General features: G+C 40.5%; 1 protein-coding gene across 4 annotated transcripts; it reads right to left on the reverse strand.

Moving 5' to 3' along the window:
- Window positions 1-7721: 7721 nt before the first annotated feature.
- On the reverse strand, window positions 7722-41130 carry mRpL9 (mitochondrial ribosomal protein L9). Of its 4 annotated transcripts, none has more exons than XM_071667868.1 (6): window positions 41004-41130; window positions 30388-30531; window positions 27826-27991; window positions 19714-19880; window positions 14671-14871; window positions 7722-8027 (listed from the first exon to the last, which is right to left on the reverse strand). In XM_071667868.1, the coding sequence occupies exons 2-6, from the start codon at window positions 30529-30531 to the stop codon at window positions 7842-7844; spliced, it is 864 nt and encodes a 287-aa protein (XP_071523969.1). In that variant the 5' UTR covers window positions 41004-41130; the 3' UTR covers window positions 7722-7841. The 4 variants fall into 4 exon arrangements, with proteins under 4 accessions (XP_071523969.1, XP_071523968.1, XP_071523967.1 ...); XM_071667867.1 differs by having other exon boundaries at window positions 40932-41090; XM_071667866.1 differs by having other exon boundaries at window positions 40914-41036.
- Between the last annotated feature and the right edge of the window lie 30959 nt (window positions 41131-72089).

Genomic DNA, 72089 nt, shown 5'->3' on the forward strand with positions numbered 1-72089 from the left:
CACTTCCGCTTCCATGGTTCCATCCGCTGACAGATCCACTCCCAGATATCTAAAACACTTCACTTCCTCCAGTTTTTCTCCATTCAAACTCACCTCCCAATTGACTTGACCCTCAACCCTACTGTACCTAATAACCTTGCTCTTATTCACATTTACTCTCAACTTTCTTCTTCCACACACTTTACCAAACTCAGTCACCAGCTTCTGCAGTTTCTCACATGAATCAGCCACCAGCGCTGTATCATCAGCGAACAACAACTGACTCACTTCCCAAGCTCTCTCATCCCCAACAGACTTCATACTTGCCCCTCTTTCCAGGACTCTTGCATTTACCTCCCTTACAACCCCATCCATAAACAAATTAAACAACCATGGAGACATCACACACCCCTGCCGCAAACCTACATTCACTGAGAACCAATCACTTTCCTCTCTTCCTACACGTACACATGCCTTACATCCTCGATAAAAACTTTTCACTGCTTCTAACAACTTGCCTCCCACACCATATATTCTTAATACCTTCCACAGAGCATCTCTATCAACTCTATCATATGCCTTCTCCAGATCCATAAATGCTACATACAAATCCATTTGCTTTTCTAAGTATTTCTCACATACATTCTTCAAAGCAAACACCTGATCCACACATCCTCTACCACTTCTGAAACCGCACTGCTCTTCCCCAATCTGATGCTCTGTACATGCCTTCACCCTCTCGATCAATACCCTCCCATATAATTTACCAGGAATACTCAACAAACTTATACCTCTGTAATTTGAGCACTCACTCTTATCCCCTTTGCCTTTGTACAATGGCACTATGCACGCATTCCGCCAATCCTCAGGCACCTCACCATGAGTCATACATACATTAAATAACCTTACCAACCAGTCAACAATACAGTCACCCCCTTTTTTAATAAATTCCACTGCAATACCATCCAAACCTGCTGCCTTGCCGGCTTTCATCTTCCGCAAAGCTTTTACTACCTCTTCTCTGTTTACCAAATCATTTTCCCTAACCCTCTCACTTTGCACACCACCTCGACCAAAACACCCTATATCTGCCACTCTGTCATCAGACACATTCAACAAACCTTCAAAATACTCATTCCATCTCCTTCTCACATCACCGCTACTTGTTATCACCTCCCCATTTGCGCCCTTCACTGAAGTTCCCATTTGCTCCCTTGTCTTACGCACCCTATTTACCTCCTTCCAGAACATCTTTTTATTCTCCCTAAAATTTACTGATAGTCTCTCACCCCAACTCTCATTTGCCCTTTTTTTCACCTCTTGCACCTTTCTCTTGACCTCCTGTCTCTTTCTTTTATACTTCTCCCACTCAATTGCATTTTTTCCCTGCAAAAATCGTCCAAATGCCTCTCTCTTCTCTTTCACTAATACTCTTACTTCTTCATCCCACCACTCACTACCCTTTCTAAACAGCCCACCTCCCACTCTTCTCATGCCACAAGCATCTTTTGCGCAATCCATCACTGATTCCCTAAATACATCCCATTCCTCCCCCACTCCCCTTACTTCCATTGTTCTCACCTTTTTCCATTCTGTACACAGTCTCTCCTGGTACTTCCCCACACAGGTCTCCTTCCCAAGCTCACTTACTCTCACCACCTTCTTCACCCCAACATTCACTCCTCTTTTCTGAAAACCCATACTAATCTTCACCTTAGCCTCCACAAGATAATGATCAGACATCCCTCCAGTTGCACCTCTCAGCACATTAACATCCAAAAGTCTCTCTTTCGCGCGCCTGTCAATTAACACGTAATCCAATAACGCTCTCTGGCCATCTCTCCTACTTACATAAGTATACTTATGTATATCTCGCTTTTTAAACCAGGTATTCCCAATCATCAGTCCTTTTTCAGCACATAAATCTACAAGCTCTTCACCATTTCCATTTACAACACTGAACACCCCATGCATACCAATTATTCCCTCAACTGCCACATTACTCACCTTTGCATTCAAATCACCCATCACTATAACCCGGTCTCGTGCATCAAAACCGCTAACACACTCATTTAGCTGCTCCCAAAACACTTGCCTCTCATGATCTTTCTTCTCATGCCCAGGTGCATATGCACCAATAATCACCCACCTCTCTCCATCAACTTTCAGTTTTACCCATATTAATCGAGAATTTACTTTCTTGCATTCTATCACATACTCCCACAACTCCTGTTTCAGGAGTATTGCTACTCCTTCCCTTGCTCTTGTCCTCTCACTAACCCCTGACTTCACTCCCCAGACATTTCCAAACCACTCTTCCCCTTTACCCTTGAGCTTCGTTTCACTCAGAGCCAAAACATCCAGGTTCCTTTCCTCAAACATACTACCTATCTCTCCTTTTTTCACATCTTGGTTACATCCACACACATTTAGGCATCCCACTCTGAGCCTTCGAGGAGGATGATCACTCCCCGCGTGACTCCTTCTTCTGTTTCCCATTTTAGAAAGTTAATACAAGGAGGGGAGGATTTCCGGCCCCCCGCTCCCGTCCCCTCTAGTCGCTTTCTACGACACGCGAGGAATACGTGGGAAGTATTCTTTCACCCCTATCCCCAGGGATAATATACATATATATATACATATACACACACACACACATACACATACATACGCACATACACACACACACACACACATACATATATATATACATATGAAAAATGTAAGAAACAATTTATAAAACAAACTTTTAGCTTGAAATGAATGAAAAAAATGAATGTCACATAATGGTTCAACCTCTGGCTATGGAAAAGGAAATGTACAATATATATATTTTTTAAACTATTCGCCATTTCCCGCGTTAGCGAGGTAGCGTTAAGAACAGAGGAATGGGCCTTTGAGGGAATATCCTTACCTGGCCCCGTTCTCTGTTCCTTTTGGAAAATTAAAAAAAAAAATAATGAGAAGGGAGGATTTCCAGCCCCCCGCTCCCTCCCCTTTTAGTCACCTTCTACGACACGCAGGGAATACGTGGGGAAAAAAAAATATATATATATATATGAACATGCAGGAGGGTGAAAGGAGGGCAAGGAATAGAGTGAATTGGAGCGATGTGATATACTGGGGTTGACGTGCTGTCAGTGGATTGAATCAAGGCATGTGAAGCGTCTGGGGTAAACCATGGAAAGCTGTGTAGGTATGTATATTTGCGTGTGTGGACGTATGTATATACATGTGTATGGGGGTGGGTTGGGCCATTTCTTTTGTCTGTTTCCTTGCGCTACCTCGCAAACACGGGAGACAGCGACAAAGGAAAAAAAAAAAAAAAATATATATTTTATCATTTTGGTTTGTCGCTGTCTCCTGCGTTAGCGAGGTAGTGCAAGGAAACAGATGAAAGAATGGTCCAACCCACCCACATACACATGTACATACATACACGTCCACACACGCAAGTATACATACCTATACATTTCAATGTATACATATATATACACACACAGACATATACATATATACACTTGTACATAATTCATACTGTCTGCCTTTATTCATTCTCATCGCCACCCCTGCCACACATGAAATAACAACACCCTCTCCCCTCATGTGTGCAAGGAAAAAGACAACAAAGGCCACATTCGTTCACTCAGTTTCTAGCTGTCATGTAATAAGGCACCGAAACCACAGCTCCCTTTCCACATCCAGGCCCCACAGAACTTTCCATGTTTTACCCCAGACACTTCACATGCCCTGGTTCAATCCATTGACAGCATGTCGATCCTGGTATACCACATCGTTCCAATGCACTCTATTTCTTGCACGCCTTTCATCCTCCTGCATGTTCGGGCCCTGATCACTCAAAATCTTTTTCACTCCATCTTCCCCCCTCCAATTTGGTCTCCCACTTCTCTTCGTTCCATCCACCTCTGACACATATATCCTCTTGGTCAATCTTTCCTCACTCATTCTCTCCATGTGACCAAACCCTTTCAAAACACCCTCTTCTGCTCTCTCAACCACACTCTTTTTATTACCACACATCTCTCTTACACTATTATTACTTACTCGATCAAACCACCTCACCTCACATATTGTCCTCAAACATCTCATTTCCAGCACATCCACCCTCCTCCGCACAACTCTATCTATAGCCCACGCCTCACAACCATATATCATTGTTGAAACCACCATTCCTTCAAACATACCCATTTTTGCTTTCCAAGATAATATTCTCAACTTCCACACATTCTTCAACGCTCCCACCCTATGATTCACTTCCGCTTCCATAGTTCCATATGCTGCCATATCCACTCCCAGATATCTAAAACACTTCACTTCCACCAGTTTTTCTCCAGTCAAACGTACCTCCCAATTGACTAGTCCCTCAACCCTACTGTTCCTAATAACCTTGCTTTTATTCATATTTACTCTCAGCTTTCTTCTTTCACACACTTTACCAAACTCAGTCACCAGCTTTAGCAGTTTCTCACACAAATCAGCCACCAGCGCTGTATCATCAGCGAACAACAACTGACTCACTTCCCAAGCTCTCTCATCCCCAACAGAGTGCATACTTGCCCCTCTCTCCAAAACTCTTGCATTCACCTCCTAACAACCCCATCCATAAACAAATTAAACAACCACGGAGACATCAAGCACCCCTGCCGCAAACCAACATTCACTGAGAACCAATTACTTTCCTCTCTTCCTATATGTACACATGCCTTACATCCTCGATAAAAACTTTTCACGGCTTCTAACAACTTGCATCCCACACCATATATTCTTAATACCTTCCACAGAGCATCTCTATCAACTCTATCATATGCCTTCTCCAGATCCATAAATGCTACATACAAATCCATTTGCTTTTCTAAGTATTTCTCACATACATTCTTCAAAACAAACACCTGATCCACACATCCTCTACCACTTCTGAAACCACGCTGCTCTTCCTCAATCTGATGTTCTGTGCATGCCCTCACCCTCTCAATCATTACCCTCCCATATAATTTCCCAGGAATACTCAACAAACTTATACCTCTGGAATTTAAGCACTCACCTTTATCCCCTTTGACTTCGTACAATGGCACTATGCAAGCATTCCACCAATCCTCAGGCACCTCACCATGAGTCATACATAAATTACATAACCTTACCAGCCAGTCAACAACACAGTCACCCCCTTTTTTAATAAATTCCACTGCAATACCATCCAAACCTGCCCCCTTGATGGCTTTCATCCTCCACAAAGCTTTTACTACCTCTTCTCTATTTACCAAATCATTCTCCCAAACCTTCTCACTTTGCACACCATCTCGACCAAAACACCCTGTATCTGCCACTCTATCATCAAACACATTCAACAAACCTTCAAAATACTCACTCCGTCTCCTTCTCATATCACCACTACTTGTTATCACCTCCCCATTTCCTCCATTTGAGTACAGAATGGAAAAAGGTGAAAACAAAGGACGTAAGGGGTGTGGGGGAGGAATGGGATGAATTAGGGAAGAAGTGATGGCTTGCGCAAAAGATGCTTGCGGCATGAGAAGCATGGGAGGTGGGCAGATTAAAAAGGGTAGTGAGTGGTGGAATGAAGAAGTAAGATTTTTAGTGAAAGAGAAGAGAGAGGCATTTGAATGATTTTTGCAGGGAAATGATGCAAATGACTGGGAGATGTATAAAAGAAAGAGGCAAGAGGTCAAGAGAAAGGTGCAAGAGGTGAAAAAGAGGGCAAATGAGAGTTGTGGAGAGAGAGTATCATTAAATTTTAGGGAGAATATAAAAATGTTTTGGAAGGAGGTAAATAAAGTGCGTAAGACAAGGGAACACATGGGAGCATCAGTGATATATATACTTAAATGCCCATATATATACATATACATACATACACCTTTACATATTCATAATCACTTGCCTTCATCAATTCCTGTCACTACCCTGCCTCACAGGAAAACAGCATCGCTATCCCCTGCTTCAGCAAGGTAGCGCCAGGGAAACAGACAAAAAAGGCCACATTCATTCACACTCAGTCTCTAGCTGTCATGTGTAATGCACCAAAACCACAGCTACCTATCCACATCCAGGCCCCACAGACCTTTACTTACTGGCTTACAAAATAACAAATATATCATGGTTAAGCTTCTGGAGTTGACCAATTAGACTTAATCATCACAAATGGAAGGATTACTCCTCTTTTACTTATGGATTTATAAGGCCAAATTAACACAGAAGCATCATCTAATTTGTATATTCTTTAATTCCCACTATCCAGTAATCATATTTTTTACTTCTTTTCTAATCATACTTCCCTCCATCTACATTTTTCTGGATTTTCTTTTTCTTTCGTACTATTCGCCATTTCCCACATCAGCGAGGTAGCGTTAAGAACAGAGGAATGGGCCTTTGAGGGAACATCCTCACCTGGCCCCCTTCTCTGTTCCTTCTTTTGGAAAATTGAAAAAAATGAGAGGGGAGGATTTCCAGCCACCCGCTCTCTCCCCTTTTAGTCTCCTTCTACGACATGCAGGGAATACGTGGGAAGTATTCTTTCTCCCCTATCCCCAGGGATGTATGTATATTTATTTATTTATTTTGCTTGACACAGCAGATTAGAAATTCAGCTTTTATAGCAAAAATGAATGGGTTAAGTGGCCTTCCTTAGTGTTTTTTCTGTATATCCCCATTCTCCTGACCTCTTATTTTTCTACTTGTACTTGCTTTGACTGTTGCCTTAAATAGCCTCCTGAACCTGGTCTCCTTTTCTGGCTTTCCTCACCTCCTTGTTTGGAGGATGGTCATATTCCATCCTAAGAGTCAACAAAGACTTATGCCTGCTGACCTCCCTCTGTATGGTTTCCCCTCATATGCTACTATCTCCTGCAGCCTTGCTACGTCCTCCTGGTGTCTTACCTTATCTAGAATCTGCTTTATCCTCACTGCACAACTGTCTTGAATGATCTTTGCTCCTTTAACTATTCCATCCATTTCACCACATGCATTCCTGACTATTTTTTCTCCGACTGTATACAATGCTACTCCATAGCTCTACATAATAATTCATTTCTTGTCAGTTTAAGGGATTCTAGGTTTGCAGTCTCCGTTAAATACTTCAATTTTTTTTTTCTGGATATGTAGTTCCAAAAGAATTATGCAATTCTTTACACGTGTTTATTTCTTAGAGTAAGTGATTTCAAGTGAATTACCCCTATCTATAAGTTGATTTTTAAATAAATATCTGAAGTATTGCTGGTAGATGTTCAACACCTGAAAGTTTATAGATGGTCACTAACCTAAGCATTTGGAAAAGCTTCATTTATCAGTGTCCTGAATCACATTAGAGATTGTATACAATATAAAGATAGCTATATCAAAATCAACAAAAAATAAGTCTCTACTATGTAATCTGCTTTTAGTCATTTGCTTTACTTGTACATAAATGTACATAAACTGTTTCAAGACTGGCATGATTATATATTGTGAACCCCTATTTAGTACAGAGCCCTTCCATCCATTTACATTTCAAATGAAAATATATCTGATAAATTATTTTAGGCAATAGCTGTACTTCAGTATTGAATTTGAGTGTGAATATTATAATGTATGACATCTAAAGATTGGATGGGTGCAGATGAGGCCATTGTTTGTTTGTTCCTGATGCTACCTGCTTAGGAATAGGAGGGCAATTAGGTATAAAAGGAATATGAATAGGTGCAGCTCATGTATTAGTATAATCAAAGTAACTGTTATCCTTTATTTATTCAAACAAAAAAAATTCAATCTACAATAGTTCCAGTAATATTTTCAACAATTTACTGCCAACAAAATCTATACAAAATACAACAGTATTTTAATATTGACTATTTATTTGTTGAAAACCTGGCTTTATAATTTATAAAAAGATCATTTAGCACAGAAGCCTCCTCTGGAAAGATGGGTTCACCTGGATGCTTCCAAAATTCGCGAACCCATGGTAATCGTTCACGTACATCTGTTGCATAATGATGAATTCGACAACGAACTAGAGCTTCCTCCTTATCATTTATCTGTAAAGTAATAAAAAGGCAATCTTACAAAATGTGCTTAATAATTCTAAGTGCTGCTGCAAACATTCTACCAGATAAACCCAAAAATATGTACACAGAGTATGCATGTATGCATACATCACACACACACAAGTTAAAGGTCATGAAAAGTGTCAAGAGATAAGACAGGAACTTAAGGAGTCAGTGGGTATGGCAAAGATTCAGAAGGTTAATAATCAGAGGAAAGGTGCATAAATCGAAAAACAAATAAGGGTAAGTGGGTCTTCCCTATAAGTCATACAGGCTGTTCAATTAGAGGAAATGATGGAAATGCAAACAAAATCTATTGAGTAGAGAGGGCAGTTTTGGCAGTTAATTCACATACATAGAGCATAAACACTGATGTAGTGGAAAATAGACCTAGGATAATAAAAACAAAGGTACGTTTCAGACTCATCTCATTATGCTAGTGGCTAGCATAATACTGCCAATACTGGGCAAGCCAAGATAGAAAGCAAGGTGAAAAGATGCATGATAGTGCCATGCGGTTGCCAAGCTTTGCATAAATTTACTACCAGTTTTTTTTTTTTAAGAGAGAGAATACTCTCATTATTTAAATTAGCTATTACACTCAATCCTTCTTACACTTGATGTGTATTCTTATTCATAATATATTTTCAAGAACAATATAAATTTACTTTGCATAAACAAATACTTATGTTGATTTATTTCACAATACATAATATTTTTACAAAGCATATGCTTACATACAACTACACAGACTTTATTTACACTTTTTATGTATATTACAGAGGTATAAGTTTGTTGAGTATTCCTGGTAAATTATATGGGAGGGTATTGATTGAGAGGGTGAAGGCATGTACAGAGCATCAGATTGGGGAAGAGCAGTGTGGTTTCAGAAGTGGTAGAGGATGTGTGGATCAGGTGTTTGCTATGAAGAATGTATGTGAGAAATACTTAGAAAAGCAAATGGATTTGCATGTAGCATTTATGGATCTGGAGAAGGCATATGATAGAGTTGATAGAGATACTCTGTGGAAGGTATTAAGAATATATGGTGTGGGTGGCAAGTTGTTAGAAGCAGTGAAAAGTTTTTATTGAGGATGTAAGGCATGTGTACGTGTAGGAAGAGAGGAAAGTGATTGGTTCTCAGTGAATGTAGGTTTGCGGCAGGGGTGTGTGATGTCTCCATGGTTGTTTAATTTGTTTATGGATGGGGTTGTTAGGGAGGTGAATGCAAGAGTTTTGGAAAGAGGGGCAAGAATGAAGTCTGTTGTGGATGAGAGAGCTTGGGAAGTGAGTCAGTTGTTGTTCGCTGATGATACAGCGCTGGTGGCTGATTCATGTGAGAAACTGCAGAAGCTGGTGACTGAGTTTGGTAAAGTGTGTGAAAGAAGAAAGTTAAGAGTAAATGTAAATAAGAGCAAGGTTATTAGGTACAGTAGGGTTGAGGGTCAAGTCAATTGGGAGGTAAGTTTGAATGGAGAAAGACTGGAGGAAGTAAAGTGTTTTAGATATCTGGGAGTGGATCTGGCAGCGGATGGAACCATGGAAGCGGAAGTGAATCATAGGGTGGGGGAGGGGGCGAAAATCCTGGGAGCCTTGAAGAATGTGTGGAAGTCGAGAACATTATCTCGGAAAGCAAAAATGGGTATGTTTGAAGGAATAGTGGTTCCAACAATGTTGTATGGTTGCAAGGCATGGGCTATGGATAGAGTTGTGCGCAGGAGGGTGGATGTGCTGGAAATGAGATGTTTGAGGACAATGTGTGGTGTGAGGTGGTTTGATCGGGTAAGTAATGTAAAGGTAAGAGAGATGTGTGGAAATAAAAAGAGCATGGTTGAGAGAACAGAAGAGGGTGTTTTGAAATGGTTTGGGCACATGGAGAGAATGAGTGAGGAAAGATTGACCAAGAGGATATATGTGTCGGTGGTGGAGGGAACGAGGAGAAGTGGGAGACCAAATTGGAGGTGGAAAGATGGAGTGAAAAAGATTTTGAGTGATAGTGGCCTGAAAATGCAGGAGGGTGAAAGGCGGGCAAGGAATAGAGTGAATTGGATCGATGTGGTATACCGGGGTTGACGTGCTGTCAGTGGATTGAATCAGGGCATGTGAAGCATCTGGGGTAGACCATGGAAAGCTGTGTAGGTATGTATATTTGCGTGTGTGGACGTGTATGTATATACATGTGTATGGGGGTGGGTTGGGCCATTTCTTTCGTCTGTTTCCTTGCGCTACCTCGCAAACATGGGAGACAGCGACAAAGCAAAATAAATAAAATAAATATAAATGTATATTGGATTTATCATTCCTCAAGTTTCTGAATAGATAAGAAAAAATCTTGTATTTATCTGTCAGATCATTCAAAACATGTTATTTTGAACAGTTCACCTCCCCAACTGCCAACATTATTGTCTGAAAATGCAGGGTTTTAAGAAAAACAAGGCTGCGGTCACATGACGTAGTTTTTCCAAAAATTTCCATCTGAATGGAAGGACGTGTGCAAAATCTTTTATTTTGTTCACCTTCATATACATGTGGCAGAAAAATATATGCAAAAAACATGCAATTCACTGACACTTGTATTTTCCCATTTATGACATGAGGAGGTTTTCACAAGCTCTACATATTTCAGTTTGAGTATTGTAGCTATTTTTTTGTAAGAAATATGTTCATTAATTAGGGACTGAAAAAATATCAAAAGTCACTGGCAGTACACTTCTCCATTATTGAACTTGCAGCTCTGATTGTCAATGCTGTGGTATCAAAATCCATTGAATTTGGAACATACTTTTCACTCTAAAGCTAACTCTACTGCACATCACATCATTCACTAATGCACACAGGGTGAGATGCAGTCTCCTCAACATGGTTATCATCATTAGACTCCTTATTTGTTATCAGAGTGTTGGTCCTCCTCATCATAATCAAGTTTTTTATCAAATATAATATAATCCCTTTGAGCACTGTCTCTTATTACTAAGACCTACTGAGTCTGTGAATTCCATGCACACACTGGCTGCAGGTTACTATTATAATTACCATGGGATACCTGAATGCTTGGTAATAATGGTCAACTCTGCTTAGAGGCATTCATTCAATATACTAGTGATGTCTAACAACTTTCCATGCCCCTTACCCCATTCATCCATTTAAAACTTTGGTGCACAATAAAGATAATATTTAAGCAAGAAACTTGTTATAAAAGATGTGAGGAAGTACTTTTATGGTATACGAGTGGATGAATGGCATCATATGATTGGAGAAATGGTTAATGCAGAGTGCATACAGAAATTTAAAAGTTGTATGAAAGAAAATAATCTGGAGATGGAGCACCATGATTATAAAACTCCCTCCCCATACAGTACAAACGGGTAATTACACTCACACATGCACATGCAAAGAGTTCATTTAAAGGGTTGTCACTAAAAAATACCTTGCCACTTTTACTGATAACGATGTTGCTTTAACATTTTAACTTAATGAATTTAGTTAGCAGCATACAAACATATGATAAGTTACCTGCTGTTAACTAAATATACTGAAAGTTGAGAGTAAATGTGAATATGACCAAGGTTATTAGGTTCAGTAGGGTTGAGGGACAAGTTAATTGGGATGTAAGTTTGATTGTAGAAAAATTGGAGGAAGTGAAGTGTTTTAAATATCTAGGAGTGGACTTAGCAGCAGATGGAACCATGGAAAAATTAGAGTCACAGGGTAGGGGAGGGTGTGAAGGTTCTGGGAGTGATGAAGAATGTGTGGAAGGAGAGAACATTATCTCGGAAAGCATAAATGGGTATGTTTGAAGGAATAGTAGTTCCAACAATGTTATACAGTTGCAAGGCATGGGCAATAAATAGGGTTGTATGGAGAAGAGTGGATGTGTTGGAAATGAAATGTTTGAGGACAATATGTGGTGTGAGGTGGTTTGATTGAGTAAGTAATTAAAGGGTAAGAGAGATGTGTGGAAATAAAAAGTGTGTGGAAGAGAGAGCAGAAGAGGGTGTGTTGAAATGGTTTGGACGTGTGGAGAGAATGAGTGAGGAAAAATTGACAAAGAGGATACATATGTCAAACCCTCAACCCTGCTGAACCTAATATCCTTGCTCTTATTCACATTTACTCTCAGCTTCTTTCACACACTTTACCAAACTTAGTCACCAACTTCTGCAGTTTTTCACCCGAATCAGCCACCAGTGCTGTATCATCAGCGAACAACAACTGACTCACTTCCCAAGCCCTCTAATCCCCAACAGACTGCATACACGCACAAACACATATACACATACATATCAACATATACATACAAATACACAGATATATACATGTTTATTAATATATACTTTGTCGCTGTCTCCCATGTTAGCGAGGTAGCGCAAGGAAACAGACTAAAGAATGGCCCAACCCACCCACATACACATGTATATACATACATGTCCACACACAGCATATACATATCTATACATCTCATTTATTCATTTATTTTGCTTTGTCGCTGTCTCCCGCGTTAGCGAGGTAGCGCAAGGAAACAGACGAAAGAATGGCCCAACCCACCCATATACACATGTATATACATACACATCCACACATGCAAATATATATACCTATACATCTCAACATATACATATATATACACACACAGACATATACATATATATACATGTACATAATTCATACTGTCTGCCCTTATTCATTCCCATCGCCACCCTGCCACACATAAAATGAAAACCCTGTCCCCCTGCATGAGCACGAGGTAGTGCTAGGAAAAGACAACAAAGGCCACATTCGTTCACACTCAGTCTCTAGCTGTCATGTCTAATGCACCGAAACCACAGCTCCCTTTCCACATCCAGGCCCCACAAAACTTTCCATGGTTTACCCCGGACGCTTCACATGCCCTGGTTCAATCCATTGACAGCACGTCGACACCAGTATACCACATCATTCCAATTCACTCTATTCCTTGCACGCTCCTGCATGTTCAGGCCCCGATCACTCAAAATCTTTTTCACTCCATCTTTCCACCTCCAATTTGGTCTCCCACTTCTCCTCGTTCCATCCACCTCTGACACATATATCCTCTTGGTCAATCTTTCCTCACTCATTCTCTCCATATAACCAAACCATTTCAAAACACCCTCTTTTGCTCTCTCAACCACACTCTTTTTATTACCACACATCTCTCTTGCCCTTTCATTACTTTCCCGATCAAACCACCTCACACCACATATTGTCCTCAAACATCTCATTTCCAGCAAATCCACCCTCCTCCGCACAACTCTATCTATAGCCCACGCCTCGCAACCATATAACATTGTTGGAACCACTATTCCTTCAAACATACTCATTTTTGCTTTCCAAGACAACGTTCTCAACTTCCACACATTTTTCAACACCCAGAACTTTCACCCCCTCCCCCACCCTACGATTCACTTCCGCTTCCATGGTTCCATCCACTGCCAAATCCATTCCCAGATATCTAAAACACTTCACTTCCTCCAGTTTTTCTCCATTCAAACTTACCTCCCAATTGACTTGTCCCTCAACCCTACTGTACCTAATAACCTTTGCTCTTATTCACATTTACTCTTAGCTTTCTTCTTTCACACACTTTACCAAACTCAGTCACCAGCTTCTCCAGTTTCTCACCCGAATCAGCCACCAGTGCTGTATCATCAGCGAACAACTGACTCACTTACCAAGCTCTCTCGTCCAAAACAGACTGCATACTTGCTCCTCTTTCCAAGACTCTTGCATTCACCTCCCTAACAATCTCATCCATAAACAAATCAAACAACCATGGAGACATCACACACCCCTGCCACAAACCAACATTCACTGAGAACCAATCACTTTCCTCTCTTCCTACACGTACGCATGCCTTGCATCCTTTTCGCTGCTTCTAACAACTTACCTCCCACACCATATATTCTTAATACCTTCCACATAGCATCTCTATCAACTCTATCATATGCCTTCTCCAGATCCATAAATGCTATATACAAATCCATTTGCTTTTCTAAGAATTTCTCACATACATTTTTCAGAGCAAACACCTGGTCCATACATCTACCACTTCTGGAACCACACTGCTCTTCCCCAATCTGATGCTCTGTATATGCCTTCACCCTCTCAATCAATACCCTCCCATATAATATCCCAGGAATACTCAACAAACTTATACCTCTGTAATTTGAGCACTCACTCTTATCCCCTTTGCCTTTGTACAATGGCACTATACAAGCATTCTGCCAGTTCTCAGTCATCTCACCATGAGTCATACATACATTAAATAACCTTACCAACCAGTCAACAATACAGTCACCCCCTTTTATAATAAATTCCACCGCAATACCATCCAACAGAGAGGATGGATGGTATTGATGTGGATATACATATATACACATGTAATATTCGTACTTGCTTGCCTTCATCCATCTCTGGTGCTACCCTGCCCCACCAGAAACAGCATCGCTACCCTCTGCTTCAGCAAAAAAGGCAACATTCGTTCACACTGTCTCTAGCTGTCAAGTATAATGCACTGAAACCATATATAAAAGAAACAGCGATGAAATAAGTCCACATCCCAACTCTGTTCTCTAAAGGTACGATGAAAATGAAAAAAAAAAGCTGTGTTCTTTACCTTTACTCTCACTAAAAACTCCTTGTTCTCTAAGCTAAGGTCCGGTCCAGTGATTGGCTGAGAGGGTAGAGTGAGAGCCTCCTCTGGTACAATGATCCCAGCTTTACGGAAAGCAACTCGAATATGCCATGGTTCAATCTGCCATGGGTTGCTCATGTTCATGGACACAGAGATAACCCGTAATGACAATGACCTGGCCGTCTGAAAATGAGACAGTGACATACAATTACTTGGATTGTCTACACTGATAACAACAGCAGTCTGCATGTGATAAAAGTCATATTTCTGGTAACTCTTCAACTGTCAATATAGTTTCAAAAACAATGACCAGTTGATCATAATTAAAATCACATGCACAAATATAAACAGATTCAATGTTTATATCACTGTGTTGGATGTTGTTATAATCACTAGTAAGGGTCAAAACACTTACACAAAATGAAATATAATAGTAGCTCTATCAAGCTTAGAACAAAAATGAACACTGACTTTCTAATAAGCTTTCAATGTGGATCTGCAAAAGGGAATTATGTAAATGGAAATTGAATATGAATCACACAAAATTCACCGACTAATCTGAAAGGATTGTCACAACAATGTCATAAAGAGAACTTGTTCACAGGGAAGTTTAAATGCTTTACCTGCTATGAGGGGTGTATCCACCATAATATCTGTATACAAAAATAAAAGCCATTTATCAACCTGCACTGGCGTATGATACCATTAATGCTAAATGCAGGTAGCAACTCACTGCTCCAACCATCTTCACCTACTAATCAATAAAGTCTCTTCTCTAGGCCTATTACCTCAAACATTTCCTCACCAAAACAATCTTTTCATAAATGGGGAAGGGGGATTCAACTTTTTTTTCTTTTTGCATGGTGGGAGATTGAAAAATCAGTGTTAAAGTAGAAATACATGAAATTAATGTATCCCTAACCCACTATCTCTGTCTCCTTACATCGCACCACTTGCAATGAACGTCATCTAACTTTTATGAGATAGTAAGCAAAGATGTCATATTTAGAAATCAGAATGTAATCTGTAGTCATACAAGAAGTATCAGCATTCTTAGATAGAGGTGGAATCCTTTCTTTACTCTGTTATTTGTCACTGTAAGAGGTTACTTCCACCCATTCATCTCAATATACTAAGATGTTAACAAATACATTGCTGTCAATTCTCACAATATCTGCCAGCCACCGAACCAGGTATGAGTGCAAGCAATTGTACCTTTTTCCTTTTATGGAGGACTCCCACGACAAAAACTTTTATGCCTTGCAGAGCTTCTATATTGGAAGAAAACAGAAATGGAAACCCTAGCTTGGAGTAGTTTATAAAGGTTTTCTTCAGCTGCTTAATAAGCAATTTGTATCCTCTCTTTGACTTCATAGATAGCTGGTGGCAACTGCAAAAATGTTTTTTAAACTGAACAGATTAAAAATCCCTAAATCTAAAGCTTTTTAGGTCATATGACAAAAAAAAGTTTTAAAGAAAGATGGAGAAGTATTCTAACTTTTGCTCACCTATGGAAGGTTACAGCTTCTTCCTAATGCTCCTTTCCTTAAAGGGTTTAAAAATTTGTTGAAAAGCATGGTCAACAACCATTTCAAATATTTCCACCATATGATAAAATTGTCAACTATGGAAAATATCACACTAGACACTGTCACTTCTCACAGGAAAAAAAGAATTTACATTCACAGTAGCTTAGCCATTTTCCTCCTTCCTACTACTTATCTGACCTGGTAAGCAAAAACTTCCTTCATAAAAGAGAAGTATAATTAAGATTTCTTTTTTTATATCTGTGAACCTAAACAGTCCACAGCTGCCCCAATACAGTCACTGAAAAAACGACACAACAATTACCATTTAAAATTGTCACAAGTCACATTTTGTTTGAGTACAAATTCTAACAAGTTCTCACTTATGTTGGGGATTTCATGTGACTAGCACCATGGTAAAGCATCAAGTGTCAACTGATACAACTACTGCCCATTACCATCTGGCACTGAAACTGGAGGAATGAAGCTTTCACATACTGCTCTTGTGTTTAGTTATTTTTTTCTCGACCAGTATTTAACCATGGGTCCCAAGAAGTTGTCTCAGGAAATTTATTTTTATATTTTTTATTTTGCTTTGTCGCTGTCTCCCGCGTTAGCGAGGTAGCGCAAGGAAACAGATGAAATAATGGCCCAACCCACCCACATACACCTGTATATACATACACGTCCACACACGCAAATATACATACCTATACATTTCAACGTATACATATATATACACACACAGACATATACATATATACACATATACATAACTCATACTGTCTGCCTTTATTCATTCCCATCGCCACCTTGCCACACATGAAATAACAACCCCCTCCCCCCTCATGTGTGCGAGGTAGTGCTAGGAAAAGACAACAAAGGCCACATTCATTCACAATCAGTCTCTAGCTGTCACGTAATAATGCACCGAAACCACAGCTCCCTTTCCACATCCGCCCCACACAACTTTCCATGGTTTACTCTAGACGCTTCACATGCCCTGGTTCAATCCATTGACAGCACATTGACCCCGGTATACCACATCGTTCCACTTCACTCTATTCCTTGCACGCCTTTCACCCTCCTGCATGTTCAGGCCCCGATCACTCAAAATCTTTTTCACTTCATCTTTCCACCTCCAATTTGGTCTCCCACTTCTCCTCGTTCCCTCCACCTCTGACACATTATCCTCTTGGTCAATCTTTCCTCACTCATTCTCTCCATGTGACCAAACCATTTCAAAATACCCTCTTCTGCTCTCTCAACCACACTCTTTTTATTACCACACATCTCTCTTACCCTATTATTACTTACTCGATCAAACCACCTCACACTACATATTGTCCTCAAACATCTCGTTTCCAGCACATCCACCCTCCTGCACACAACTCTATCCATAGCCCACGTCTCGCAACCATACAATATTGTTGGAACCACTATTCCTTCAAACATACCCATTTTTGCTTTCCGAGATAATGTTCTCGACTTCCACACATTCTTCAAGGCTCCCAGAATTTTCGCCCCCTCCCCCACCCTATGATTCACTTCCGCTTCCATGGTTCCATCCACTGCCAGGAAATATAGGCCTGTATTCTTGCTTGGAAGCAGAGAAAATGTATCTACAAGGTAATAATTTTTTTTTTTTTAATTTTCCAAAAGAAGGAAGAGAGAAGGGGGCCAGGTGAGGATATTCCCTCAGAGGCCCAGTCCTCTGTTCTTAACGCTACCTTGCTAATGCGGGAAATGGCAAATAGTTTTGAAAAAAAAAAAAAAAAAAAAAATGTTGGCAAGGTTCAATCCATTATCAGGACACATGTTTTTGACTTCCTTCTATCATCATCCTTCAAAAAAGGAATAAAAAAAGAAAGAAAAAACTTGTTCTGATCAACCAGAAATATTTTCTCTCTAAGTAATTAACCATGGGTCTTCAGAAGTTGTCCCAGGAAAAAAAAGCCTGAATTCATACTTGGAAGCAAGAAAATGTGTCTACAAAGTAAGATTTCAAGACATTCTGGCATGGTTGAATCCACCATCTGGACACTTGTTTTTGACTTCCTCCTAACATGATACTTTCCCAAAATGCTGGGTCTGGTCAACCTTCGAAAATCAGTAAGGTGACTGGTGACTTGAGAGGGATGGATTTTTCAAAACCTCATGCTTCATCTGGTTATGTCACCTTTCTGATCTTCCTAGGTTAACCAGACCCAGCCTTCTATTCCTGCAGAAACCATATTATACTGCATTGTCATTTTTAAACTCCATAAATGAAGATAACCTAAGCTCAAAGAACCTTATGATTTTAACCTCATACTGACTTAAACTAGAGGAAAGCTAAATCAGAAAGTTTCCTTTCCATTAAGAAAAACTGGTCTAACATAACACAGAAAGTATTATTTCTTTCAGGAAAATATAACTTTCTCAGTTCTGAAGCTTCTCCCTGAAAAACTGAAACTGTCAGACTGAAATAAATAGCTGCTGCAGTTAGGTTTTCTTTTCTCTAGCAACAAAAGGTGAAGAGAATAACCCATAAGGAGTGCAAACCAAATGTATGACTCCAAAACATGGATCCTAATAGTGAAAAAATACTGCTTTAAAAAATAATCACACTGATAGGCAAAAAGTCCTGTTTGTGTCCTCATGGCTGAACACTGAGATACCTTGAGTTCACACATGTCATCTTTCTAAGCTCACCACAGCTGTGCTGCTTTATTCCAGATGAAGTTGGCACCCATTCCCCTACTCACTGGAACAGAAAGGCAAGCAAGAGATGAGCTGCATTTTATTTGCTTGCACCTGGGACAGTAAAGGTTAGTCACCAACTACTCAAGAAGTTCCTTTAGTCACCATGTCCAGATATCCATTTGCCTCTATATATAGCACTCTCTGTGGGACTATTACTAAAATACAGCCCCTTTTCCATCTAAAGAGACACTCTGAGGGTTAAACTTACTGGTTAGGACTAGGAACTTTAATTACAAAGTTATCTCAACTGAGACTTCAAATACATGTAACACAGGAAAAGATCGTGATGTAATTGGACTGTCTTTCATAAACAAAGACCTAGATCCCTTGAAACCAAGTATCTCCATCAAACCCTTGATTACTCATGAATAAAGGATTCTACCTCAGTTCATTTCAAGGCAAATATGGGAAAGCCTTAAGCATCAGCGTTCCTATTCTTCAAATAGCACGGTCACTAAAATGAGAAGCATACAGGTATTTATATCAATTTCTTCCTGTACTAAATGTTTGGCTTGTATTTCAATACATTGAAAAATAATATACTACCCATACTCACAAAGTACCAAATGAAGCTATGTGTATTCCTGCCCTCAGCCAGTATGCAGGGTAGGTATTTTGGAACACTGCCCTGTAAAATGAATTTTTACAAAAGGATATACCTATATGCATTAGATCAATCCCAAGTAAACGGATATGTATTAATGATAGTAGCCAGAATGCATACGTTAGTTCAATCTAAAAGAAAAATTCTTACTTGACGAGAATACTCCGATGATGGCTGGTCTTCTTTATGTTCTTGCACAAAGTTGGAGTACTTTTTTAAATTTTCTGGAGAAGCATATACTGCAAGGCCAGGTAACAAAAGCTCATTTCTTGCTTTATGTTGGCTGACTTCAACGGTCTGTCCTTTCGATCCCAGACCTATTGGTGAATATTGGAATACATGCCGATATATAATTTTTCATAACATTACACTACCTTTGCTTGCATAATAAAACCATAAGTTATCAAAATAAGGTTAAGAAGGGACTTAATAAGTTAAAAACAAGAATTTGTAAAAACTATCTGAATAAATGGATCATCTATAAATCTACAGAAACAAAAGGTCAAAGGATCTTACAGAAGGAACAGCAATATGAATAATATCTGAAGAATACTAGGTATCTGCAAAGGCAATTAACTGCTCAAGTAATACTATTAAATTCTATAATTCACCCATGTAATACTATCAAATTCTATCAGTCACACTATGCATTAGAATATTTCTCCTGACTGGATCTGTCCTGTGAACACAGTAAATGAAAGTCCTGATCCTTCAAGCAGGGGCAATAAGGCCTTATTCCCCTCACCCTCCAGGACCTATCTCCCACATGTTTTGCACAGTGCTGACATAAACTTGCCAAAGGTGACTTTCCAATTGCAGTGTAACCACATGAAGGTGCAGTCAAGTGACATCTATTTGTATAAACAGAGGAACCTTACATTAATGACTATATGGGGGAAGGGGTGCTTGTTAATTGTGAATGGTATCAGCATGAAAGTCATCATGGAAATGATGTTTTTACTTCCGGTCACTGCGTGTATATTTTCAACTCAGCCACATGGGCTATCAGAAAGGTTTCAATATTAGCCACTGAAGCATTATATTACCATGAAAAAATATATGATTACTGCAAACACAGCACCTCTGCCAGCTCCCACTTCTGTTGCAAATTAAGTTTGTAAATCTGCTCAAATAGAATGATTTGAGAAGCTTATCCCAAGTAGGTCTAAGCAAATTATTTCAAAGCCATCAGACAGTGATTCTTTAAGGTGCTCTTATATGAGGCAATAGTATTATCAACCCCTTTAACTGCTTCACACATAAAATTGCATGAGGCAAGACACTCCTGTATATGTCTATATACACACTGAGTTTCAAACCCCTATTTCAAGGCATGGGCAATGACTTCCCCCAACAGATTCCTGAGTTTTATAGGAAGGAAAATTAGCAGCTTTTAGGACCAGGACCAGAGAGATGAACTTAATTATCTGTTTTGAGAGTGTAAGGAGAGTAATTCCATAGACACTGACTCTGTCTTCAAAATTACCAAGATGAGGCAGATATGTCTTGAACAAATGGGGGCAATGATGACAGTGCTTACCTGACCTTGACAACACTGCATGTAACTGGTGCAGCAGGTAATTCTACAAACTTTTATAATTTTGATGTTATAGAAAAACAATCTATGAATCACAAAATTTATCATAGAAGGTTAAACAATAATTATTGGCAATCAATTTTTCAGTGTAGATAAAATAAATAGCAGAACATACTTAATGGTAATGCATTTGGAACTTGGACCTTACTCCCACATTTTCTGCACAGTGCTGACACAGCTACAAAATTTGAATATACCTACGTTGGTAAATGGAACACTTTTTTTGTCATATGAATATAAACAAAGCCATTTCTTCATCTGTTCCTGGAGCTAACTCACTGATGCAGGAAATTATGAACATGGATGAAAAAAAAGGAATACCTCTGAAACAGTATCATAAAATACTTCTTTATACAGCTTGAAAAATTTGAGATTCACAGCAGGGTTACAAAGAAAACCTGAGAAAAGGGTGAGAAAAGAATATAATACATAGGTTCTGGAATTCAAAAGAACTGAAATGTTCCAAGACAAGTGAAAAACATTCCTGGACTGACTGGTATTGTTTCTGAGTAGAAATACATTGTGGAGCAGGTTGCTTGTTACATGTTCTCCAATTCAGACTATGACAGAGTGGAGGTTTCAAGACCTAAAACTTGGTGCTAGGGAGGTACTCTAACAAAACTTACAAGTATCAACTGTGGGGAACCATACAGATGAGGAGGTTTCTGGCACCAAAAATGTCTCTCCCACACTGGGGCTATAAAAATCCTACAACTGTAAAAAGCCAATGGTTTGGAAGAACTTCTCCCAGAAGGTTAACGGAGGAAATAAGGGAAATATTTGGTTCAAATCCTTCCAAACCAAAAACTGGGAGTCTGTTCCTAGTTTCTTTTTATTAAGCATCTGAGAGACATAGGTTAGTATTAAGGCATTCATTTTTGGTAGTAAAGAGCTCCCCTTGAAGAAACACCCACAATGAAAAGAACCAACTGCATGGATCTCTCCCTCTGTACATTTTTGTTGTTATGAAAATCAACCCTGTAAGTGCATCAGTCTGTAGCAAACTTTTTGAAGAATGGAAACCTCGAGAAACAGGCTTCACACATTGCCAGGGATGCTCATGAGACAATGGGCTGTTACTGCATTGTCCAAAATAAACAGAATCCTTTGTCTTATTTTTAAGACATTCTGGGAAATGAAGAGCCATGAAGCCAAAAACTCCCCTATACTGATATATAAGAGTTTCATTCCGCTTTCAAAAGAACACAGTTACACGGCTCTCTATAAAAAAGGAGTCCCAGCCATGAATCAGATTCCATGAAGTGAGAGGACTCATTCAAAGTACGGTCCTCTACATAATAGCCTGCCTCTGCAAGTGGGATACGATGCTCCTTTCTACTGGGGGAGGTCAGTCCCCATGCCAGGATAATGGGATAAGTGGTTCCAGCCTGCTCCTTGTGATTTGCAGGGGGGGTCTTTGTATACAAGATAATCTCAGTGTTTCAAATATATTTGTGAGAAAAACAGTCTCTATCAAACAAACCCCCCTCCCCGTTACCCCTATAATCGAACTACAGAAGCTTGATGTCCACCAGAGCAGCAGTCAACATCTTTCAGTCAGACACAAACAACAGGAGGCTTGACTGACTGGCATTTGACCCTGAATAGCACAACAACTGGGCTTGAATCAAAGTTTTCCCTCTAATACAACACCAATTTAGTCTATAAATCTATGTATTTACTTTTATTTCATTCATTATACATAATCACTGTTTCCTGCGTCAGCGATGTAGTGCCAAGAACTGGACGAAGAATAGCCTATCCACTCATACACACACACACTGGTTCTAAGTGAATGTAGGTTTGCGGCAGGGGTGTGTGATGTCTCCATGGTTGTTTAATTTGTTTATGGATGGGGTTGTTAGGGAGGTGAATGCAAGAGTTTTGGAAAGAGGGGCAAGTATGAAGTCTGTTGGGGATGAGAGGGCTTGGGAAGTGAGTCAGTTGTTGTTCGCTGATGATACAGCGCTGGTGGCTGATTCATGTGAGAAACTGCAGAAGCTGGTGACTGAGTTTGGTAAAGTGTGTGAAAGAAGAAAGTTAAGAGTAAATGTGAATAAGAGCAAGGTTATTAGGTACAGTAGGGTTGAGGGTCAAGTCAATTGGGAGGTAAGTTTGAATGGAGAAAAACTGGAGGAAGTAAAGTGTTTTAGATATCTGGGAGTGGATCTGGCAGTGGATGGAACCATGGAAAAGGAAGTGAATCATAGGGTGGGGGAGGGGGCGAAAATCCTGGGAGCCTTGAAGAATGTGTGGAAGTCGAGAACATTATCTCGGAAAGCAAAAATGGGTATGTTTGAAGGAATAGTGGTTCCAACAATGTTGTATGGTTGCGAGGCGTGGGCTATGGATAGAGTTGTGCGCAGGAGGGTGGATGTGCTGGAAATGAGATGTTTGAGGACAATGTGTGGTGTGAGGTGGTTTGATCGAGTAAGTAATGTCATGATAAGAGAGATGTGTGGAAATAAAAAGAGCGTGGTTGAGAGAGCAGAAGAGGGTGTCTGACATGTTTGGGCACATGGAGAGAATGAGTGAGGAAAGATTGACCAAGAGGTTATATGTGTCGGAGGTGGAGGGAACGAGGAGAAGTGGGAGACCAAAGTGGAGGTGGAAAGATGTAGTGAAAAAGATTTTGAGTGATCGGGGCCTGAACATGCAGGAGGGTGAAAGGAGGGCAAGGAATAGAGTGAATTGGATCGATGTGGTATACCGGGGTTGACGTGCTGTTAGTGGATTGAATCAGGGCATGTGAAGCGTCTGGGGTAAACCATGGAAAGTTGTGTGGGGCCTGGATGTGGAAAGGGAGCTGTGGTTTCAGGCATTATTGCATGACAGCTAGAGACTGAGTGTGAACGAATGGGGCCTTTGCTGTCTTTTCCTAGCGCTACCTTGCACACATGAGGGGGGAGGGGGATGGTATTCCATGCGTGGCGAGGTGGCGATGGGAATGAATAAAGGCAGACAGTGCGAATTGTGTGCATGGGTATATAGGTATGTGTCTGTGTGTGTATATATATGTGTACATTGAGATGTATAGGTATGTATATTTGCGTGTGTGGACGTGTATGTATATACATGTGTATGGGGTGGGATGGGCCATTTCTTTCGTCTGTTTCCTTGCGCTACCTCGCAAACGCGGGAGACAGCGACAAAGCAAAATAAATAAATAAAATAAATATAATACATATCAACATAAACATATACAAATACACAGATATATACATATAAATACATGTACATTTTCATACTTGCTTGCCTTAATCCATTCTTGGAGCTACCCCACCCCACAGGAAACAGCATTGCTACCCCCTGCTTCAGCGAGGTAGCTGCAGGAGAAGAGACAAGAAAAAAATCTCTAGCTGTCATGTGTAATGCACTGAAACCACAGCTCCCCATCCACATTCAGGCCCCACATACCTTTCCATAGTTTACCCCAGTCGTTTCACATGCCCTGGATCAGTCCACTGACAGCACGTCGATCCCAGTATACCACATCATTCCATTTCACTCTATTCCTTGCACACCTTTCACCCTCCTGTACCTTTAGGCCACAATCACTCAAAATCCTTTTCACTCCATCCTTCCGCCTCCAATTTGGTCTCCTGCCTCTCCCTGTTCCCTCCATTTCTGACACATATATCCTCTTTGTCAATCTTTCCTTACTCATTCTCTCCATATGCCTAAACCATTAGAACACACCCTCTTCTGCTCTCTAAACCACACTCATTTTATTTCCACACATCTCTCTTACCCTTTCATTACTTACCTGGTCAAGCCACCTCACACCACATATTGTCCTCAAACATTTCATTTCCAACACATCCACCCTTCTCCATGCAACCATATAACATTGTTGAAACTACTATTCCTTCATTCATAACCATTTTTGCTCTCCAAGATAATGTTCTCTACTTCCACACATTCTTCATCACTCCCAGAACCTTCGCCCCCTCCCCCACCCTGTGACTCACTTTCGCTTCCATGGTTCCATCCACTGCTAAGTCCACTCCCAGATATCTAAAACAATTCACTTCCTCCAATTTTTCTCCATTCAAACTTACCTCCCAATTAACTTGTTCCTCAACCCTACTGAACCTAATAACCTTACTCTTATTCACATTTACTCTCAACCTTCTCCTTTCACACACTTTACCAAACTCAGTTACCAGCTTCTGCAGTTTCTCACTAGAGCTGTATCATTGGTGAACAACTGACTCACTTCCCAGACCCCTTCATCCACAAGAGACTGCATACTTGCCCCTCTCTACAAAACTCTTGCATTTAACCCCCTAACCACCCCATCCATAAATATATTAAACAACCATGGGGACATCACACACCCCTGTCGCAAACTGACATTCACCAGGAACCAATCACTCTCCTCTCTTCCTACTCATACACATGCCTACAACCTTGGTAAAAACTTTTCACTGCTTCTAGCAACCTACCTCCCATACCATACACTCATAAAACCTTCCACAAAGTATCTCTCATCAACCCTATCATATGCCTTCTTCAGATCCATAAATGCTACATACAAATCCATCTGTTTTTCAAAGTATTTCTCACATACATTCTTCAAAGCAAACACTTAATCCACACATCCTCTACCACTTCTGAAAACACAATGTTCTTCCCCATCTGATGTTCTGTAAATGCCTTCACCCTCTCAATCAATACCCTCCCATATAATTTCCCAGGAATACTCAACAAACTAATGCCTCTGTAGTTTGAACACTCACCTTTATCCCCTTTGTCTTTGTACAGTGGCAATATGCATGCATTCTGCCAATCCTCAGGCACTTCACCATGATCCATACACACTTTGAATACCCTTACATACCAATCAACAACACAGTCACCCCTTTTTTTAATAAATTCCACTGCAATACCATCCAAACCCATCCCAATGCTGGCTCTCATCTTCTGCAAAGCTTTCAATGTTCACCAAACCATTCTCCCTGACCCCTCTCATTTCACACACCATATTGACCAAAACACCCTATATCCGCCACTCTATCATCAAAAACATTCAACAAACCTTCAAAATACTCACTCCATCTCTTTCTCACTTCATCACTACTTGTTATTACCTCCCCACTTACCCCCTTCACCAATTTCCCATTTGTTCTTTTGTCTTATGCACGTTATTTACCTCCTTCCAAAACATCTTTTTATTCTCCCTAAAATTCAATGATACTCTCTCACCCCAACTCTCATTTGCCCTCTTTTTTAACCCTTGCACCTTTTACTTGACCTTCTGTTGCTTTCTTTTATACATCTCCCAATCATTTGCACTCCTTCCTTGTAAATATCGTCCAAATGCCTCTCTTTTTCTCTTTCACTAACAACCTTACTTCTTCATCCCACCACTCACTACCCTTTCTAACCTGCCACCTCCCACCTTTTTCATGCCAAATGCATTTTTTGCACAAGCCATCACTGCTTCCCTGAATACATTTCTTATTCACTAAAAACCTCCAATGGGAAGAAAGGAAAATAGCTAATCCTGGTTAATAGTAGTAGTAAATCACAACTACTGAAATGTGTTTAGTGTAATGAGGGGCATAAAAAAAGCATGAGGATAAAGGTTTCGAACCCCCAGGGATCTCAGAGAATCTCTCATAGCTTGGAGGACAGACTGACCCTTGAATGAAATATATTTAATCATATGCTCTCTATCACCTCATAAACACATAATGATTTTTGTCCAATGTAGAAAATTCACATGAATTTTAAGCTTCATTATATCTTCTAAATGAAACCTTATTCCATTATGATAGACAAAGGTAAGTCTTGACAGAATGAAACTGCAGATTTTTTTTTCATCAAACACTTTGGGAACACACATATTTTCAAGAGGATATGATGATCCATTTTATGGACTTTAATTTGAAGATGGAGTAATGTCCCTCTGCCTGTGGGTCTTTTGCTTAGTGCACTGTTATCTAAGATTTTGTTATGATGTTATAAATAACCCTGCATTCTGTAGGCAAAAATTAGAGTTTATTACATAATTTCTCTTTCTAGATGAACACTCATGTTACTTGTCAACTTAATGGTTTTGCCTGTTGTGTGCAAGTAAGAGATGGGTTTACAATTTATTTCATGTTTGCAATGTTATCAATGGATAATATAAAATCTATACAGTATTCATATTTTAATATCTTTTCATTCTCTTTCAAAAAAATTAGACAAAATTCTACTCTACTGACAGGAGTCACTGTAAATGAATTCATTCACTGCCAGCAAACTGTTATCTTGTGCCTTGTATGAGTAATTACCTGTCTACAAATGACCTATGACCTTGAATGTGCCTAGGAAACCTGAAAGACCTGATCATACTATTTCTGTTTTAATAAAATTCCTGGCAGCCTAAAAAATAAGATAAAAATTTCAGATCCTCCTCCTATCTCACGAGTTTTAGAAAAAAAGAAGAAATAACGATAAACTGGTAAATACTCTTTTTCCCTATTTTCATGATGAGTATAATATTTACAAAACAGTTCTTGATTCTGCAGGTCTGTAACATTTAATATGCACTACAGTCTAAGAAAAAATATACACAAATAATTTTTCAAGGCATTTTTCATGATTTACTACCATGGTAATAATTTTTTTTTTTTTTTTTAAATTCTGTCTTCATGAAGGCAAATTTTACCTACCATCAATTGAAGTCGTGAGAATTACTTTCACTGGTTCCTTTTTCTTAATATTGGTATCTTCCACAAGCTCATAAATAAAATGACGATTTTTCAATCTTCTTTTGGAAGGGTTCTGCCGTGCTTTTACTAAAGGTACTTTGTTCTTTCGCCTTAGTATAAATGTTGTCTGCAAATGATAAAAAAATCTGGTAAGCACACTCTTCCTAACATTCAAGATTGAAGCAACCAATTCCAAATCTGAATGACTATGCAACCCTAAGATATATGTATATTTGGAATAATCTGAATAATCATCTTTTAAGATAACAGTCTAAATGTACATAAAGGCATTTCTGCAATATCTTGGTACATCCTCAGTTGTGAAATGCAAAAAGGCAGACACAAAATTATTATTACTCTCAGTCTAAGTCATTGATAATTGTTGCCTCGGCTCCCATTCCAAGGGGTTGATCAGGAATACTGAGCTTCAATTCACTATCATATTCTCAACCCACAAGCATTCAATCAGCTCTCTCAGGTAGTTCATAAGCACCTGTGATAAAATTTTACTCCTATGAGGTTTTGTTTACATTTAGCATATGATGAATTGTAAATAGTTATAATGTTTGCTTTATGTTGTATCAATGGCTTTCCTACATGTCAGCTACATCAGTGAGTTTAGTTACAGATGGTCTTACGTTAATTACAGCTGGTCTGAGGTCAATCACAGATGATCTTGGGTAATCACAGTGGTCTGAATGCAATCATGTAATTATGTACTTTACAGATGGTCTTAGGTCAATCAGAGCTGGTCTTTGGTTAATTATAGCATGTTCTAGTACAATCACAACTAGTTTCACTACAATAACAGTTGGTCTAAGATCAATTTGAGAAGCTTTTATGTTAATCACAACTGTTCTTGTGTCAACCACAGATGGGATTATATTATTGACAGCTGGTCATAGGTACATAACAACAAGTGATTAACACAGGACTAGCTGTGACTGACCTTAAACCATCTTTCTTTCTTTTTCTTTCATACTATTCGCCATTTCCCGCAAGCGAGGTAGCGTTAAGAACAGAGGACTGGGCCTTTGAGGGAATATCTTCACCTGGCCCCCTTCTCTGTTCCTTCTTTTGGAGAAAAAACAAACAAAAAAACCCCATCTATGATAAAGAAAAAGCATTAGTAAGTATGGAGTTAGGGTGAAGTATCTGAACAGGATCCTATGATCTCTGTCCCCAAGCACGTAGTACAGTTATTCAGCCTATTATCCTCAGAGTTCATGGGAAATGTTCCCATGAAGACCATATTCAACTTGCCAAAAATGACAGCTGATATTACACTTTTGTCAGGAGATACATGCAACCTTTGAAGTAATCAATTTGCAGCCTTATCATTCTTCCTAGCTCAGATTGGGTAGGGATACCCAACTCCCTAAGGAAACTTAAAATCCTTACCATCTATTAATAATAAAATAATGCAGCAAAAAGCATATGACAGGAAGTTCTACATGTCACTGACATCGAATTCTTATAGGTTCTATACTAACTTTATTTGTATCTTCAACAAACTTAGTACAGATTGCTTGCCATGAGAATCTACGTAAATATTGTGCTCAATAAGTCAATAAGAATTGCTTGGGCAAAACAACAAAAAGTTTTTGCATCATTATGCTGAGATAGCTCTACAGATATAATTAGAATATTTCTGAAATTTATGACTTGCATGATTAACAAAACAAGAATTCTGCACACCTCATGCCTGACAGCATTTTATCTCTGAAGAGATAGGAATGAGACCTACTAACTAATCTGGTAAACAAAATCACTTATCAAAGACTTAGCTGTTGTGATTAGTGTTGTTTGCATGTCTAAAATCAAAAGAAATTAGATTGCTTCTTGTTTGCGCCCTCATAATGGTCTTAACTTTCCACTGAAAACTGACATCTTGAACTAGCACATAACTCTGAAACAATGGGTTATGAGGCACCGATAGAATTCTAATTCAGAGCCACACAAATTCATTCCTTAAGAGTTGTTTCAAGATTTTATTAACCACATGATACCTAGCACAACTGTGAAGTCTCTGGTGGATGCAAAAACTTTCACCCTTGGTGAAGTACAGTAGCCTAAGTGGGAGATACTGTCATATAGTGATATGTTTTGAAAGAAAATGAAAACTTGTTTTCATAATACTGCTGAAGAGCAAATGACCATTAGCATGTCATTTCAGGAAATTTTATGGTCACTTTATAGTCATCAGTTTAGCTGGATTACTTACTTTTTATGCAAGATAGAGAAATCACTTTACCCACAGCTTTCCTGTCAATCTCAGATGAAATATTCCTCCCTAAGTAATACTTTCATAGGCCAAGGAGGACAACCACTCCCAATGCATTAAAATGGATAGCAATTTGTAATTTGGCCACAATAAATAGCATCATTTCTGACTGCATAAGGTACTTCCTTTGGAAAATTTGCAATACAAATATTCAAAACTATAATATATAATAACGATATTGAATGGGAAAGTTAAATAAAGTCACTATCTAAAGTTTTTTGTTAATCACAGTGACTTACCCGAACATGCTGAAGGAAAGGGTCAGCAACAGGTTTAGCATCCACATCTCTGGCAGTTAATGTTCTACCTGCTGCTTGAGATATGGGCAAACCTACATTCTTCAGATGGAGGTTATTTAAACTATGCACCAACAAACGCAGCATCTATAAGGAAAGTGATCCAGAATAATGATAACACAAAAAATTATCAAATATACTGCATCATAGGTAGAATTTTTTTCTAAATGTAAATGCCTCTTCTGCCTTACTGTCATGTAAAATATTCCAAAACCAGAGTCTAACATATACAACCAAACCTCACAGATTACCTTGATTGCATCATATGCCCTGGTTCAGCCCATTAACAGTACATCACTCCCACACACCCTAATGATTCATCACATTCTGTCCTATGCATGTCTCTCCCCATTAGGATATTTATGCCCCAGTATCATGAAGCCTCCTTCACTTAATTCCTCCACCTCCATTTCAGTCTTCCCTTGCTCCCTCCACTTATGGCAAATAAGTCCTCTTAGTCAGCCTTCTTCCTTCACTCATCATCTCCTTACATCTGTACCATTTCAGCAAACCTTGAACAGCTCTCAGTCAAATTGCATTAAGCACCACACCTCTCTCATACACAATCCAATAACTCACATTTTTCAAAAAGACTACAGAAAAAAATATCTTCCGAAAAATGACATTTCCTTTATATTTCTGTTGATTACAATGTATAGTGAAAATATTACATTTATCATTGGCTTCAGGTGCCTGCAAAAAACAATGGCCTTCCCCTATAAATTTTCAAAGGCAATACATGGCTAAGGTTTACCTTGGGTACAAGCAAGTGACTCTCAGGAAGAAATCATTGTACATCTGGTTGCAGAGACTACAGTTTCTAATGGTGGGAGCACAAGCAACCCACCTCAGTGTGCCTGAAGCAATCTCAGGGTAAACATGTTCTTTCTTTACTCTCCCTGGCTGTCAATTCATCTGGGAAATTTCACTTTTGCCTGGCAGCATGAAAATATGGGTACACAAAAGATTTCTATGCCCACTGGATACTCAGAATGCAGGATCAGGAGGCTGCTTCTTGTAACACCTCATCAGTGTCGTGCCTCATTCAAGACTCAAAATACGGAGTTACAATACTTCAGGACCTTGCCTATTCCAAGCCCAGAAATCTGCAGATGGGAATAAAGGCCGAAGGAGAGGTGACAAAGTACTAACATGTAAGTGTGCTATTGCCTTTGAAAATGTATGAGGAGGCAGAAAAAGTTTTTTGCAGACTCTGTTAAATTAAGCACTCTGATTTCAACTTTCCCCATCTTCACATTTTAACATCTTATGTCTTCCACAACTTCACACCTTAGCTAATTATTACAAATCATGCCATGCCAACATAATGGCAAAAGGTATCTGATACTCTTAGTGGTTGTAGTTGACTTCAAAAGGAATTAATGCCAGTTGTAAATTTTCTTTTTCTGTTCATCTAAAAAGAAAAAATTAAGTATGAGGAATAAATTTGATAAAACATAAAGCTTACATTTGAATTAAATACATTCAGAATTCTTCTGATTACCCCTAATTACATTGTAGAATCTAACATTTAATACACTATACAATGCTAAATGGAAATTTGCCCAAAACATGAATCTAGAATTACCTAAAATATTGAAGCAACTTTGCCTCAAAGTTCGATGATTCTAAATTACAATAAATTTTTATGCTATGGGGGCTTCAGTTACGTAATATATCAACAATGCAAAATCTAGATATACAATGATTACAGTTAATAATGTAAAATTTAACAAATCTTTAAAAAATCTCTCTTAGTTATAATATTAAATGTGTACTATGTTAATGTTATAGGAAAAAAGAATGAATGTTGGGTGAAAAAGAGTGGTGAGTAAGTGAGCTTCGGAAGTAGACCTAGTTGGGTGAATGTCTGAGAGACTGTGTACGAATGGAATAAGAAGTGATAAAATGGAATAAGGAGTGGGGGAGAAGAAGGTATGTATTTAGGGTAATCATGATGGTTAACCGCAAAAAATTAGGGAATGGAATGGGAGTGGGTGTTTAAAAGGTTAGTAGTGTATGAAGAGTAAGAAAGAATTTGTAGGAGAGAGCCACGCATTTTGGACATTTTTGCACAAGAAAAATATGCATAATTGTCCAAAGTATTTAAAGTCAACAGAGACGGAGTAAAAAAGGAAGGGTGAAAAGTAAAGAAGCATATAGAGTGTGGTGACCACGTGTCCACAGTAATTTTAACATAAAAAAATTTCTGGATAAGGTAACTAGGCTCGTTAAACTAGACAAATGGGAAATCAGTGAACGGCGTAATGGGAGGTGATCAAGAAGTCAGAGAGGTGGAGCACCCATACAAATGCGATAACGCAAGTACATATTGAAGCTTTGTTGAATTGACTGATAAACAAGACAGGCAATATATACACATGTGATTTTTGGTCACCATCGTCGCACCTGCCAATGAAGGTTAGGCAAACATGATTTGCCGTAACAGAGCAAGGTACGCAAAAGCTTAAAAAGGCCAATTGTAAAGCGGCAAGCAGCAGTGTATTGAGTGGATGCCAAGTGTTTATAGACAAAAACCTGAGGGTTTCAGATATTTCATGCCCTGGTTGGTAAGTTATTATGCATGTATGACTCATGGTGAGGTGCCTGAGGCATTGCAATTCGTGCATTCTGCATTTACACATGCAAGATCGAGCCATAGTCAAAATCTTTTCATTCAGTTATTTGTTGAATTTGGTACAATGTTGAGGTATTGTTCAACTTGAAAAATGCTGTATCAATTTTCACTCATTGGAGCGTGCGGTTTCAGAAGTGGTAGAGGATGTGTGGATCAGGTGTTTGCTTTGAAGAATGTATGTGAGAAATACTTAGAAAAGCAAATGGATTTGTATGTAGCATTTATGGATCTGGAGAAGGCATATGATAGAGTTGATAGAGATGCTCTGTGGAAGGTATTAAGAATATATGGTGTGGGAGGCAAGTTGTTAGAAGCAGTGAAAAGTTTTTATCGAGGATGTAAGGCATGTGTACGTGTAGGAAGAGAGGAAAGTGATTGGTTCTCAGTGAATGTAGGTTTGCGGCAGGGGTGTGTGATGTCTCCATGGTTGTTTAATTTGTTTATGGATGGGGTTGTTAGGGAGGTAAATGCAAGAGTCCTGGAAAGAGGGGCAAGTATGAAGTCTGTTGGGGATGAGAGAGCTTGGGAAGTGAGTCAGTTGTTGTTCGCTGATGATACAGCGCTGGTGGCTGATTCATGTGAGAAACTGCAGAAGCTGGTGACTGAGTTTGGTAAGGTGTGTGGAAGAAGAAAGTTAAGAGTGAATGTGAATAAGAGCAAGGTTATTAGGTACAGTAGGGTTGAGGGTCAAGTCAATTGGGAGGTGAGTTTGAATGGAGAAAAACTGGAGGAAGTGAAGTGTTTTAGATATCTGGGAGTGGATCTGTCAGTGGATGGAACCATGGAAGCGGAAGTGGATCATAGGGTGGGGGAGGGGGCGAAAATTTTGGGAGCCTTGAAAAATGTGTGGAAGTCGAGAACATTATCTTGGAAAGCAAAAATGGGTATGTTTGAAGGAATAGTGGTTCCAAAAATGTTGTATGGTTGCGAGGCGTGGGCTGTGGATGGAGTTGTGCGCAGGAGGATGGATGTGCTGGAAATGAGATGTTTGAGGACAATGTGTGGTGTGAGGTGGTTTGATCGAGTAAGTAACGTAAGGGTAAGAGAGATGTGTGGAAATAAAAAGAGCGTGGTTGAGAGAGCAGAAGAGGGTGTTTTGAAATGGTTTGGACACATGGAGAGAATGAGTGAGGAAAGATTGACCAAGAGGATATATGTGTCGGAGGTGGAGGGAACGAGGAGAAGAGGGAGACCAAATTGGAGGTGGAAAGATGGAGTGAAAAAGATTTTGTGTGATCGGGGCCTGAACATGCAGGAGGGTGTAAGGAGGGCAAGGAATAGAGTGAATTGGAGCGATGTGGTATACAGGGGTTGACGTGCTGTCAGTGGAGTGAAGTTAGATGAGGTTTAAATAAGTTTGATAATTTCTAAAGGTGTTTAAGCAACAACACTTTCCTTTGGGGTTACAGCCCTCCCCATTATTGACTTACTTTCACATACAGTAAAATGATGCATATCATTCTCTCCTCACAAGTTTCTCATTTCTAGTCTCATACCAGATGCCACTTTTAAAATATATGGTGCGAGAAGCAAATAAGTAGCAAGATTTTCATAAAGTGTTGTGACTTCCACAAGTGTTCCACCTACTTTTACATCACTTAAACCCATATTTTCCCTTGTCTTCATAGCCCTCCATGCCACCGACTTAATCTATTTTTATTGTTATACTTAACCACTGTCACCCGCGTTAGTGAGGTAGCGCAAGGAAGCAGACGAGGAATGGGCCAGCCCACCCACATACAAACGTATATACATAAACGCCCACACACGTACATATACATACATATACATTTCAGCGTATACATACATATACATGCACAGACATATACATATATACACATGTACATATTCATACTTGCTGCCTTCATCCATTCCTGTCGCCACCCTGCCACACATGAAATAGCACCCCCTCCCCTCCAGCGAGGCAGCGCAAGGAACAGACAAAAGAAAAAAAAAAGGCCACATTCGTTCACACTCAGTCTGTTATGTGTAATGAACCGAAACCACAGCTCCCTTTCCACATCCAGGCCCCACAGACCTTTCCATGGTTTACCCCAGACACTTTACATGCCCTGGTTCAATCCACTGACAGCATGTCGGTCCTGGTATACCACATCGTTCCAATTCATTCTATTCCTTGCACGCCTTTCACCCTCCAGTATGTTCATGCCCCGATCACTCAAAATCTTTTTCATTCCATCCTTCCACCTCCAATTTAGTCTCCTGCTTCTCCTTCTGCCCTCCACCTCTGAAACATATATCCTCTTCATCAATCTTTCCTCACTCATTCTCTCCATGTGTCCAAACCATTTCAACATGCCCTCTTGTGCTCTCTCAACCACACTCTTTTTATTAGCACACATCTTTCTTACCCTTTCATTACTTACTTGATCAAACCACCTCACACCACATATTGTCCTCACACATTTCATTTCCAACACATCCACCCTCCTCCACACAACCCTATCTATAGCCAATGCCTCGCGACCATACAACATTGCTGGAACCACTATTCCTTCAAACATACCCATTTTTGCTCTTTGAGATAACGTTCTCGCCTTCCACACATTCTTCAACACTCCCAGAACCGTCACTCCTTCCCCCATCCTGTGACTCACTTCTGTTTTCATGGATCCACCCGCTGCTAAGTCCACTCCCAGATATCTAAAACACTCCACTTCCTCCAATTTTTCTCCATTCAAACTTACCTCCCAATTAACTTGTCCCTCAACCCTACTGAGCCTTATTACCTTGCTCTTATTCACATTTACTCTCAACTTTCTTCTGTCACACACTTTACCAAACTCAGTCACCAACTTCTGCAGTCTCTCACCTGAATCAACCACTAGCATTATATCATCAGCAAAAAACAATTGACTCACTTCCAAAGCCCTCTCATCCACAACAGACTGCATACTTGCCCCTCTCTTCAAAACTCTTGTATTTACCTCCCTAACCACCCCATCCATAAACAACTTAAACAAACAACTATGGAGATATCATGCCGCCCTGCTGCAAACTGACATTCAACGGGAACCAATTACTCTCCTCTATTCCTACTCGTACAAATGCCTTACATCCTTGGTAAAAACTTTTCACTGCTTCTAGCAACTTACTTCCCACACCATATACTCTTAAAACCTTCCACAAAGCATCTCTATCCACCCTCTCATATGCCTTCTCCAGATCTATAAATGCTACATACAAATCCATCTGTTTTTCTAAGTATTTCTCACATACGTTCTTCAAAGCAAACACCTGATCCGCACATCCTGTACCACTTCTGAAACCACTGCTCTTCCTCAGGCTGATGCTCTGTACATGACTTTTTCCTCTCAATCAATACCCTCCCATCTGATTTCCCAGGAATACTTAACAAACCTATTCTTCTGTAATTTGAACACTCACTTTTATCCTCTCCGTCTTTGTGCAATGGCACTATGCATGCATTCTGCCAATCCTCAGGCACTTCACCATGATCCATATATACAGTGAATATCTTAACCAACCAACCAACAACACAGTCACCCCCTTTTTTTTTTTTTTTTATAAATTCCACTGCAATACCATCCAAACCTGCTGCCTTGCCAGCTTTCATCTTCCCCAAAGCTTTCACTACCTCTTCTCTGTTCACCAAACCATTCTCCCTGACCCTCTCACTTTGCACACCACCCTGACCAAAACACCCTATATCTGCCACTCTATCATCAAACACATTCAACAAACCTTCAAAATATTCACTGCATCTTCTTCTCACTTCATTACTACTTGTTATTACCTTCCCTTCCTCAATGTTCCCATTTGTTCTCCTGTGTTGTGCAGTATATTTATCTCTTTCCAAAAAATCTTTTTATTCTCCTTAAAATTTGGTGATACTCTTTCACCCCAACTCTCATTTGCCCACTTTTTCACCTCTTGCACCTTACTCTTGACCTCCTGCCACATTCTTTTATACATCTGCCAGTCATTTGCCCCACTTTCCTGCAAAAATCGTCCAAACGCCTCTCTCTTTTCTTTCACTAACAAATCTTACTTCTTCATCCCACCAATCACTACCCTTTCTAATCTGCCCACCTCCCACCTTTCTCATGCCACATGCAACTTTTGCACAAGCCATCACTATTTCCCTAAATACATCCAATTCCTGCCCCACTCCCCTTACGTCATTTGCTCTCACCTTTTTCCATTCTGCACTCAATCTCTCCTGGTACTTCCTCAAACAAGTCTTTCCAAGCTCACTTACTCTCACCACTCTCTTCTCCACAACATTCTCTCCTCTTTTCCGAAAACCCCTACAAATCTTCACCTTCGCCTCCACAAGACAGTGATCAGACATCCCTCCAGCTGCTCCTTTCAGCACATTAACATCCAAAAGTCTCTCTTTTACACACCTGTCAATTAACACATAATAGAATAACGCCCCCCGGCCATCTCTCCTGCTCACATATGTATACTTATGTATATCTTTTTTAAACCAGGTATTCCCAATCACCAGTCCTTTTTCAGCACACAAATCCACAAGCTCTTCACTATTTCCATTTACAACACTGACCACCCCATGTACACCAATTATACCCTCAACTGCCACATTACTCACCTTTATATTCAAATCACCCATCACTATAACCTGGTCTCATGTATCAAAGCAACTAACACACTCACTCCGCTGCTCCCAAAACACTTAATTATTATTGTAAAATAAAAAATATGATCTAGGTAGTTATTTTGTTGACAGCTCTGTAACTCCTGTAAGTTGGCAAAAGTGGGTCACATGTATTATCTGAAGTCATCAGACTTTCCTTTCCATATTTTTGAAATATTGCACATCTCTGGGATACAGTGAGGATACAGTGAGGATGTCTAGGGCTGGGGAACAAAGGAGTTGTCTCCTGGTTGGAGGTGAGGTATGGCTGATTTGTCTAAACCAATCTTTCCTTGCACTTCAACATGGCAACAGGTAAGAGCTCTTTGACAACTCCAAGTGAACTTAGAATAATGAAACTGATTGGAAGTTATAATCATATGAGCTTGAGATTTTCAAATGGCTATAGTCTTTGGTAATTTACCAGTTCAGCCATGACTTTGAAGCAGTTCTGAATAATGAGTACTGGGTAATTTTGTCTTGATGGTAGTAAAGTGTTGTGAGAATAGAATACTTTATCATGCATGACTTGAAGCAGTATGTTCTATTCTAGTATATCAAATAAGGCTATGTGAAGGTTATGAGTATCAGGGAAAATGAGGTATAGTTCAACTTAAGCATTGGTGAAACACCTGCAATAAATCATCAAAATCTATTAAAAGTACCAAACTTCTGTAGCATCAAACATATAATTTCATTATTAGTATTCTAGCAGAAATATGTGTGAAACATATATGATTAAGAACTGTGCCAACTGCCAATGAAAATCAACATACAGATGACTACCAAGCCACCATTCAAGCCATCACCTGAATTCCCTACAAGCAGCCTGAGCAGCTCATAACAATTAATGCTAGTATACTTCTATAAATCTTGCCTGCCACTGGAGGTTAGATGAAGTTTTCATAGGTTCTGTTGATGTTTTATGAGTATTCAATCTACTTTTATATTTATCAATTAATTCCTTATTTAAGGCTCGACTCACATTCATTACCATTCAAGGCCCACGACTCGCATCCATACAACGCTGTTGTAAAGGTTACAGGTATGTAAAATCTTGTCATCACAACTTACCCTTCTGATATATAATTTGATATGCCTGATTATCCTGGCCAGTACTAAAACTCTACATCTCCCAGACATCCTGGTATAAATTCTGCATTATTAAACTGACTTAGCATAATAAATTACTAAAAGTAAGATCGCTGGAAAAATAAACACAGAAACTCTAAGCTTTCGACTGTATTTCAAGCCATTTTCAAAGATACAGTCATTATGAACAAGAGAATATACACATAAACCAGGCAACACCACACTTGAGGAAACAATGAACAGTTGATCTGAGAAACATGGAAAGATTGTCCAGAACGGTAAAGTGACCTGTACCTCTACCTGGCATATGACGTCAATCAGTTACTGACTTTTTAACTTTGGAGATATCATTGAAATATTGCCTGATAAATATGTTTTCATTCATGTTTATGCTGTTAACTTTAATAAGAGTGGATTGAACAATAAGCCTTTCTGTAATTGGACACATAAAAGGGTAAACAATTTTGACACCTGCCAATTAATAAGCTTATCCCTGCTATTGTAATAAGAAAGAAGACAAATTCAACAAAATTATTTTTGTTCTACTGGATCATATGGAATTTTTACCTCTTACTAGTATTTAGAAACAACTAGCTATGGAGACTCTACTGCCGTGGCCAACTCACTAAGGGAGTTCCAGGAGGAGACAGGTGTCAGAGATATAGATAGACTTAATATCATTATCAAATATGACAACACCATATGGAATTCCTTAATAAGCAGACCATCAACTAATTAAAATATAAGGTGTCTGCTCTGTTCCATGTAAAGTCCATAACAAGAAGTATAATGGTCATACAGGTAAACATTTAAAAGAAAGGATTCAACAACATAAGTATTCTGTAAGGACAGCCTTGGAATCAAACACAATATGCTAACATTGAAAAAATTATTCACAACCTGTGAACTGGGTAGTCAGTTTACCCTTATGTGTCACTTTAATAAAAAGGCTCCTTGTAGAATCCTCTCTTGTATCAAAGTTAACAGAAACATAAACATGAATGAAAGAATGTATAACTTGATAATGTCTTAATGAAATCTCTGTTGAAAAGTGGTAGAATTAAGAAAACAGTTGCTGACCTGCTATTCTTTGCCAGGTAGAGGGACAGGTTACTTTACCATTCTGGTTAACCTTTTCATATTTCTCAGATCAACTGCTCCTTGTTTCTTCAGCTGTGGTGTAGCTCGGTATTGTATACATACTCTTCTGTTCATCATGATTCTGTATCCCTGAAAGTGGCTTAAAATATAGTCGAAAGCTTGGAGCTTCTATGCTTATTTTTCCAATGAGTTTGCTTGTCAGCACTTAATGTGTTTGTGATTTACCGCAAATATTAAACTACCCAAGTAACATAAAAAGTTTATGAAAGAATCTTCCAACAGTTGACAACATTTACACTTCTAATGTTGATTACAATGCACTGAATATGCATTACATTAATCACTGGTTTACGGTGCATGCATAAAACATTGTCCTTCCACATATATTTCTAAAGGCGATACATGGCTTATCTCTATTATGGGTACAAGTAAGTAGCGTATTTTACTGGCCCTCATCTTCAACACCTATTATGATGTTTATGCTCCAAATCACATTCAGTAGGTCTTACTCAATTCTCTAGATATTACATTACCTTTGCAGAACATGCTCCAAATCACATTCAGCAGGTCTTCTTCAATTCTCTAGATATTACACTACCTTTGCAAACAAAATCTTGTAATACCCAATGCAAGGTTCGATGCATGGCTAAAATGGTAAATTTAAAAGTTTATAATTACAATAAATTGGTGCATGTATATAAACAATATCAGCATATCGGCAAAACACCGTATGACCCACTTGCTAATATATCCGCACAATAATGACAAATAAATTTTCTTGGGAGATCTACATTAAGCTTCTCCAGTCTTATTAATGCTGCCACTTAAAACAAGATTGATGATGTTAATTTCGATGAACTCCTAAAAACTGGAAATTTGCCGTTTTCATCACTTACAGCAACCACACTACAAACATTTCCAAAACAGCTAAGCGGGTAAAAAGACAAAAATCATTACTAGTCTCAGCGCTCGCTAGCTAATGTGCTACGGCCTTACACTGAGAAATTTCCTCACCATAAGAGGTGAATGACTCTCAAAAAGATTTCATACGTTGTCATCTGATTAACAGAATGAGATATATATTACTTTTTCAATAACACCGTCACGTCGACCCAGCTTTTGTTGTCGAGCCAGCGTACACCTGCAACCTATCAGAATGAACGAATAAAATCTATAGCGAATACATAACCAACTAAGATTTCGCTCTTTGTGATTGAAGTATTTCTTTTATCAATATGATTTCTTGTTTTAATCCCTTGATTTGATCATTAGCATTTCAGATTTATTTACATGAATACCCAGTTTTTTTCTTAATGTGGAATTGCCTGTCCGTCCTCCGAGAATTAGCTTTAGGGACAGATGAACATGAACCTCATTTGCTCACATACATTGTAGCACCATTAACCAGGACCTAATACACAGCCAAACCCCATAAGTAACTGGATGGTTTACAGTGAACGCTTCATACGCTCAGGTAAAAACACTATACCACAAGTCAATCCCTCCTCCCTTCCTGTATCTGGACTGCTAGAAGGCAGAGGACATTGTATCACACAGAATGCTGATTATGAAGCTAAACCCCCAAGCAGGAATAAGGGAGAAACTCGTTTCGTTGGATGGATTTTCTCAATGGGAAGAAACAAAGAACGTATATGAGACGGTGAGGTGACCAGTGGAGTGCCACCGGGTTTGGTTCTTAATCTATATCAGTGACTTGCCTTGAAGGTATGGAAGTAAGCTTAAAGATTTTGTGTGTGAGAGGGACTTGGGAGTGTACATAGTCCCTAATCTATCGCCAGTCCCATATTAGAATACCTAAGGAAACAAACTCTCTGCTGACAAGTATCAGAATAGCTTTCAAGTACATGGGTAAAGAAACGATCCGCAAACTATTCGTCCTAAATTAGGCCAAAACAAGAATATCTCAAGTTTGTTCACCGCGTATAGAAGCATAAAGAACTCATAGAGAAGATACTGAGAAAGGCAACAAAGATGGCACTAGGATTAAGAGAGATAAGCTGTAGGAAAAGACTAAGAGGTGACCTGATCACAAGCTTCAAGTACCTAAAAGCGATCAACGAAGTGGACAGTGGACAGTACTTTGCATGCAGGGACAGAGCAACTAGAAAATACAAGAAACTAAGAAAGAAACTTGTAAATAAGGATGTAAAGAAATACTTTTATAGTATATATAGAGGATGAATGGAACAGACTGACTTGAAGACAAGAAGTTGTACTATAGTAGAGAGTGTTCAAGAGATGGGGCCCTACAAATGTAAAACTCCCTCCCCGTAAAGTACAAATAGCTAATTACACCACTTCGATCGAATCAATTCTCTCCAATTCATGTTATTCGCTCTCCTGAATGTTCAGGCCTCACTATTCCGATGCCTCCTTCCTGGCCCAATACACTACTGCTCTATTTGTGGTAGAATCTACGGCTCCCGCATCGGCCTCCGCCGACTAAAACTTCACCTGATTTTACTGAGACCAACGTTGTCATCGAGCACGATGGACAGTCATAAAAAAGCAAGTAAAGTAAACTATAATAACTAGAATGATAACACCAAACATTTATCACGAAAGCAGCAATTCTTACTTTAACTTGTGACCTGTGTTCGATAATGAGTGACACTTTTCACATAATTCACTCATTTATATATACCTTGAATTAGAGTAATGGCCAAAAGAGTGGCTAGCTCAGAGTGGTAGTTTGAGATGCAAGTGAGAAGTGTTTCAGTTCTAAGTGGGCCCCTTACATATTATTGGTAAATATATCTGAAGTACTCTTAAAAGTTGTATTTTCCCTGAATAAACAACTGAAACGGAGTACTCATTTCTCCAATGTACGACCTTTATATTGGTAAACGCTTTTCGTTTGTCGTACATTTCGCAAAACCTGCACCGAAACGACTAAGGATGAGGCCAATATAACGAGCAATTGGCTATCTAGGCTGAGTTCTTTGATCCAGCTTCTTGGCCAAGTCGCTAAGACGAGACGCCTTAAGCCGAATCCTGTCCTTTCTCCTTGTCCCGATGTCGCGTACCTACAGGCCAAGGGCCTACAGGCCAAGGGCCCTGTGCTAGATGGCCGAACGGAGGTGCTTGAAGCAATCCATGTTTTCTTAGACCAGAATGATTATCACTGAATCTGCACTCATTCTTGGAGTCAGGCAACAAACTGTTTGTTCCTGCAGAAGGAAGTAACAAACATTCCAATGGTTGAATCTATACAATAAAAGCATTGAAATAACGGGAAAAGGTGATTTTGGCTGGAACGGGTTGATAGTAAGCACGATGAAAGGTAAAATCTTACATCATAAGTTTTTGCAAGGCACGTGGGTTTGTTTTCCCTAATATTCATATGTTTAAGTGCTACTCCTTCTTAACCTAAATTCCTATTTGCATAAGAAATGTTTTGACATTGAAAAGATCTTAATTGGAAATCAGAATACCATTAATTTGGTTTTCTTTTCGGAATGAGGAAAAAAACGACATTTAAAGCTGTGAAGAACATTTCTACAATACATTAGATACCTCTATACGAATAAAATCCATTCTCTACATTTGTCTGAGATGACAGAAAATAAAATCTATAAGGGTAACTATAGTAGTAGTAAAGACGAATCTTAATACTGCATCTTTTTGGTTAATACTGATTTTCATTATCAGTGAATTCATAATCATTACCAGTTAGGCTGCTGGATTCTATCGATGTTAGATGTAGACGCAACATGAATTATTCAATGATATGATATATTACACAGACCGGCTGATTTTCTACGGTCTTTTAACTGTTTGCTAATAATGAAATCAGATTTGTTTGCCTTCCACTCACACCTAAATTGGTAAAATAACGACTTACCACCTACATTTAAGTTACAATCAACACTTGGGTTACTTGATATTTCCACTTTTATATCTTTATGTTGACACTTTATGAACACAAATCTTACGAGTTGAAATTACTGTGTGCCATCAATAAGGGGATGATCTACCTCATATAAAGTAAATAACTCGACCCCTGATTTATTTTCAGTTTATTTCGCAACGTGAGGGTTTTTTTTCGGCTGACAGCCTGAAATAACCCCATACATAGCCACTTCGATTCAGCTGTTCCCCGTACAGAGGACCACTTGTGTCCGACTTCTAACTGTCCAGAGGGGCTCGGGTTTGACGGCTTGCCGTCCAAAGGACCAATTGCGTCGACAGCTACGAGAACCTAACTTTCGAGGAAAATTGGATTAAAATTGGAGCTCCGCTCAGACCAAGCGTGTTTACAGTACACAAAAATTAGGCTACGAAGGGTCCTCCATTGCTCATGAGCCTTGTTGTATTAGGAGCAACTGAAAATATAAAAAACATCAAGAATAAATTCGTAGCATCCATAAAGAAACCGAGTTTAGAGCAGTGAATGCAGCACGCATGTAAACAAGTGTAGAAATCTAAACCAAATGTAAACAAATGTCGAGCAGCTTAGGAATGTACAAGGTTTGGAAATAGTAAACAGATGTCTGTTACTACAGTACTTCCTTTTCTCACTGTGATCCATATCTTGGATACCTGACTAAAGACCCCCTTAAACTCACACCTACAATAATATCACAAAGACAAATCATATCACCTTTTGTGGGCTGCGTTCTCTTAGGATGTCAGGAGTGGGTGTCAGGGTGAGGAGATGGGCGACAGATACCTGGGACGGAAGCCTCTCCCAGCAGGCGCTGCGGTCTCCATCCCACCGATCATCTGACCGAGCTCTGATTAATTGAGATCAAATTCTAATCAAAGTTAACCCAATCGCTCGTTGGTGCACCTGTCGCGCGTGGGTGAAGCAGGAGGCCCGTGGGAACCTGCCCTCTGGCTGCTCCCTGCTGCGATGCTTCAACCTCAGCGCTGGTGGGGACGACCTCTCTCACAGGCAAGGAAGTCTTAGATGTTGAGAGGGAGGGAGAAAGGACACGGAGAGAGAGAGAGAGAGAGAGAGAGAGAGAGAGAGAGAGAGAGAGAGAGAGAGAGAGAGAGAGAGAGAGAGAGAGAGAGAGAGAGAGTAACCCAAGTCACATATAACACCCGTTTTACTCGATAAATTTCTGCTAACAGCATTTCCTCTAAGAGCGTTGATGTTTAACTGACAGCAGGGAGAGGTTCTCCTTTCTTGTCTCAATGGCAGTGAAGTACTGTACCCTCACGCGACAGGGTTCATTGCATGTCAGATGGCGTTGGCACGGGTCTGCTGCGGCTTACCCTGTCCCACCACCTGATGACCACCGTTCACACCTTACTCTGCTAGGATGTGATCAGTTTAGTCCCGTTGTAAAAGCTTTGCCTGGCCTTATCCTGACCCGTATCCTCCTTCCTTTCCTGTTTGGTCTTTCGAACAAGATGACAATGCAGTACACACACACACACACACACACACACACACACACACACACACAAACACTTCGGAAGAGATGTGTGTAATTACCTATTTGTAATTACAAATTTGTGCTTTACGAAGAGGGAGTTTCGCAATTGTGGGAACCCGTCTCTTGAACATTCTCTGCTATCATACAACTTCTTAGATTTACTTACGCTGTCTGCATTAACCATATCCTTAGTTAAACTGTTCCATTCATCGACCATTCTTATGTTATAAAAGAGCGGTGGATGAATGGAACTTATTGACTGAAGATATGAGTAACTCAGACAACATACATTAGGAGATTGTATGATAGGAGAGAATGTTCATGAATGGGGCCCCACGAGTGTAAAAACTCATTCCCCGCACAACACAAATAGGTAATTACACACATCTACCTCCACAAACATTATTTTTCAGTAAGGTCTGGAATAAACACAAGAATACCATCTCAGCTGATATCTGGCAGCTACGCTCCTGACATACAAAAAAACCGAATGATCATCCGGGATATATATTTTCTCGCAAGATGACAACAATTTTGAATCACAAAGACTTGCATTGTCTTGACAACATGAAGCCCCTAGCAGACTAGGCTGGCGTACTGAGAATATGAGTTGGACGGGCTTGGCGAGAGGTAGCGCCCTCCACTTGTAACACAGTCGCCGTGCGATATAACAATGAATTAGAAAAAAAAAGATAAGTTCCTCTTTCTTATTGAAATCTATCGTCAGTGTCATGAGGAAAACGCAGACATTAACCCCTAACACATGACGTCTCAGACCTGGTGCTTATATCTCTGCAACATTCACGTATCCGCTGTACTGCTGAGGATCGTTTAGCTTTTCCCGAAACCGACAACCTCCCTTTCCCCTGCTGCTGGGCGTCTGTGTTACTCCTCCAATGTCTTCTCACGGTAACTGCAGTGGTCCACAAACCTTCTGGCGTATGACGATACTCACTGACGTCAAACAAGGAAAATAACCCTCCCGATATCGCTTGAACACCGCTAATAAGCATGTTTTTCGGACATTTTCAGATTCTCCAAGAACACATCTTTTATATTCATTTTTTTTTTTTAAACATTTCCGGTATTTTATTCGTGACGTCAAATGTGCGTGTGCCTCGGTTGGAATACGTTTGATCCAGAGATAAATGAAAGGAAATTCTGGGTGTCGGAGGTTCTCACAAAATGGTGAAGCAAGCGGCGAAGAAACTCGTCTCAGCCTAGCATGATCACTCCTGATTGCTCGGAAACCACGAGACGGATCTATTGTACTGCTGATTTTATTCATTCTTATTTGTCTTGAATTTTGAAATAAAACGAAAGGTCGTTAATGTCTCTTCAATCAGTCACAAGATAGATCATGAATAAACAATTATTCATCATTTTCCTTTTAACTGCTTAACTTCAGGAACCCTTTTATAGGGATTCTGTCGCTTCAAGACTGCGATACAAATCTGTTGCAAGGAAATGGGGATTTCTTTAGAGTGAGAAGCTCTTTGACGAGACTGAACTCCCTTTCGTAAAGAGACGGCGGTACAACCTTGCCGAAGGCGACTTTCTACTCGCGTGTAACACGCAAGCGGAGTCCCGTAACTCCATTCGTCTTATAAGAGAGCTTAAGTGATCGTCATCTCTCTCTCTCTCTCTCTCTCTCTCTCTCTCTCTCTCTCTCTCTCTCTCTCTCTCTCTCTCTCACACACACACACTAAATTTAGCCTCCCAGTTCTGTAATACATGTAATACCTCAACTGTGCATCTTCATCCAAATGGCTCCCTACACCCAATAAGCCGTTATCTATATATTCATTTATTTCATCTACACCACGCGGACCGCCGAACATCACCAAAATCGACATAGTCCAATCAGAGCTCATACAGACAAATATAAGAACAGTCGTCTATGTACCATTGCGAACGTCATAAACAATCTATGAACTAGTGTACAGCTATGTATGTGAACAACTCAGTTTTCAGTTTGTTAGGCTACATGGTATGTCAACATAAAGTTCAACCAAATGCATGACTCTGCTAATATTCCTGTATATCTGCTACTCTGTACATCTATGTGTACCTCACTCATGCGCCTAACCAAAGCGTGGAAATATCCAACTCGTCTTCATTTCAAGCTCTTTTATGAGTAACTAACCACTAACCATCATGACCTCCCGGTTCTGTAACATATGTAATATCTCAACTGTTTATTTTCAGCCGAATGGCTGCCTAAATCCAATAAACCTAAATCAATTTATTTATCAACTTTCATTTTTATGAAGATTTCACGGTATTCTAATACAAGAGAACAAAAACTATGTTCTACTGTAACCGCTCTGTGGTCAGTGAAAAAATACATTGTAGCCAAATTTTCACAGCAATCTATGAATGAGGTTAAAATTGTATTTGAAATATTGTATGTATGTATGTATGTATGTATGTATGTATCAACCTATCTATCTATCTATCTAATCCATCTATCCTAGCCTCAGCCAGGTAACATCCTACTGACCAGCCCCTTGCAGGGTGAAGACCAACTGCTTCGACCAGGATTCGAACCTATGCGAGTTCAGCCTCATCCATATACTTAGATTTCTATTCTAATATCTGCCAGCAGACAGTTACTCATGATGTGGGACTTCACCGATAGATTAACGATGATATCAGCTCCAAAGTCCCTCTCACTTATAGACGACTGCAGCTTGTTTCCCGTGTGTGTGATTACTGTTTGTAATAGCGAGTTCGTACGTTACGAGGAGAGAACTACACGCGAGTTGCCCCGTCTTTAATCTTGTACATATGTACCATGTCTTTACTCCAGTGTTTCTATGCACACACACACACACACACACACACACAAAGGCTAGGCTGTGTGTGTGTGTGTGTGTGTGTGTGTGTGTGTACAAGCAGTGGGTCAGAGTGGGCCAGTAGCCAGCAGAACACACAGGTAAGGGGACACCTGAGTAATAGGATACTGCAGGATAACCTTGTGGCCACTTCCAACATCCTCCCAAGGGTCATCCGACCCGGCTACACCACCCCAATCTAGCGAGACCTCCAGGCATGAGAGAGAGAGAGAGAGAGAGAGAGAGAGAGAGAGAGAGAGAGAGAGAGAGAGAGAGAGAGAGAGAGAGAGAGAGAGAGAGAGAGAGAGAGAGAGAGAGCATCCGACGCACTTTGTATCTTCATAAATGATTTCACACAGATACTGTAGCTGCTGAAGGTGCAAACGTTGAAAGCGTCTGACCAAAACAAGCAAGCAACAGGGAATCAGATATATTCACAATCAATCAGGTCAGATGAACGTCCATTGTGATATACGATCTTGAAGTGAGCCGACGAAGATAGTTTGTGAAAATGGACTGGTTCCGTTTCCGTGGAGGCGTCTATATTTCCCTGCTATTAGAAGTTGCACAGCCTTGAACTGCAGGAGCTTTTGGGGAAGTGTTTCCTAACATTAGGAACCTTTCGTAGAAACTGGTCTCAGGGAAATTCTAGATAATATATATATATATATATATATATATATATATATATATATATATATATATATATATATATATATATATATATATATATATATATATATATATATATATATATATATATATATAATTGTCAAGAAAGGACGAAGAATGACCGCATCCGTTCACGTCAATTCTCTCGCCGTCATATGTAATGCACCGAAACTACAGCTCCCTATCCACGTGGAACCAGGCTCCACAGACCGCTCCATGGTTTACGCCGGACGCTTCTCATGCCCTGGTCCATTTCATTGACAGTACTTCGACCCCTTTATACAACATCGTTCCAATTCACTCTATCCTGTGCACACCTGTCACCCTCCTGCATGTTCAGGCAACGATCGCTCAAAATCTTTTTCACTCCATCCTTCCATCTCCAATTTGGTCTCCCTGTTCTCTTTGTTTCCTTCACTTCTGATATATATAACCTCTTTGTCAACCTTTCCTCGCTCATTCTCTCCTTATATTCAAACACCCTCTTCCGCTCTCTCAGCCACACTTTTTAATTGCTAACTTGATCAAACCACCTCACACCACATATTATCCTCAAACATTTCGTTATCAATACATTCACCTCCTTCGCACAGCCTTTTCAGTATAGCCTGTGTCTCGCATCCATATGATATTGTTGGGACACCTACACCTTCAAGCGTACCCATTTTGCCCTCCCGATATATATATATATATATATATGGTTCTCAGTGAATGTAGGTTTGCGGCAGGGGTGTGTGATGTCTCCATGGTTGTTTAATTTGTTTATGGATGGGGTTGTTAGGGAGGTAAATGCAAGAGTCCTGGAAAGAGGGGCAAGTATGAAGTCTGTTGGGGATGAGAGAGCTTGGGAAGTGAGTCAGTTGTTGTTCGCTGATGATACAGCGCTGGTGGCTGATTCATGTGAGAAACTGCAGAAGCTGGTGACTGAGTTTGGTAAAGTGTGTGGAAGAAGAAAGTTAAGAGTAAATGTGAATAAGAGCAAGGTTATTAGGTACAGTAGGGTTGAGGGTCAAGTCAATTGGGAGGTGAGTTTGAATGGAGAAAAACTGGAGGAAGTGAAGTGTTTTAGATATCTGGGAGTGGATCTGGCAGCGGATGGAACCATGGAAGCGGAAGTGGATCATAGGGTGGGGGAGGGGGCGAAAATTTTGGGAGCCTTGAAAAATGTGTGGAAGTCGAGAACATTATCTCGGAAAGCAAAAATGGGTATGTTTGAGGGAATGGTGGTTCCAACAATGTTGTATGGTTGCGAGGCGTGGGCTATGGATAGAGTTGTGCGCAGGAGGATGGATGTGCTGGAAATGAGATGTTTGAGGACAATGTGTGGTGTGAGGTGGTTTGATCGAGTAAGTAACGTAAGGGTAAGAGAGATGTGTGGAAATAAAAAGAGCGTGGTTGAGAGAGCAGAAGAGGGTGTTTTGAAATGGTTTGGGCACATGGAGAGAATGAGTGAGGAAAGATTGACCAAGAGGATATATGTGTCGGAGGTGGAGGGAACGAGGAGAAGAGGGAGACCAAATTGGAGGTGGAAAGATGGAGTGAAAAAGATTTTGTGTGATCGGGGCCTGAACATGCAGGAGGGTGAAAGGAGGGCAAGGAATAGAGTGAATTGGAGCGATGTGGTATACAGGGGTTGACGTGCTGTCAGTGGATTGAATCAAGGCATGTGAAGCGTCTGGGGTAAACCATGGAAAGCTGTGTAGGTATGTATATTTGCGTGTGTGGACGTGTGTATGTACATGTGTATGGGGGGGGGGGGGGGGTTGGGGCCATTTCTTTCGTCTGTTTCCTTGCGCTACCTCGCAAACGCGGGAGACAGCGACAAAGTATAAAAAAAAAAAAAAAAAAAAAAAAAAAAAAAAAAAAAAATATATATATATATATATATATATATATATATATATATATATATATATATATAAATGGAGATGGTGAAGAGCTTGTAGATTTATGTGCTGAAAAAGGACTGGTGATTGGGAATACCTGGTTTAAAAAAGCGAGATATACATAAGTATACGTATGTAAGTAGGAGAGATGGCCAGAGAGCGTTATTGGATTACGTGTTAATTGACAGTCGCGCTAAAGAGAGACTTTTGGATGTTAATGTGCTGAGAGGTGCAACTGGAGGGATGTCTGATCATTATCTTGTGGAGGCAAAGGTGAAGATTTGTATGGGTTTTCAGAAAAGAAGAGTGAATGTTGGGGTGAAGAGGGTGGTGAGAGTAAGTGAGCTTGGGAAGGAGACTTGTGTGAGGAAGTACCAGGAGAGACTGAGTACAGAATGGAAAAAGGTGAGAACAATGGAAGTAAGGGGAGTGGGGGAGGAATGGGATGTATTTAGGGAATCAGTGATGGATTGCGCAAAAGATGCTTGTGGCATGAGAAGCGTGGGAGGTGGGTTGATTAGAAAGGGTAGTGAGTGGTGGGATGAAGAAGTAAGATTATCAGTGAAAGAGAAGAGAGAGGCATTTGGACGATTTTTGCAAGGAAAAAATGCAATTGAGTGGGAGATGTATAAAAGAAAGAGACAGGAGGTCAAGAGAAAGGTGCAAGAGGTGAAAAAGAGGGCAAATGAGAGTTGGGGTGAGAGAGTATCATTAAATTTTAGGGAGAATGAAAAGATGTTCTGGAAGGAGGTAAATAAAGTGCGTAAGACAAGGGAGCAAATGGGAACTTCAGTGAAGGGCGCAAATGGGGAGGTGGTAACAATTAGTGGTGATGTGAGAAGGAGATGGAGTGAGTATTTTGAAAGTTTGTTGAATGTGTTTCATGATAGAATGGCAGATATAGGGTGTTTTGGTCGAGGTGGTGTGCAAAGTGAGAGGGTTAGGGAAAATGATTTGGTAAACAGAGAAGAGGTAGTAAAAGCTTTGCGGAAGATGAAAGCCGGCAAGGCAGCAGGTTTGGATGGTATTGCAGTGGAATTTATTAAAAAAAGGGTGTGACTGTATTATTGACTGGTTGGTAAGGTTATTTAATGTATGTATGACTCATGGTGAGGTGCCTGAGGATTGGCGGAATGCGTGCATAGTGCCATTGTACAAAGGCAAAGGGGATAAGAGTGAGTGCTCAAATTACAGAGGTATAAGTTTGTTGAGTAGTTCCTGGTAAATTATATGGGAGGGTATTGATTGAGAGGGTGAAGACATGTACAGAGCATCAGATTGGGGAAGAGCAGTGTGGTTTCAGAAGTGGTAGAGGATGTGTGGATCAGGTGTTTGCTTTGAAGAATGTATGTGAGAAACACTTAGAAAAGCAAATGGATCTGTATGTAGCATTTATGGATCTGGAGAAGGCATATGATAGAGTTGATAGAGATGCTCTGTGGAAGGTATTAAGAATATATGGTGTGGGAGGCAAGTTGTTAGAAGCAGTGAAAAGTTTTTATCAAGGATGTAAGGCATGTGTACGTGTAGGAAGAGAGGAAAGTGATTGGTTCTCAGTGAATGTAGGTTTGCGGCAGGGGTGTGTGATGTCTCCATGGTTGTTTAATTTGTTTATGGATGGGGTTGTTAGGGAGGTGAATGCAAGAGTTTTGGAAAGAGGGGCAAGTATGAAGTCTGTTGTGGATGAGAGAGCTTGGGAAGTGAGTCAGTTGTTGTTCGCTGATGATACAGCGCTGGTGGCTGATTCATGTGAGAAACTGCAGAAGCTGGTGACTGAGTTTGGTAAAGTGTGTGAAAGAAGAAAGTTAAGAGTAAATGTGAATAAGAGCAAGGTTATTAGGTACAGTAGGGTTGAGGGTCAAGTCAATTGGGAGGTAAGTTTGAATGGAGAAAAACTGGAGGAAGTAAAGTGTTTTAGATATCTGGGAGTGGATCTGGCAACGGATGGAACCATGGAAGCGGAAGTGAATCATAGGGTGGGGAAGGGGGCGAAAATCCTGGGAGCCTTGAAGAATGTGTGGAAGTCGAGAACATTATCTCGGAAAGCAAAAATGGGTATGTTTGAAGGAATATTGGTTCCAACAATGTTGTATGGTTGCGAGGCGTGGGCTATGGATAGAGTTATGCGCAGGAGGGTGGATGTGCTGGAAATGAGATGTTTTGAGGACAATGTGTGGTGTGAGGTGGTTTGATCGAGTAAGTAATGTAAGGGTAAGAGAGATGTGTGGAAATAAAAAGAGCGTGGTTGAGAGAGCAGAAGAGGGTGTTTTGAAATGGTTTGGGCACATGGAGAGAATGAGTGAGGAAAGATTGACCAAGAGGATATATGTGTCGGAGGTGGAGGGAACGAGGAGAAGTGGGAGACCAAATTGGGGGTGGATAGATGGAGTGAAAAAGATTTTGTGTGATCGGGGCCTGAAAATGCAGGAGGGTGAAAGGCGGGCAAGGAATAGAGTGAATTGGATCGATGTGGTATACCGGAGTTGACGTGCTGTCAGTGGATTGAATCAGGGCATGTGAAGCGTCTGGGGTAGACCATGGAAAGTTGTGTGGGGCCTGGATGTGGAAAGGGAGCTGTGGTTTCGGGCATTATTGCATGACAGCTAGAGACTGAGTGTGAACGAATGGGGCCTTTGTTGTCTTTTCCTAGTGCTACCTCGCACACATGAGGGGGGAGGGAGATGGTATTCCATGTGTGGCGAGGTGGCGATGGAATGAATAAAGGCAGACAGTGTGAATTGTATGCATGGGTATATATATATATGTGTCTGTGTGTGTATATATATGTGTACATTGAGATGTATAGGTATGTATATTTGCGTGTGTGGACGTGTATGTATATACAATGTGTATGGGGGTGGGTTGGGCCATTTCTTTCGTCTGTTTCCTTGCGCTACCTCGCAAACGCGGGAGACAGCGACAAAGCAAAGAAAAAAAAAGAAAAAAAGAATATATATATATATATATATATATATATATATATATATATATATATATATTCCTATGAGTCCACGGGGAAAATGAAACACGATAAGTTCCCAAGTGCACTTTCGTGTAATAATCATACCACCAAGGAAGACAAGAGAGAAATATCAGTTGATATACATCGAAAAGACGAAGCTAGGACGCCATTTGGTAAACATGCGATTGTCCAAGACATACAACGAGCGTTCATAAACTTATCATTTTACAAATTTTATCAACAATAAAGTTATCTAATTTGTATAGGCCATCACTAATGTTAAGATTATAATTCTTTGTATATTTGATAATAGAAGATTCAATGATATTTCTCGTGGTAATAAAGTTAGAGTTGATAACTGAGATGGCATTACTCCAGTCAATACAATGATCATATATATATATATATATGTATATATATATATATATATATATATATTTTTATTTTTTTGAAAAAGAAGGAACAGAGAAGGGGGCCAGGTGAGGATATTCCCTGAGAGGCCCAGTCCTCTGTCCCTAACGCTACCTTGCTAACGCGGGAAATGGCGAATAGTTTTTTTTTTTTCAAAAGAAGGAACAGAGAAGGGGGCCAGGTGAGGATATTCCCTCAAAGGCCCAGTCCTCTGTTCTTAACGCTACCTCGCTAATGCGGGAAATGGCGAATAGTTTAAAAGAAAAAAAAAGATATATATATATATATATATATATATATATATATATATATATATATATATATATATATATATATATATATATATATATATATCATAGAACATACAAAGCTCCAACAGCCAGGATCGAACCTGGGACCCCTTGTGCAAGAGTGTCCCAGGTTCGATCCAGGCTGTTGGAGCTTTGTATGTTCTATGAAAGTGCGCGTTCATATACACTTTATTCTTATATATATATATATATATATATATATATATATATATATATATATATATATATATATATATATATATATATATATATATATTGGAAGAGATCACAATTGAGCGCGTGATCAACTAAACTTCTTTCTTAACAACAGGGAAATGAAACACGATAAGTTCGCAAGTGCACTTTCGTGTAATGATCACATCCTCAGGGGAGATCCTGACTTATATTTCTTTCTTATATCTCCCCTGGTGATATCATTACACGCAAGTGCACTTGGGAACTTATCGATTTCATTTCTCTTTAGCTAGGAAAAAAATATGTATATATATATATATATACATCTATATACAAACAAAGTGCATAGGAACGCACACCTTCACAGAACATACAAACCTCCAACAGCCAGGATCGAACCCGGGACCCCTGTGTAACAGGCGGAAATGCTTCCGCTGGGCTATCGTTAGCAACAAATAGATATATCAAAAGACAGAAAAGACGTTATACTGACACTTGGTTACAGGATCTTGAAGCTGCTGTTTTTTTTTTTTATTTTAGAAGCAATAAGGAATTTCCGAAGAGGTTTATAAAATTTTGTGGGCAGTCAACGTGAAAGTGGCTGGTATACTGGTAAGGGTTGAGGATCGGGGCTGCATATGCAATGCCGCACCTGGATATGACGCTCACCTTCGACGCCTTGATCCCCGAGTATGCAATGGTGTAGACCACTTAACCTGCTCACGAGACCAGTGTCACTAAGGGTATACAATTTACAATCCCAGCAGACACAAGGTTCCATTTCATCACGCATCCTTGAATGTGAAGATGAATAACTATGATGGGCGTTAGCCAGCTACCCGTTTTGGGACTCGAACATGCACCTGCAGATTCATAAGCAGAAAAGCTGAGTAGTACAAAATGAACAGTGTCGGAAGGCAAAAATTTTTACTAATTCTGATGTGAAATCTTGTTGATTCGAGAGAAGCCAGTTTTTTGAATTAACAATTTCGAGACCGCAATCTTTCCTGTGTGTCGTCAATGAGGTTCGACGAACGCCTGAGGTCTACAGATTTCCGCGGTTACTGTGGTGGAGTACCGCAGATGGCCAGAAGCTGGGGAGGGGTAGGTCGTCGGGGAGGATAGTGGGTGGAGGGGGCTACAGGGATCGTCAATAGGAAGGTTAAGAACTCGTAGACACATAGTATCATCATCATCATCATCATCATGTTTAAGGGTACATGCAATGGATGTATGGTTAAAATGATGATTATATTGAAAAATAGGATGAAAGGCGGTGAATAATGAAAAGAACAATAATGAAATGAGCAAGTGAAAACTACTTCACACACACACACACACATACACACACACACAGAGTTATCCTAGCTGTTCATCCTCCTTTTGGGGCTGGTTGATAAATGATTACCTGGGAATATAAATGTTATAGTACCTTATTGCTTTCCCTGCCTGCGCGAGGCAGCGACAGCAATTTGTACACATCCAGTCTCCAGCTGTCATGTATAACGTACCAACACTACAGACTGCCATCCATGGCCAAACCCCACACGCTGCTCCAAAGTTTGCTTTGATCACTTCATATACCCTGGTTTATCCTATCAACAGCATTTCGTCCCCTGTATACCATTCGCTTCTTTTCTTTCTCTTCACTGCATGTCTCGCCGTTCTGAATGATCGGGTCCCGATAGCCTAAAGCCTCCTTTCTTCCATCATTCACTCAGCTCCTCGTCTTGCATTCTCTACTCTTCACATAAATTCTGTCAGTCTCTCTTCACTCATCCTCTCCATATGTCCGAACCATTTCAGCACATCCTGATCAGCTCTCTCCGTCAGATCACATTCATTTCCAAACCTTTCCCTTCCGCTTTCATATTTCGCATGACCAGCCCGCCTCATGCCAGACTTTGAAGTCTGGCATTTTATATATATATATATATATATATATATATATATATATATATATATATATATATATATATATATATATATATATATATGTGTGTGTGTGTGTGTACAATTATATATTTTTTTTTCTTTCCTAGAACCACTTTTCCAGGTGATCCTGCAGCAGAGAAATTCTTCGACGACGCTGTGGACTCCCTCTCAACAGACGATGATGCAGCCTCACCGATGGTAACTTCTCACTCGCTGCGTAACCACAGGCAGGCGGATTCCATTAACACACACACACACACACACACACACACACACACACACACACACACACACACAAACACACACATACAGATGCACATACTCATATATATATCTATTCATTATACTTAGTTGCTGTCTCTCGCGTTAGCGAGGTAGCGCAAGGAAACACACGAAAGAATGGCCCAATCCACCCACATACACATGTATATACAAAAACGCCCACACACGCATATATACATACCTATACATACATATACATACATAGACATAAACATATATACACATGAGCATATTCATACTTGCTGCCTTCATCCTCTCGTCGCCACCCCGCCACACATGAAAAACAGCACCCCCCCCCCCCCCCCCCCCCCCCCCGCATCCAACACATTCAACAAACCTTCAAAATACTCGCTCCATCTTCTTCTCACTTCACCACTACTTGTTATTACCTCCCCATTTGCCCCCTTCAACGATGTTCCCATTTGTTCTCTTGTCTTACGCACTTTATTTAACTCCTTCCAAAACATCTTTTTATTCTTCCTAAAATTTAATGATACTCTCTCACCCCAACTCTTGTTTGCCCTCTTTTTCACCTCATGCACTTTTCCCATGACCTCCTGCCTCTTTCTTTTATACATCTCCCAGTCATTCGCACTATTCCCCTGCAGAAATCGTCAAAACGCCTCTCTCTTCTCTTTCACTAACAATCTTACTTCTTCATCCCACCACTCACTATCCTTTCTAATCTGCCCACCTCCCACCTTTTTCATGCCACAAACATCTTTTGCGCAAGCCATCACTGCTTCCCTAATACGTCCCACTCCTCCCCCACCCCCTTACGTCATTTGCTCTTTCTTCTTCCATCTGTACTCAATCTCTCCTGGTACTTTCTCACACAAGTCTCCTTTCCAAGTCCACTTCCAAGCATCTTTTGCGCAAGCCATCACTGCTTCCCTAATACGTCCCATTCCTCCCCCACTCCCTTTACGTCATTTGCTCTTTCTTCTATCTGTACTCAATCTCTCCTGGTACTTCCTCACACAAGTCTCCTTTCCAAGTCGACTTACTCTCACCACTCTCATCACCCCAACATTCTCTCTTCTTTTCTGAAAACCTCTACAAATCTTCCCCTTCGCCTCCACAACATAATGATCAAACATCCCTCCAGTTGCTACTCTCAGCACATTAACATCCAAAAGTCTCTCATGTGCCTACCAATTTACACGTAATCCAATTACGCTCTCTGGCCATCTCTCCTACTTACATACGTATACTTACGTATATCTTTCTTTTTAAACCAGGTATTCCCAATCACCAGTCCTTTTTCAGCACACAAATCTACAAGCTCTTCACCATTTACAACACTGAACACCCCATGTATACCAATTATACCCTCAACTGCCACAATACTCACCTTTGCATTCAAATCACCCATCACTATAACCCGGTCTCTTGCATTAAAGCTGCTAACACACTCACTCAGCTGTTCCGAAAACACTTGCATCTCATGATCTTTCTTCTCATGACCAGGTGCATAGGCACCAATAATGACCCATCTCTCTCCATCCGCTTTCAGTTTTACCCATATCAATCTAGAGTTTACTTTCTTACACTATATCACATACTTCCACAACTCCTGCTTCAGGTGTAGTGCTACTCCTTCCTTTGCTCTTGTCCTCTCAACGACCCCTGATTACTCCCAAGAAATTCCTAAACTATTCCCCTTTACCCTTGAGCTTCGTTTCACTCAGAGCCAAAACATCCAGGATCCTCTACTCAAGCATACTACCTATCTCTCCTTTTTTCTCATTTTTGTTACATCCACACTCACTTAAACACCATAATCTGAGCCTTCGAGGAGGATGAGCATTCCCGCGTGACTCCTTCTTCTGTTTTCCCTTTTATTAAGTTAAGATACAAGGAGGGAAGGGTTTCTAGCCACCCGCTCCCGTCCCCTTTAGTCGCCTTCTACGACACGCGGGGAATGCGTGGGAAGTATTCTTTCTCCCCTATCCCCAGGAAGAGGAGAGAATATATATATATATATATATATATATATATATATATATATATATATATATATATATATATATATATATATATATATATATATATTCCCTGGGGATAGGGGAGAAAGAATACTTCCCACGTATTCCCTGCGTGTCGTAGAAGGCGACTAAAAGGGAAGGGAGCGGGGGGCTGGAAATCCTCCCCTCTCGTTTTTTTTTTTTCCAAAAGAAGGAACAGAGGAGAGGTCCAGGTGAGGATATTCCCTCAAAGGCCCAGTCCTCTGTTCTTAACGCTACCTCGCTATCGCGGGAAATAGCGAATAGTATGAAAAAAAAAAAAAAAAAAAAATATATATATATATATATATATATATATATATATATATATATATATATATATAGCGAGGTAGCGTTAAGAACAGTGAGCCTTAGAAGGTATATCCTCACTTGGCCCACCTCCCCGTTCCTTCTTTTGGAAAATTATATACGGGAGGGGAGGAGTTCCAACCCTCGGCTCCCTCCCCTTTTAGCCGTCTTCTACGACACGCAGGGAATATGAGGGAAGTATTCTTTCCCCGCTATCCCCAGGGATAGGAGCATGATACTGCAAGGAAAAGGCATGAAAGACAGAATACACTAGATTTGGTACCGCACCATAACTGTACCTTTGTCTCTGGGAATATGTGGTACCATGGCAACGGTCACCTGACACTCCGTCTCCCGGATCTGTTCTTTCTCCTGTGCTCTAATGACTCCGGACGGTCGGGAGCACACGTGAGTGGCTGGATCGTGTCACTCATTTACCACTCTTGGCGTGCCAAGAGCGGCACTCACCCTTCCCAAACCTCGCTGTCACACATCACCTACACCGTACTCCTTCTGTAGTGTACATGATTATATGAAAACTGTATGTAGAATGCTGATTATTTTATACACTCTATTGTCATACACACAGACACACACACACACACACACACACACACACGCACCAACCCACAAACCCATCCACCGATCCGGACCTCTTTGACGTAGTGGTTAGCCATACCGGCCGTCAAGTGTGTATGGTTCGCCTGGGATCAAATCCGCATAGGTTGGAATCCTGGTTGCGACAGCCGGTCCACAGTCCACCCAGCTGTTCATCCTCCCCTAGTGTATGGTTGGTAGAATAGGAACCTGACATATGCTAGTGTGTGTGTGTGTGTGTGTGTGTGTGTGTGTGTGTGTGTGTGTGTGTGTGTGTGTGTGTGTGTGTGTTTAGGCGTAAAGATACGGTATATATACACAAGGTTAGGAGACGGGACACCACGAGTTTAAAACTCTCTCCTCGTACCATACATAGTAATCATAAGTGGTAATCACACACACACACACACACACACACACACACATACACATACACGCACACGCACGCACACACACACACACACACACACACACACACACACACACACACACACACACACACACACACACTTCTTATGAGAGAAATAAGAAATGAAAACGATTATATCAGCTCCAGGAAAACCTGGACAAGCTCCAAACTTGGTCCGACGAATGTGTGATAAGATTAATCCAGATATGTGCAAGGTAATGAGGATGTGACATAACGAAAGAAAGCCTCTCCATAAATACTACTTAGCAGGAAATATGCTACCGGAATCGATGTCCGAAAAAGATCTAGAGGTCGACAGTGTACTGAATCTGTCGTAAAGGTTTCACATCAGGAAAACTGAAAGAAATAACGTTTGTATCTATAACTATTGTTTCTGATAATTTCCCTAGAAGTGAAGTAAGGCTAACAGGACGGTACTCAGACTTGTGTCACGCCATGTCAAATACTTTCAAGATGTCAATGGCTACGCAAAAAGATTCACCAAGATCGCCTGGGGAGCAGGATCAGAGGTGAGTCACACGGGGGAAAGAAGACGACTGGTAGATTTTGCTCCGTGTAAAACATTGATAATCTGAAAAGAAAGGAATGGGATTCTAATTGCAAAATAAAGTGAAAGTTGACTAGAGTTTCGAAGCCTCTTATGTACTTTAGAAATGAAGCAGATGAGGTGATAAAACGGTCTTCTTCGTCGTCGACGGGCCAAACCAAAACATGCTTCTAAGACGGGGCAAACCAATACATGCATCTAAGACGGGGCAAACCAAAACATACTTACAAGAAAAAGGGAAATGTTGAGGCGTTCGATAATGGCGATACAGGCCAGCAAGGATCAGAACCAGCTAAGAGGTACACTCCTTTAAAACGTGAGGTGCCTTGCCGTTCGGCCCATATGCTTTGTTCACCTGTAGCTTTAGGAAAGAACTTGGAGGATTTGGTCTAAGGAAAATAGAGAAGAGGGTGTAGGTTCAGCGGAAGGAAGGTGATTAAAATGAAGGTGGAAAGAAAGAGTGAGGAACAGCTTAATAATAAAATTAAGAATTATCTGAAAGTGTAAACACACAAATACACTCAAATTCCCGGATGGGGAAGCCAACTTAATGCCAACCCAGTTACTCATCCTCCAATATGGGGCTGATCGATGAATGGGGTAACTGGCTTAAGCTGGGGTATGTGTATGTGTATGTGCGAATTCATAGCGTCAAGGAAAAGTATACATACAAGGTTTACAGTCGAGACAACACGAGTGTTAAAACTCTCCTCGTACCCCACCAAGAGAAGTGACCACACCTGGGTATGCTAAAAGTCACAGAGGGACGGCCACTAGGCACGGTCGGTCACGTCCCGTGAGCTATACACAGTAATTATCTCACCCGGGCTCCACTCCGCGGTCGCCTCTTGATTCATTCTTAACATAATTACTGGGATTAAAGTTGTAATCACGTCGCACACTCACCACACAGCCATATAAACAGCTCCTCAGTATCCTATACATAATCTTCACATTATTTTTTCTGACCCTTTTTTTCCCCCCACCAGTAACCACAGATTATTTGTTATATTTTCATCAAATTGACCCGGTGATTACATCCTTCAGCTGTGAAGCCAGACATTTTCTCCCCACATATACCCTGTTGCTGACTCCTCCTTATGATCAAGCATGGCTACCACGCTGCCGCTCGTGTTATTAGCCCATCTGCGCCGGATTAATTAAACCCGAGCATTATCATTATGATTAGTATATGGTTGTTTTGTGTAGAGTTATATAGGTGAGTTTGGTCTCTGGTGGAGCGTGAGGACACGCCTACACTGCCGGAGGCCAGCATCGTGTGGCATGGATTTTAACGAAATGGAAAAAGTGAATAGATTATACACACACACACACACACACACATATATATATAAATATATATGTATATATATATATATATATATATATATATATATATATATATATATATATATATATATATATATATATATATATATAGATAGATAGATTGATAGATAGATAGATAGATAGATAAATACCTTAGCCTGAGCCAAGTACCCATTTCATCGACCAACCCCTAAGGGTGTATGAACGGCTGGGTTGACTTATCCGAGTGCTGCAACCAGGATTCGAACCTATGCGCTCGATCCTGGGCGGCCCGTGATTGAGTCACGGTCAAGAATGCACACAATCCCTGGCACAAGGGATAAGAGAGAGAGAGAGAGAGAGAGAGAGAGAGAGAGAGAGAGAGAGAGAGAGAGAGAGAGAGAGAGAGAGAGAGAGAGAGAGAGAGAGAGAGAGAGAGAGAGGAATCAAACATTAAAGTTCGAAAGCAAACACTGACGCATAGGAGTCCAGTACTAACACCTGGGGTTCATAGGCTGACGTAGAGCGAACAAATACTAGCACCTGGGGTTCAGAGACTGACGCAGTGGATAAAGGAATACTGTATGGGTTAGAGACTGACACAGGAGAGGTCAGAGGCTGACGCAAAACGTTAAGAGACTGACGCAGGGAAGGTTAGAGGCTCACTCATACAAGATCAGCTGTTGACGCATGGAGTAAGAGATAAAGTGCTCGTGTTGTGTCGCGCTCATAAAGGGCATTTCATAAGACGAGGTCCATAGATTACCCGACTACCAAGACCTGGGTCTCTCCTCGCACACAGTGATCTGTAGTGTGTCTGCTTACTGGATACATTAGGCCCTAATCCCACCTTCGTGACCAGACTCATATATTACTCTGCTGTCCATATTAGGCACTGATTTTATCATTCTACTGTCCATAGAATATGGGTGGTGAATACCTGAGGCCCTCGACCCACCTCTAAAACCTGCCTCATATATTACCCCACTGTCTTTATACACGACAACAGGTCCGTCCTGTAATGTACGCATGTGATACATGGGGCCATTAGCCAACCTGTGTAGCTTGTCTCGTATTCATTCAGATCTGCTGAACTCCATGCTCATGTTTGTCGAGTGTCTGTAATGTCTTGCCCACGTCATACCACTTGGCATGAGTCGTGAGGTAAGTGAAAATACAATAAAGTTTGAGATCCTCCGCAAAGGTATGCCAGTGACACTACACTATATGACTCACATGTGTCTCAGTCCAGCAGATCTGTCCTGCATCGGTGAAAGCTTTTGATTTTTCGTTTCCAGTTGCTTAATTTTTTATTTCTCTCACTCTATGCATCTTGCAACCCGTCTTGCTTATCCTAAAGCTGAGATATTGCAACAGGACGGAAGATCCTGGCAACCATTTGGGTGAAATATGGTAGTTACAGCCGAGTGGTAATGGTCCATTATTCTCTGCCGTTCGGGTTGACGGACGATCGTATGATGGACGCGCCTCCCACCTCCTGCCCCGACCTCCTGCCTTAATGGTCTTATCTGAGCAATGGCGGCGGACGTGGCCTTGTTCACCTCCATCTTTTTATTCTTTTTACGTACGTCATCTTCGTATTTTCCTGTCGAACGACAACGGACCAGGAAAGTCTTCAGGTGATGTCGGAAGCTTGTTGTTATTTCTAGGTGGGGGACACGAAGTGACGTCGTTTTAGTTCCCATTTCCAGAGCCTGATTCAGAAGTTGATCGAAATACTCAATGATCTGGATACCGGCGCGTGCAGACCGGTACGTGCATACACACATGTGTAGACGGGTATGTACACACAGGTTGGTGCGAACTCACACGTTTATACATAAACGTAGGATGAAATACAAGAGTCTTAAAGGCAGGATACAGTGGTGGTAATGACGATGCAGTGATGTTAGCGGCAGGATACGATAGGATTTAAGGTAGGATACAGTGGCGTTAGTAGCAGGATGCGGTCGTATTAGCGGCAAGAGACAGTACTGTCAGTGGCAAGACATAGTGGTATTAATAGCAGGATAAAGCAGTACCATTAGCAGGACACAGGTGTCTTACTGATAGGTGCAGTGGTATTAGTGGCAAGATACAGCAGTATTTGTGGCTCAATAGTGTTAGTAGCATGTTACAGTAGTGTTAGCGACATATCCGTAAGTGTTAGTGGCATGATACAGTAGTGCTTGGCGACATACAGTGTATCCTTAGCGATATGTTACAGTAGTGTTAACGAGATACATTTTAGGTATCAAAACTTGGAATTATAAGCAAGATACATGGCGATTTAAGGGGTTAAAGATACCTTTACCTTCCTAAGAATAACACAAGGATACTTCAATTTACTCTATAATCCAGTGAAACCTAACCCTGTTCTACAGCAAACGTAGTCCTAAGCTATGGTAATTTCACCATAAAACAAAGTAGAAAATTCTAACTAGTTGAATTTGAAAAATGGAGTCAAGCAATTGCCACCTTTGACTTAAGTTATAAGGCACAGATTCAGTCTTTCGTTATTTCATATTGTAAGGCCCCAGTCTTAAGGGAACAGCATGTGTTTTAATACTGTACTCCCTATGCGTTAAAGTGTCTTATATCAGATAAAGTGAGAGAGAGAGAGAGAAAAAAAAAACGAGAAAATCACAGAACAACAAAAAGTTAAGTAAACCTAAGATGAAAATACCAATGAAAATATATGGAAACTGAATTATAAACAACAAAGGTTCAAGGAGCTGAGGGTGCAAAACTAACTTTTTAGAAAACGAGGCTTCAAACTGGCATTGCCCTGTAAACCTTCCGGCGTGCAATAACTCTGGCTACGGAGGTCTTATCGCAGCTCAGGAGCCTCGGGGATGTAAGATACAGCTGTCAGTCATTGTAAAATATCAGAAAAAGATAATCGACTACACGAAAATCCAGAGCGTGGGGCAGTGAGCTCGGCACATACATTAATGAGACGAGGGAAAACATGTAAACAATGGTTTCTACATATAATGCTGGAGCATCATAGGATTATAATACCTTGGGAAGTATTAGGATATAAGTCTCCTTTGGGGACGCCTTACGGTCATTTCTTCCTGTAGACAAGTCTTTTTATCTCTGGTGATTTCAGGAGACAAAAGTCCCCTTAAGAAAATGTTTGAGGCAGAGATGGATGAGTTGGAGTTATGTAGTTTGCGAACACGGAAAGACGGAGGTTATCAGCTCACCAGGACAATCTCAGTCATGTCAAGAGGTGTTTATAGCACTTCTCCTTGGGTGGGTTAGAAAACGAAGTACTCCGCTCCAGATCAGGTTAAATGAAGTTACTCGTAAGATACGTTTATCTCAGGGTCGAGGTGAGGCGGTGTGAGCGAAAGGAGAGCGCGGCATTGAACAAAGACAGGATTATCGTGTTCTGTAAGTCAGAACCATCAAAGAAACTTACTGAATCCTTCTCGAATTCATCTTTCCCATAAGATCCCATTAAAAATAACCCTAATAGGTTATCGCGTAACCCTAACCACCAGCGGGATTTTAATGGCGGTCTTCATTAATGTCATAAACTTGATACCAGCAGCGTGCAGAGATAAAATTTATAATTATTTCACCCCCAGGCTTTCCCTCTGGGCTGGGTTATCCTTGTTTGCCAATGAGATAATGAGTCTCTCCTTCATCTCCTCTTATAGCCTCTTTACCCTACATGCTAACCAATAAGGGACGAGTTCCGCGTAATCCAATGTTTTAATTGGTCCATGTAGGAAGCGCCTGCCGCAGGTGGCGAGGAGGGGAAGTAATGTACCATTTTTCGAATATCGAATGTCAGTACTTCATTAAAAAGGAGCAGCACCATTAAAAAGTGAAGTCTTATACAAGATGAGACTAATGAATAACCAATACTGGCAGCCTGACGCTGCAATTCAGGTGTACAAAGATGGGGGAGTGTTGGGAGTTGTGCCAGCGTTCTGTACTGCGGCCGTGGAGGGTAGGGAGCTGTCTGGTGTGGTGTGGTGTTAGTGGATTGGAGCTGCTGGTGGTAGGGTTGGAGCTGATGATGGCAGTTAGTGCTGGTATTGGGCTGGTGCAGTTGCTGTGGTTATGTTTATGGTGGTGTAGGGTAGATGCTGGTGGTGGTAGGGATGATGGTGATGGGTGGTATAGGGTTGGTCGGGATGGTAGTGGTAGGCTGGTGCTGGTTGTGATAGGCGTGGTGATGGTGGTGGTAGGGTCGGGATTGATGGTGGTAAGAATAGTACCGCTCGTGGAAGACTTGGTACTTGTGGTAAGGTGGTGCTGATTGTGGTAGGGTGATGCTGATGGTGGTAGGGTGATGCTGATGGTGGTAGGGTGATGCTGATGGTGGTAGGGTAATGCTGATGGTGGTAGGGTAATGCTGATGGTGGTAGGGTAATGCTGATGGTGGTAGGGTGATGCTGATGGTGGTAGGGTGATGCTGATGGTGGTAGGGTGATGCTGATGGTGGCAGGGTGATGCTGATGGTGGTAGGGTGATGCTGATGGTGGTAGGGTAATGCTGATGGTGGTAGGGTGATGCTGATGGTGGTAGGGTAATGCTGATGGTGGTAGGGTGATGCTGATGGTGGTAGGGTGATGCTGATGGTGGTAGGGTAATGCTGATGGTGGTAGGGTAATGTTGATGGTGGTAGGGTAATGCTGATGGTGGTAGGGTAATGCTGATGGTGGTAGGGTAATGCTGATGGTGGTAGGGTAATGCTGATGGTGGTAGGATGATGGTGATGGTGGTAGGCTGTGGTGCATGAGGTGGAGTGCTACTGGCGGTGAAGCAATGATGGTCGTATGGTGACGCAGGTATCTTGGAGGTCCTAGACACGGGGTGGTGTTAGTGGTAGGAATGATGATGCCAAGGCTCACCTTTTGGTGCTGGGGATGGTAGTACTGGTGGGAAAATAGCGGTACTTGTGATGCAAGTATTCACCATCAGAAAGATATAGAAGCAACCATTATAAAACCATGATATAGTCACAATCACACGATCATTATCACCAGACATCATTAATCATTTACCACTGATAACAAATAGCTGTAACTATACACCTATATTACTTCCTACCATATGGAAACACCACACACACATTCACTCACACACACACACACACACACACACACACACACACACACACACACACACACACACACACGACTCTGTAATCAAACCGTTATTGCATACCAATAACCGGCTCACCCAGTTTCAAACAAGATATACAAAACCTCGCTGTATTGACTCAAAGAGCCAGGTCACTGCACTACGTGTTTGTGTCCATGTCTTCTTCCCGTATGTTACAATCTTGCTGGTCGAGAGGTTGATTATGATAGTATATATCATGATATAATAACAACAACAACAACAACAACAGCAATAAATACTACTACGACTTTCATTATCACTGATATATCATTATTGTAATTATCATTATTATCATTATAATAATGATAATAATAATGATAATGATAATAATAATAATGATGATAATAACAATAATAATAATAATAATAATAATAATAATAATAATAATAATAATAATAATGATGATAATATATGGTGTGGGAGGCAAGTTGTTAGAAGCAGTGAAAAGTTTTTATCGAGGATGTAAGGCATGTGTACGTGTAGGAAGAGAGGAAAGTGATTGGTTCTCAGTGAATGTAGGTTTGCGGCAGGGGTGTGTGATGTCTCCATGGTTGTTTAATTTGTTTATGGATGGGGTTGTTAGGGAGGTAAATGCAAGAGTCTTGGAAAGAGGGGCAAGTATGAAGTCTGTTGGGGATGAGAGAGCTTGGGAAGTGAGTCAGTTGTTGTTCGCTGATGATACAGCGCTGGTGGCGGATTCATGTGAGAAACTGCAGAAGCTGGTGACGGAGTTTGGTAAAGTGTGTGGAAGAAGAAAGTTAAGAGTAAATGTGAATAAGAGCAAGGTTATTAGGTACAGTAGGGTTGAGGGTCAAGTCAATTGGGAGGTGAGTTTGAATGGAGAAAAACTGGAGGAAGTGAAGTGTTTTAGATATCTGGGAGTGGATCTGTCAGCGGATGGAACCATGGAAGCGGAAGTGGATCATAGGGTGGGGGAGGGGGCAAAAATTTTGGGAGCCTTGAAAAATGTGTGGAAGTCGAGAACATTATCCCGGAAAGCAAAAATGGGTATGTTTGAAGGAATAGTGGTTCCAACAATGTTGTATGGTTGCGAGGCGTGGGCTATGGATAGAGTTGTGCGCAGGAGGATGGATGTGCTGGAAATGAGATGTTTGAGGACAATGTGTGGTGTGAGGTGGTTTGATCGAGTAAGTAACGTAAGGGTAAGAGAGATGTGTGGAAATAAAAAGAGCGTGGTTGAGAGAGCAGAAGAGGGTGTTTTGAAGTGGTTTGGGCACATGGAGAGAATGAGTGAGGAAAGATTGACCAAGAGGATATATGTGTCGGAGGTGGAGGGAACGAGGAGAAGAGGGAGACCAAATTGGAGGTGGAAAGATGGAGTGAAAAGGATTTTGTGGGATCGGGGCCTGAACATGCAGGAGGGTGAAAGGAGGGCAAGGAATAGAGTGAATTGGAGCGATGTGGTATACAGGGGTTGACGTGCTGTCAGTGGATTGAATCAAGGCATGTGAAGCGTCCGGGGTAAACCATGGAAAGCTGTGTAGGTATGTATATTTGCGTGTGTGGACGTATGTATGTACATGTGTATGGGGGGGGTTGGGCCATTTCTTTCGTCTGTTTCCTTGCGCTACCTCGCAAACGCGGGAGACAGCGACGAGGTATAAAAAAAAAAAAAAAAAAAAAAAAAAAAAAAAAAAAAAAATGATGATAATAATGATAGTAATAATGATAACAACAATAATCATTATTATCATCTTTATTATTATTATTATTATTATTATTATTATTATTATTATTTCTATTATTATCATTATCATTATTATCAATATACATATTATCATTATCAAACATGATATGCACATCCTGATCTCGTCCTAACCGTATACTGGTATCGGCAAGACGCGATATACACAACAGCTAACATTGAATAGAACAAAAGCTACAATAACACAAAGAATATTAAAATCCCACACGAAAATGATGTAAAGGCATTATCACTAAAATGATAACACGAACAATATGATCAAAGAAGGTTTCTGTCGTTTGTGAATACATTCTGGCTTAACGATCCTTAGCTGCTAACAGCCTTTAAATCCAATATACGCACATATTGCATCAAGAGATGGTACTACAACGATAACATGAATAACAGAATGTGTAACGCTTGCCATAAAAAAACCGCCATAGGGAAAACAGCAGCAGCAGCAGCAGGACAACAGAAACACCACTATCAGTAACAGCAGAAGTTATAGCAGCAGCGACATTCAGCAACAGGACCCTCGGCTGCTGTGGGAGGGTGAGCGTGCTGTACCTCACCTGGTGTTGAGAATTGATTAAATCATATGAAGGTGGTAGAGAGCTGGCCTACCTGCCCCAGCCCTAGTGATAAACACCCGACTTACACGCACAGACGCTACCAGCGGCAGCGGTGACCTACTACAACAGTAGTAGCAGCGGCGCCGACCTCTGCAGTAGTAGCAGCAGCGGCGGCGCCGACCACTACAGTAATAGCAGCGTCGACTGTGATCACTAGAGAAGCAGCAGCGGCGCTGACTGCTACAGGAGTTGCAGCGAGGGAGGGAAGCGTGACCACAACAGTAGTAGCCGAGGCTCTGGCAGCAGCAGCGGCAGCGTTGGCCACGATAGTAGTAGCAGTGGCAACAGCGGTGTCCACTACCGTAGTGCCAGTGGCAGCAATAGCAGCAGCACGTGTAGCGACCACAGCAGTAGTAACATAACGTGTTGTGTATCGGAGAAATACTCCTCCCAAGGTGAGAAGCGGAGGTGTATTAGGAAACACAGCCAGTTTATGAGGAACAGAATCTTGATATTCCTTCAAGTGAGGGTATACATACTGCCCACGTGACCCCTATCAGTTGTAGGAGGCAGCGACAACGAAAATCAGAAACGGAGGGTTGGGAATCCTTATCTCCTCTCGGGATGAAGCTTTCCAAAATTAGGGACAGAAGGTGCAAAGCCCAGGAATTTTCCTCGAAGGCTGAATTCCTGATGCTTCCAAGCAAAGCCAGGAAAAGTGAGTATGTATGAAAGATAGTAAATGAAGAATGTACTTGTAAATAAGCAAAAACATTTCCTACATAGTTTCACAATTGATTTAACTTCTTAGAATTCCTCAATGTCTGAGTCACTGTTCAAGTCTCAATATTATAGCTCAGTTCCTCTCGTACTGAGACCAGTCGCCTCGCTGGTGTTGTTTCGTGATAAACAACTAATATGTAGCATCAGTGCCTTTAAGAGTACATTGCAACACATCTACAACGGTCTGTCATCTCATGATATATGATGATATCGATTACTCTATTTCAGGGTTTAAACTGTGCACCAAAATACTTTTGCAATTATATGCCTATTCACCTCGATGAGATCATTCATAAATTTCTAGTATGACAAAGGAGACAGGATTATAGTTGTTGCAATAAATGAATAGCACTTCGCATTTCAACATATTGCTTTTTGTTTTCATAATAAAAAATTCCCTTTAACCCTTTACGTTCTCCGTCATATAGTCTCTCTCGCAGCTGTCTCAAAGCTCCAAATGAACACTTCACCGGAGTTTATAATTCTAACATCCAAGATGATAAATATCATCACCGTCTTCATGCAACGTTTATGTTGTCTAATGTAAACGATGATAAGGATCTGAACCTCTGGCTACACACTGTCATCATGCCATTCAACAAAGTTCTTCTCATCCTTTCTAACACATAAGCAGAACCTCAAGATGATATATATATATATATATATATATATATATATATATATATATATATATATATATATATATATATGAAAAAAAAAAAAATATATATATATCATACAAACCTCCAACAACCAGGATCGAACTCGGGATCCCTGTGCCACAGGCGGGAATGCTACCGCTGGGCTATGGGCTCGGCTAATAGGAAATAGCTATTCGAATACTATGTACTCGAATACCCTTCGTCACACGTTGGTGAGCAACGGGGTCTACAACGGTTATTTCCAAAGAGGCGCACATAGCCAGCAGATAGCATTTTATCGAACCTAACTATACAACACGGAGGTATAAGTTTTGCTCTTTAAAACACACTTTCTTAGGTTCTCTGTCTTTGTTCTCTGATGCATAGCTTCCTTTCTAGTCGGTCCATCACGGTAGTCATCGATGAAGCGACTTTTCCCTATTACTCGGTCAAAAGCGGAATCCCATACTGTTCTGTCTACTCGCCTACCCGTTTCCTTCTCCTCATAGATAATCTTCCCTCAACCTCTAACCAGCTCAATTTCACGCTGAAAAATCCACACTGCATACTTACTTCATTCTCCTCCTCACTCTACTAATCATTCTATTTATTGCACGACACAAAGCTTCCAGCGAATTCCTGATTTGTGCGGCATCATGAAACTGGGAATCACTTACCTGGTTACACCCACCAGTGCAATAACGTAACTCTTAACCACATTTATTTCTTAATCTCTGATTTCCTAATGTTAGATTTTAAAACACAAAAGTACAACTTTACAGTAACATAAATTTGCAAACCAAAAAGCTAGTGGCGTCGTAAAGATGCCACGATCAGTTTTCTTCTGAGCAGCTATTCCAAGTGTACAAGGTTTTCATTCTCCCCAGCCTGGGGTGCTGCTCGCATACCTGGGGAGGATCTTCTTCTTCCTCTCTCTTGGTCAAGGTGGGATCAGATGTACTCTGCCTTATCAACTCTCCTGATGTTACTTCTTTTCATCCACCTAATTCTGTCCATTGAGATGTTATCTTTTTTCTGTTCTGAAGGTTTTATTTCAATCACCACTCTCGCGAGTTGTCTACTCGTATCCCATCCAATAAGGTCTGGACTCTTGGCAGGCACTTAGCTGCTGCTTTCCATAGTTTCTGAGTGGAAACCACATGGAGACTGACCGTAATGATATCTCCTTCATTCCTCAAACAGCAAACCTATGAAATTCTCTACCTTTTTGTCATCTATTCGCCCTTC

This window comes from Panulirus ornatus, chromosome 12 (assembly GCF_036320965.1).
Source record: "Panulirus ornatus isolate Po-2019 chromosome 12, ASM3632096v1, whole genome shotgun sequence".
Taxonomy (NCBI): domain Eukaryota; kingdom Metazoa; phylum Arthropoda; class Malacostraca; order Decapoda; family Palinuridae; genus Panulirus; species Panulirus ornatus.

Coding starts and splice junctions, on each gene's coding strand:
- mRpL9 (XM_071667866.1), bottom strand. CDS start 40,934: ATGGTGAGGAAATTTCTCAGT. Junction 30,532..40,913: donor TGGTGAGGAAATTTCTCAGT/GTAAGGCCGTAG, acceptor CTTTCCTTATAG/ATGCTGCGTTTGTTGGTGCA. Junction 27,992..30,387: donor CTTTCCTTCAGCATGTTCGG/GTAAGTCACTGT, acceptor TATCATTTGCAG/ACAACATTTATACTAAGGCG.